The 72,089-nt window shown below is 38.4% G+C and overlaps 2 protein-coding genes and 2 pseudogenes across 2 annotated transcripts; 3 read left to right on the top strand and 1 right to left on the bottom strand.

Moving 5' to 3' along the window:
- The first annotated feature begins 4,729 nt into the window (after positions 1-4,729).
- On the top strand, positions 4,730-5,671 carry LOC126018502 (olfactory receptor 52E5-like). Its single transcript, XM_049780633.1, has one exon. The coding sequence runs from the start codon at positions 4,730-4,732 to the stop codon at positions 5,669-5,671; it is 942 nt and encodes a 313-aa protein (XP_049636590.1).
- A 10,954-nt stretch (positions 5,672-16,625) lies between these two features.
- Positions 16,626-17,590, top strand: LOC126018501 (olfactory receptor 52E5-like; annotated as a pseudogene).
- A 2,729-nt stretch (positions 17,591-20,319) lies between these two features.
- LOC126018500 (mitotic spindle assembly checkpoint protein MAD2A-like) lies at positions 20,320-20,939 on the bottom strand (annotated as a pseudogene).
- A 12,595-nt stretch (positions 20,940-33,534) lies between these two features.
- Positions 33,535-34,475, top strand: LOC126018256 (olfactory receptor 56A3-like). The gene is given in 2 exon segments (XM_049780400.1): positions 33,535-34,003; positions 34,006-34,475. Coding segments are annotated over 2 exon segments (939 nt in total).
- The last annotated feature ends 37,614 nt before the right edge of the window (positions 34,476-72,089 follow it).

Here is a 72,089-nt window from a genome sequence, read left to right as displayed (position 1 = left end):
ATTCTCAAAACAGATGTGTCCTCAGGGTTGGAAACTTAGAATGAAATTCTGTCTTTGCCGATTACTGAATGCACAGACAGGTCTTTTCTGTGCTGGGCTGAGAAAATACTGAGATTTATTTTTCTACAAGTTACTCCCCACCCAATTTGAAATCTATCCTATCTGGATTAAAAGTAAGTAATTCACGTGGTATACCACAGTAAGTTTTAAAATCTTGGCAGCTGCCAGTAAGTTTCTGGCAGACTAGAATCCTTGGATCTATTTGAGGAGTGTTTTTGGTTGATAAAATGGCAGATCATTTAGACCGTAGGTATCTGTATTTCTGAAGAGAACTTTATCCTTAGGGATATGAACATTTTCTGTCTTAGATATGAGGTCAGAGGATACAGCCACAGGTGGAAAGCCCTTCCCAAGGGACAAGAGTTTAGGTATAATTCTGTGGTTCTGCTTCTGGGAACTCAGTCACATGCAGGTTGCAGTTATGTGGCAACCAGTACTTTGCAAACAATTTCTCAGATGCTGGGCAGAGGTAGGTCAATTAGCTCTTGGCTATGTTAAGGGATTATTCACAATAAAAATAACTAAAATTATATGCAGGATGGGTATATCTCTGACAACGCAGTCTCTAAATTTAGGGAACACCTCCAAGAAATTGAGCAAAGGGAAGAACTAGAAGTGCTATTGATAACAGGGCCTGGATTTACAGTGACCACAAAAGTCCATGTACATAAGAACATTATTCATATTTTACACAATAAAGTGCTATCAACAAACAGTAGTGATATCAAAAAAATGATTTTTAATAAAGTAATAAATGTATATGTAGATACAAACATAAAGTATATTGTATTATAAATGTGAGAGAAAATATTTAACATATTCTCATTTGCTGGCACAAATGAAACAGTTTTTCCCCACATTCTTCTAGATTACTACCTGAATAAAGACCTTCTTACAAAGAGCACAGTGAAAGAAGGAACTTCAGAAATTGGAGCAGGAGAGAAATTATGAGAGATGGGAAACCTGAAAACTTTATTCAGTTTTCCTGCAAAAATATATAGACCAATTGGAGAAGCACACATAATTTTCCCACGTAATTGAGAGTCTGAAATAGAAGTGTGGTTCAGAAAAGAAGAGGAAAATAGAGCATCGAACAATTCTAAATAATCCTAGAAAATACACACATTTAATTTTAAACAGAAAAACATGTAGGTCATAAAAGGTGAAGATAATTGCATCAATAATGATAGTGAAAATGGTAGTGTTTTCACAGAGGTGGTGGTTTATATTAGATAGCAATTTTCTCAGTGAAATCAAGCTTATTTACTTCAATATTCTAAATTTGTAAAATGATCAGTATACTGATACACCTTTTATATTTAGTAAGCTAAACCACATTAGTATATTGAACCATCTTTTATCCTTAAAAAGACATCCACTGAAAAGAGTGGATTACTATGACAATGGCTCTCTTGTAAGAGATAATATATCAAAACGTCAACATTATTGAAATTTAAACTGTATGAATTTTTAAATTTAGACTCAACTTCTGCTATATATCTGCATTTGGATGAGTAGCTGGATGATATGCATTCTATAAATACTTAAATATTTAAAATGTTAATAACTGAAAACTTAATATAATTTAACTTTTGAGAGTAAGTGATAGTGATAGGTTTGTAATGATCCTATATATAGAAGGTGACAAAGCAAGTCACTGGGAGAAACCATAAGAATATCTACCAATTAATAAGATTTTAAGATTAATTCATGAGCATAACTTTTTTATTAGAAGAATAAGAATAGAGAAAATTTAACTATCCAAAATATTTTCCATTTTATTTATGCTATTTTAAAAATCATGAGTAAAAAGAGGATTTCTCAAACAAGAAATAAGTTTTGGATTCTGCTTTTCTAGATTTTTTTTTTCTTTTTGCTTTTTTGGGTCACACCCCGCAGCGCCGCTCAGAGTTTACTTCTGGCTCTAAGCTCCCGGCATAGAGAAATTGCTCCCGGCAGGCTCGGTGGGACCATATGGGTTACTGGGATTTGAACCACCATCCTTCTGCATGCAAAGCAAATGCCTTACCTCCATGCTATCTCTCCAGACCCCTTTTCTAGATATTTTTATATAACCATTTTTATTCTTCTTAGGGAACACTTTTTGTGAATCAGTGCTTCTCAATAGCATTTTATTAATGATGTTAAATTAATCAGTTATATTTTTCAAAAGGATATATATTGAGGGTTATTAGTTAAGAGGGAAGAATTAATTTAAAAAGTCAACGAAAAGTTTAAAAACTCTTTTGTTTTGGCTCCAAACCTGAAGATGCTCTGGAGTTACTCTTGGCTTTGCACTCAGGAATTAAACCCCTAAGTGCTCAGGGGACAAGATGGAGTCCTACGGGCTGAACACAAGCCGTTCAAGTGAAAAGCAGGTACCTGTCATCCTATCTGTCCAGCCCCCAAATTAGAGAATTCTTAAGCAGAAGTTGTAAAGAAATTCATAGAACTTTGCCTAATAGAAAAATTATAATTTTTCTTAACTCTTTTGAGACTTAATCCATTTTATTGATAATTTAAAGAAAAATGACTTCACCAGATAGATTAGGATACTCAAACAGGGAAGAGAGGTGAAAGATTGATGAATATGTACTTGAAACATATATGTTAACATAAAAATATATTTCAATTAAAATCAAAAAAAAGTAATTAGAATCAAGTGATATTGGTTGGTGCAAAGTATTGATATTGACTATGCTCAGACTCCATTAAGAGAAAAAATATGGACTGAAAAATCTCAGGTCATGAACTAGTCCTAACATAACTTTCTCAAATAAAAGAATATGCTACTCTGAAAAGTGAACTGCATAACAATATTTAAACATTGAAAAAATGTGAGCGTATTCTAATTCAAACATCACAGTATATCTCAAACAAATCTTGAGACCTTGATTAAATTATGTCTTATGATATTTTTTAAATGTAAGCTTAGAACAAACATATTGAGTTTATTGCATTGAAAAGAGAATGAAGACAAAATAGTACATGTTGTGCCACTGCCTAGATCAAAAAGATGTGATCACGGCAGGGATCCTACCAATGGTTCAGAGACTATATGTAGAATGTGCCTTATTACAGCAAAATTTTTAATAATGGGGTATCTCATTTTCATCCATTGGCTCATAATGTCACAAATGACATCAATGACATAGGCCAGTTAAAACACATATTTGATCTCAAGTTCCATGAGAAGGGTTATTTTGTTACAGTAAATGTACTGAGGGTTTATTTGCACATATTATTCACCACTGTCAGAAAAATAATCTGCAGTATTTTTAGAAGCTAACTTGTTCCCAAAGTGGAGCAAGTAACTCCTTAGTTTTCTAGTTTCAAATAAGATAGAGACATTATTACTACTATTACCCATGTGGTATATGAAGGCTGCATACAGTAATATGATGCAGTCTAATGTTATACAAAAATATCTTATTTAAAAGCTGAGATTTGAAAACAATTCAATTATCCAATGACAGTGTGAACAAAAGTGTTGTATGTATACATAATAAAATAATTTAAGAAAATAGGATGTCTTGGGTTTTTTTGCAACATAGATGAAACTATAGATATCATGATAAGTGAAACGAGGAGAAAACAAATATTGAATGGTCTTATAGGATAAGACAAATTGAGTGAATATGAAATAAATCTCATATTTTGACAGAAATACTTAGAGAATACTTAGAGGCTTGTAGGAAATTAAAAAGAAGTGTTTAATAGGCTGTTAGGGAAGGTCATTGGTACTTTGATGGTCACAGGTATAATTGCACTGTATTTTTTATTTTGATTTTTGGGCCACACCTGTTTGACGCTTAGGGGTTACTCCTGGCTATGCGCTCAGAAATCACCTCTGGCTTGGGGGGACCATATGGGACGCCGGGAGATCGAACTGTGGTCCATCCTACACTAGCGCTTGCAAGGCAGACACCCTACCACTAGCACCACCTTCCTGGCCCCAGCAGCAGTGTATTCTGAAAAATACACTTACACTTTTGTAAAATAATTTTACCTCAATACATTAATTAAAATATATTTTCCAATATTAAAAAAGATCATAAGGATCTTGAAAATATCTGGGGTCATCCAAAAGCACTAAAAATACTTTGTATTGGAACAAACAAATAACCACAATGAGTAAAAAATTCTTTGAGAAAGTATTTGATGAAATATATTATGAAATATATTAGAAATATTAGATATATATCTAAACTTTTGAATGCATTCATTGGCTCAAATGAAAAAATTGTCCAATTCTACAGACATATATAGTATATTTATATCTAATATAATTAGTGACACAATTCACTAAGTTGTCAGACATATAGAGTATATTTACATCTAATGTAATTATCAACACAATTCATTTAAGTTGTCAAATGTAAGTTCTATAAAAACAGGAAAATAAACAAAGTCATGAGAAATGCAGATGGTTGTATCGAGAAATTTTCTGCATTGTTTTCTATGTAAGTAAACAAATACTTGTAGGTAAGGGTTTCTTAACTGTGTCTTACATTCCCTCTCTAGATCTCCTCCACTCTATTATGGAATTAAAAAATGGATTTTCTGTTTCTCCAGAAAATAGGCAACATGCTATGAAAGAGGTTAAAATCTTTTACTGGAAGAAAGAAAACATCTGCAAGAAATGTGTCTGTAACCAATTCTCATCACAATGCCTTATCACAACAGTACACAGTTCCATCCTTCTTCCTTTTTTCTGATGGGGATTCCAGGGTTGAAAGAAGCACACATTTGGATTGGCTTCCCCTTCTTTGCAGTGTATCTAATAGCCCTCCTGGGGAATATCATTATCCTATTTGTGATCAAGACTGAACGCAGCCTACATCAGCCCATGTTTTACTTCCTTGCCATGCTGGCCTTCACTGACCTTGGTCTGTCTACAGCCACCATCCCTAAAATGCTGGGGATTTTCTGGTTCAATCTCACAGAGATCATGTTTGGTGCTTGTATCACACAGATGTACATCATTCATATGTGCACTAGTTTGGAGTCTGTGGTGCTGACCGTCATGGCCATAGATCGGTATGTTGCTATCTGTAACCCACTGAGATACAGCGTAATCCTCACTAATAAAGTGGTAGCCATCCTGGGCATACTCAGTGTAGTCAGGACATTGATGTTTATGACTCCATTCATATTTCTCATCCTGAGATTGCCCTTTTGTGGTGTCCGAATTATTCCCCACACCTACTGTGAACACATGGGTTTGGCAAAGTTGGCTTGTGCAAGTATTAAAATCAATGTCATTTATGGCTTGGTTGCTTTTTCAGTGGGGTACATTGATCTTTCTGTCATTGGGTTTTCCTATATTAAAATCCTTCGAGCAGTCTTCCGCCTACCATCCTGGGATGCCCGGTTCAAAGCACTCAGCACATGTGGGTCCCATGTTTGTGTCATGTTAGCTTTTTATTTGCCAGCCTTTTTCTCCTTCATGACACACCGTTTTGGCCACAGTATTCCTCATTATATTCACATACTTGTAGCCAATTTGTATGTAGTTGTTCCACCTGCCCTTAACCCTGTAATTTATGGCATAAGGACCAAACAGATAAGAGAACGGGTGCTAGGGATGCTTAACTCTAAGACTGACTGACCAATATACTAAATAAGATCTTACATCATAGTTCAGTGATAAAATAACAAGGTCAACAGAAAAACAAGCACTAGAAATAGTTTTATAATATACCTCTGACAGTTTCACATAAGTCAATCACTATACTATCAGTTTTTCATAATTGTAGATTATTGGAATTCGTAACTCAAACATTAAAAAGCTCTTTGCTACAAAAAATAGAAAATAAACATTTAAATCCCACTAATATAATATAATTCCTAAAAAGAGAAAATAATTTGAAAACATGTCATGATACCAGTAACTGCTTTTATAATGTCCTTCTGTGTTTAGATTCTCTTATTTCACATATTAGAATTAGAAGGTCATGACTTTAAAACTGGTGTTGGATATCAAGAAAATCAAGCAGGATACATTGGAAGAGAAATTAACTGGAAATTAGAAGAATTAAATTCAATCTACTTGCAGTGAGAAAATTTATCTGAGAATTTCACTTAAGGTTATATAAACACAACAATTTCTACCCATAAAATGGTATATAATAAATGAGAATTTTGCACTGGAAACTCAGAACACCATTGCTAAAAATTTTGCACTGGAAACTCAGAACACCATTGTTAAAAATTTCAGTTGGTATAAATAAAATTATTTGAAAATAAATTAAAAATTTATTTCTAGTATGGCGTTTACTCTTGCAGTATGTAGACTTAGTTTACTAAATCCTCATTCAAGATCCAGTCTATTCTAATACTTGTGATTATTTAGGGATATGTTTTATTTTCCTTTAGAGTTTTTTCCTTTATAGAGCATTTTCCTTTAGGCTATGTAGTATTTTCCTTTAGAGTTACAATATACAAGATACAATAAATCATAAAAATTGAAGAATTAGAACTTTCTTTTGTGCTCCATCTCTCATAACCATAGTCAGGCATTGGGAAAGAGTGGAATAATGTAGTTGCTATCAAATACGAAAACATCTTAAATATGGAAATTTAATATTTCAGACAAAATAGACATTAAGTTTTTTTTGATAGATATAGAAGCTGCACAAAAAATTGAAATCTAATTCCAAATTAAACTCTGATGGAAACTCAATTTAGGGGGGCTGATGAATGAGTATACAGGGAGAAGTGGTAAGATAATATAAAAAAAGAGAAAGTAAACAGAAGAAACAATCATTTGTATAAATAATAAAGAAAAAGTGACCAGCTGTTCAAGTTTGAAATCGGATATGTAAAACTGAGACATAAAAATTAAAATTCATTATTTCCTTCCTAAAATTTCAACAGAATGATGTGAAAAAAATTATATAATCCTCAGTGTTGCCAGTCCAATTAAAAGTAAAGCTTCAAATACATACATCTGAATGTTTAAAACCAGCTAAAAATTTAACATCCAATTGCAGAATTTAAATAACCTAAAGTAAACATAGATCAGGAATGAATGTCATTAAAAAATAACTGAGTATTAGAAAGTGTGTAGAAACTTAGGTGGAAGTCTCAAAAATGCATTGTTTCTGGGGAAGAATGTAATAATTGAAGAAAAGATGTATCTCAATAGAGGTGTATTATTATTATTATTATTATTATTATTATTATTATTATGGTTTTGGGTCACACCCGGTGACACTCAGGGGTTACTCCTGGCTATGTGCTGCTCAGAAATTGCTCCTGGCTTGGGGGATAATATGGGACCCTGGGGCTTAAATTGAGGTCCATCCTGGGTCAGAGGAGTGCAAGGCAAACACCCTACCGCTGTGCTATCATTCTGGTCCTAGAGGTTGAATTATTTTAAAAAGAAAAAATGAGAAGAGCAAATAAAGCTTCTAAAGTACCAATAAATGAAGAGAAGTGGCAACCTCTTCCTGCTCTTCTAGCAGGCAATCTTTATTTGTTTTTGAGTCTGATTTAACTTATCTTTTATTTTATAATTTTATTTTATTACTCAAAGCACCATTATTTACAAAGTTATTCAAATTGAGTTTTAATCACATGGTGATATTGAAGCACCAACTTCACCACTAGTGTCAACTTCTCTACAGCAATGTTCCCTTCCCTCCAGCCTGCTATTTTGATAGTTACCTTTTTAATTTTGGTTGCTTAAGAGCGGTCATTCTTAAAACTATCCTTCCCTCAAACTGGTGTCTGGAGGTTTTCCTTTTTACCACATCACCACCAATATTGGTTGTCTTCGGATGTTTTATTATTATTATTTTTTAATATGCCAGACTCACTAGGTTGAGTTTATATCTTATTGTAATTTTCATTTGTATTGATAAGCTGTTTGACCATCTGTACCAACCCAGTCCACTAATGAGGGTCCATTTCCAACCTTCCTGTTCATTCTGGATTGAATTCATTTCCCTCAGATGATGACCTTAAAAGAACAGGTCCCAGAGTGATGACCAGAGAACTATATCTATTCTAACAATGCTTTTATCGAACAAGAGGAACTGGGATACATGCAGGGTTTCAGGGTCCAGGATACAGATATGGGTAGCCAGGGACTTGAGGTGTCAGAGAGAAGTTGAACATAAACTTTGGGGAGTAGGAATGTTTCAGTAGTGACACAACAGGTCATACATGTAGTTTTGTCTCTCTGGATCAGAGCACTCCATGAGCTAGGAGGGACAACTGAAGTCAAGCCTAAGAGTGACCTCCGATCATGGGCAGATGGTGCCCCTCTTTGTGCTGCCCTTCTTCATCTATGGAGCTGTGGCTCTGAAGGTCTCATCTCAAAAAGAATCCCTGGAACAGTTGCTTTACAGGGTCCCCTGGAACTGTTGGTCTATGGGGTTCCATCTACCCGCTGTTGCAGAACAATTTCACAGGGGGATCCAATAACCATCCATATAAAATAAAGCTATGAAGTTTGCAATAATTTGTATAAAATTGTGTGGGAAGCTGAGGCCTAACAGTCTCTCGCAGTCTCTCAATATTCCTGAACAAGGATGCAGCCTGCCTTTACTAAGGCCAATCTAAAAAGTTATGTTTCACATCATAATAGTGAGGCATTGTGACAAGCCAAAGGAAACACTGACACCAGTAACCTTGGGATAAAACATGTTTACTTGACAGGACATATTTTAGACACATTCCATGGTTTGGGAGAAGCAATTTTTGTTATCTGTGTAACCAGGTGCTAGGGAGAGTTATGTTAGCGGACCATTGTTAAGTATGTAACTAAACAACTAAGGGGAGTCTTGGTGGGGGGGAAAATTTACACTGTTACTTATCTGTGTAACCAAAGGTCTTGAGAAATTGCACAGACGAAGTGCTTACTCTGCAATCTCTTTGTTTGCTTTCCCGCCATGTATGACATATATATCAAGCTAGCTGGTTCTTACTGGTTTCCCATTTTCTTTGTCTCTGTGTCTTGTGTATTCTATGTCTTTATGTTGTCACATGAATAACGATATTGGTAAGAGACAATATTCAACCACATACTATGTTTATGAGGAGACTGAACAACCAGAATTTAGAAAGTTTTGGACATCTCTAATATTTGAGGAAGAGGTAATTTAGTAATTATAAAACAAAATACTAAAATATTTTATTCAGAAAAATGGTAAAGAGGGGCAAGCCATTAAGGTGCTTGCTTTATATATGCTTGCCTTTCACATGGCTAATTTAAGTTAAATTTCATTTTTTATTTATTTGATTTTTTATTAATCATTTTTACTTTGACCAAAGTGGATTACAAAGCTTTCACAGTAATATTTTTAGGTACATAGTGCATTGAATCAGGGGCATTCCACCACCAATGTTGTCCTCCCTCCACCCCTGTTTTCAGCATTCATCCATATCACCCCTCCTTTGCCCCCCAGGCTGCTAGTATAAGTGGTCCCTTCTGTGTCTAGCTTGTTTTAGATTGAGTATCAATTCTGTTGTGGTTGGCTTTAGATTTGGTGTTTAATCTGATCATTTTTTATTTCTACTCAATGTTCATACGATTGTTTGATTTTGGTGCTCTCCATTATCTCCCTCTAAATTTGTGAGGCAGAACAAGATGGTTCATGTTATGTGGTTTTGTTTGAAGGTAAGAAAATAAGAAAGAAAAAAGGGGGGTCAAAAATTCAAACAAGCAAAGATGGGAGGGGTCCTTTTAGAGAATATAAAAATCAGTTTAAGTAAAGAAAAAAAAGAAAGGAAATATAAAAATAATACAAAAAAATGAGACCAAAAAAAAAAAAAAAAACCCGAAAAGCACCATAACAAAAAAGACAACAGCCAAACACTAACTATGGTCCTAAAATAAGAAATCAAAGCACAGGGAAACAAAAAAAGGAAAAGAAAAAAAAAAACAAGCAACAACAATTAAAACAATTTTTTAATTTGTACTTTTTATTGTTTGTTTGTTTTGTGTAGGCACAAGTAAAAATTGGGGAAATTAGAAAGGGAATTCTACTGGCTTAAGAGATACAGGGTTTCTCCGCCCTTCAAGTATACTGTCATGGATATAACTACAGGCTCCTGATTGATTTTACTTAAATTTTCCAGTTTTGTTGAGATATTATTGACATTTCAATTGTACTCATTTAAAACATGTAACATAGTGATGGGGAATAGATGGTATTGAAATGATAGCTACCATACGTTTAGTTAATATTATTTACACCGATTTGTAATAGCTTGATTAAATGACTAACTTGAACTAAATTGGGAAGTACTTCATTTTCCTTGATAATTCAGGAAGTTTATTTTTTTATACGCATTAGGTTTTTGGGTTACCCAGGGGGAAAATGCAACAGGGAAATGTAGCGTATACTATATATTCTTACTCCTAATTTATATTACTACTGATAAGAAATAATTTTATCACTTCACAAAATCCTGTTATAGAATCCAAGCAGGTAATATCCCTGGAAGATAAAAAAAAGGCTGTTCAAAATTTAGTAAGTTGATTCTCTGATGAATATTACGGACCTGTTAGGAATATATATACATATATGTGTGTGTATATATATATGTGTGTGTGTATGTGTGTGTATATATATGTATATGTATATGTATATATAATGAAAAAAATAAGATGCTCTGAAGCATTCCTTATAAAGGTTTTAAAATATGGACATGGGATAAACTAATCAGCTGCAGAAATGAGGAAGAAGTATTGGAATAAAGTATTCCCATCTTTTATAATAACTAAGGTGCATACAGCTGCAATTCTTTTAAATTTATTTTCAATTACCATGTAAGAAAACAATTCTTTTTTATTGTTTTTTGGGCCACACCCAGTGATGCGCAGGAGGTTACTCCTGGCTATATGCTCAGAAATTGCCCCTGGCTTGGGGGACTATATGGGACACTGGGGGATCAAATGGCTGACCAACTGTCCTAGGTAAGGCAAATGCCTTACCACTTTGTGCCACCACTCCAGCCCCTACAATTTTTTTCTTCATTCTTGGTTCTCTCTTTTTCTCTTTACAATTCTCTATTTCTTTTTATCTCTTTTACAAACATACACATATTTTTAAAATATAGTTGAATTCCCAACTATCTCCTACTTTTATTGTATCTTATAGTGAACTATAAAATATTGATTTACCTTCTAATTTATAGTATATACTGCTACTTATTATTTTTATGATTTCCCCATTATTATTTTATCATACCTATGTACTATAGATGACAAACATCAATTATATCACACAGTGATGATTTCTAACATGAATAACCATATTTTTCCTGAGTTTCAAACATTCACATATAATTGCATGATGGCATGTCTACTGAAATTAAGTTATTTGGGTAAATTGGAATTGCTAAATAATAGTAAAAAAGTATTTTTGACATTATAAAATAGTCCAAGATGTTTTTGAAGAAATTATATAGTTTATAGGTCTATCAGCAAAATGTGACTATTTGTTTTGTAACTTACATACTATAATTTTTACCACTTTACCTTTGGTCATTCAAGAAGTACAAAATGGAATCATTTTGAGACATCAATTTTCATTTTTCATGACCAGCAATGAGCACTTTTTACTTCACTATTGATAATTTTATGTTGTTTATTATAAGTGCCTGTTCAGTTTTTAATTGGTTTGCATTAAACTTGTTATTGTTGATGCTTTGAATTTTATTTAGTTACATTTTTATAGAAAATGACTATGTGATAATAGTTCATTATTTTATATGACTTGTTTTTCTTGGTAACTTAAAATGTAAGTTAAGGAAAAAAACTATTCTCAACATCATACATTATTTCCTGATGCCTCCTACACAGAACAACAAAGTAAATAATAAAAAAATGAATAAATGAATTCTTGAAATGTTTATCTCAAATATCAAGACCAATAACACTCAATTTTTCCATTAAAATAGTATTATTGAAACCAGAGTGATAGTACTGTGGGTAGTGAACTTGCCTTGAAGTGCTATGTCTGCTTCATATATTCCCTTAGCATTATCAGGAGTGAACTCTGAGCTCAAAGACAGGGTTTTATTTCAGTAAGTCCTGAAAGTAACCAGCTGTGGCCCCAACACCAAAACCAAAAAGCAAACAAATAAATATATAAACAACATTGTATTCTCAGAACTAAATTTTAATTAGATTTCACTTTATAAAATATGCATTTATATAGTCAAAGTATAAACATACCTATAAAATTATTTTAACTTTGTTCACTATACTCTACGAATCTGTTTTACCTCTAGAACTCTTAGTCTTGGTATTATACTTTAAAAATCATAATCACCATGGGGCTGGAGCGGTGGTGCAAGCAGTAAGGCGTCTTCCTTGCACACGCTAGCCTAGGACGGACCTCAGTAAGATCCCCCAGGGTCCCATATGTTTCCCCATGGCAGGAGTGATTTCTGAGCGCATAACCAGGAGTAACCCCTGAGTGTCACCAGGTGTGGTCCAAAAACAAAACAAAAACAAAAACATAATCACCACCGTTTAAGAGTTTTACTGATAAACTATAGATTTGAATCTCTGTGGATTTACTAAATGTTACTCAACCCAGAAAAGGAATAATCCAAAGAAAATGGATAACAGTATTTTATTAAAACTCCTTGATTACAAGCATGATTGTGGTTGAGTTTCAGTCATGTAAAGAACACCCCCCCTCATCACCAGTGCAACATTCCCAATACCAGTGTCCCGATTCTCACCCCCTCCCCCCCGCACCTGTACTCTAGATAGGCTTTCTATTTCCCTCATACATTCTCATTGTTAGGATAGTTCACAATGTACTTATTTCTCTAACTAAACTCATCACTCTTTATGGTGAGCTTCATGAGGTGATCTGTAACTTCCAGCCCACCTCTCTTTTGTCTCTGAAAAGTATTATTGCAAGAATGTCTTTCATTTTTCTTAAAACCCATAGATGAGAGACCATTCTGCGTCTCTCTCTCTCTCTCTCTCTCTCTCTCTCTCTCTCTGATTTATTTCACTCAGCATAATAGATTCCATGTACATCCATGTATAGGAAAATTTCATGACTCTGACAGCTGCATAATATTCCATGTGTATATGTACCACAGTTTCTTAGAAGCAAATGGGGTATACTGGATAGGTATGTATGCCTTCATGTGTCCAAATTGGGTACAGCCACTAGCATCCCATATGGTACTCTAATCCCTCAAAAAGTGATCCCTAAGTGCCATCTGTAAGTCCTAAACATTGCTGGGTATAGCCCCCAAATTTACATATATATTTAATATATATGTATATACATATTAGCAAAACCAAAATGAAAATCCTGTAGGAGAAAAAATAATATTGAATAGTTTTTATATTTCTTATGCTGGAAAATCAATTTACAAATTTAAAGAGAGAATGGAAATCAAAATAGTTCAGTATTATAAGATAAATTATATGAATCTGAATTTTTTGTTTCTTGAATTTTCTCTATTTCAAACTTCAATAAATATTTTCATTTTGAAAAAGAGAAAATGGATAACAGTAATGTTTCAATATTACAATTTCTAAGTAACAGATAAAAAATATCACAGACAAAACCCTATTCATCACAAGACATGATTGAGTAACATGCTTGGAAATATGAGGCTGCATTGATAGTTATAACAAGAAGGTAACATTGCTATGGTTTAGTCAATCCTTGAAACATTTTGCAAAGTAAATGTATGCAAAACTATCAGTTTAATGGTCAGAAGGAAGTTGCTCTGCCCTGTTGGTCATGCTAAACATTGAATATTAATCACCTTGGCAGAGATTCATTTAAAATTCTTCAAATCTATCTAAAAGGGTTCAACTTGACTATCATTCTGGAACTACTGACAGCCCATAATTGTCTTTCTTTTACTGAATATGTTCACGAAAGGCAACCAACTCTAACACTTAACCATTATTTGTATGAGAGCTATTCTCAAAAATGATATCTAAAAACAAAATTAAACAGTCTTCAGATGCACCAAGTGCCATGCTTCTTTGGCAAAAAGAAAAGGTAAACTTTCCAATACTGTATGTTTTGTTTTATTTGCCCATCTCATCTGTTTAATGGGTATTTTAAATATTTACAATATTTACTGATCTGTGTGATTTTCTTTACTTATCTTTTGCAGATAATTGTCACAAAATAGCACTCAACTCTTGCCCACCTAAGGGTTGTCCTTCCCACTCAAGGTTCCTTTGACATCTATTCTATGAGTTTCATTGCATTATTTTACTTTAGATATATTATTTCCCTGTTTCTAAAATGGTTTAAAAAATATCACCTATAAATTATTAAAGTTAATTTTGGGTTAACTTCATGCGAGAAGTAAGAAAATAAGAAAAATATTCCTGTTTGTAGACAGCAAATAAATAATAATGGCTTTAAAATAAACTTGTCTGTACAATAGTAAGATTGTAAATGTTTTCAATATTCATGTGATTAAATCTGATTTTAATATATTAAACAAATAGGTTCAACCCATAATAATTGGATTTAATACAATGGTTATATTATCTCTCCAGCAAAATTTACTAGAACTGGACTTAACTGAGTGAAATATAATATATAGAGTGATTGATTCATACCTAAAGTATACAATGTTATAACAGAATGTTATTCCAACTAAAATATTTTTAAATTAACTGGCCTCCATTTGAAATAAACTTATCTAGGCATTTGTATTTCAGCAAAAAGTATATGCTTTTCTTATATATAAAATTTTGGTAAATATAAACAATTAAGAAACAAATCTCCATCTACAGAGGCATCAAATCATGAAAGCACTGTAGGAAATTTGATAGTGCTATTGTATTCCATTCTGAGAATTAAATAAAGAAGAAATACATTCACCATTTTCATAGTATTTAAGGGAGAAATCCACACAGAGATCAGTGAAGAATTCTTAGTTTACATTATTTTACACTACTTTGCACTTTAAGGTCTAGTAAAACTGATTTCATAAAATGTCCAATGTTTAGTACATATTTACCTATTTTATTCTATGTTGGGAGTTTTTGGAGGCAAAGCAATCTAGCAGGTGTGCTATATAGAATAGTATCCATTCTGTAGTTATGTCTATACTTAAATTCCACAGAAAATATTCAAACTTTTATTTAGCTTAAACTCCTGATATTTTGGGGCCAGAGAGATAGCATGGAGGTAAGGCATTTGCCTTTCATGCAGAAGGACCGTGGTTCAAATCCCGGCATCCCATATGGTCCCCTGTGCCTGCCAGGGGTGATTTCTGAGCATAGAGCCAGGGGTAACCCTTGAGTACTGCCAGTGTGACCCCCCCCCCCAAAAAAAAACAAAAAAAAACTCCTGTTATTTTATAACAACTTTTAATAACATATGAAAGGGCAGAATATAGAGAATCTATAGCTATATATATATATATATATATATATATATATATATAATGGCTATCTATATATATACATAGCTATCTATGTAAAACATCATTTATGAGGTATTTTTCTCTAAATACATTTAATTTGTTATCACTGACATATATTCTTTTTACTAACAATTGCTTCTTAAGTTATCTGAGAATATAGAATGATTCATTGTGATATTTTACCACTATAGATAAGCAAGAGATTGTAAATATTTTATTTTATTTTTAAAACTTTATTGATTGGTTGGTTGTTGGTCCACACTCAGTGTGCTCAGGGGTTACTCCTGGCTCTGCACTCTGAAATCTCCCCTGGCAGCCTGGGGGACCATATGGGGTTGCTGGGAATCAAACCAGGTCTCTCTCAGATCTGCATCATGCAAGGCAAATGCCCTACTGCTATGATATCTTTCCAGCCGCTGTAAATATTTTAAGCTAAAAAATATTTTAGTGTATTATCATAATAGAGATCTGTAGTTTTGTGTAGTCAATGAATAAAATTGTTATTTTTATAAATACATAGGTATTTAATAAAACTGAACCTTCACACCAATGCTATTTAAATTATTTTTAGCCTGTTAGAACCTCTTTTTGATTTAGTATTAACTTTATATAGACATATTTTAAATTTATGTCAAAGTCTATATCTACCAGCCAAAATAAACAAGCAAAAGCCTGTCATATTATGTTCCTTGTCACAATAAATAACACCAACATTTGGTTCATCTTCTGAAGAAAAAGTCCTGAAATTGCTCTGAGATTTATTATTCTCATCTCTGAAATTATATCAAATATTGGTTTTCACAATTTATTTTAAAAACCATCATTTTCCATCTTCAGACAATTTATTTACATCATTTTAGAATCAGTTCTTATTATTACATCTTTAAACTCTAATTTGCCTTTTTATTCTACTCCTATATGTGACTATTCAGAATTGTCTCTATGCCAAAGTGTGTTTTATATAATTCCTTCCATCATGACAAATAATCAAATTTGACATGTATATTAGAAATAAAAATATGTTATTAATCTGGTGACTTTTATATATAGAAGATACCTTAGGGTTTTTTTTTTTTTTTTTTTTTACTGCTGAAATCCCACATCTTTCAATGACTGGAAATAATCGTTTGAACAAGAACAAAGTCTTAGCAGCATGAAAAAGTTTTCCTGTAATTATGAAGATACATTACCACAATACCATCCAATTTTATCCTTCTTCCTTTGTCCTTTAGGAAATTCCAGGCTTGGAAAAATTCCATATTTGGATAGGTTTTCCCTTTTGTGCTGTATATCTGATTGCCCTTTTAGGGAATATTATAATTCTTTTTGTAATTCAGACTGAACATAGTCTCCATCAGCCCATGTTTTACTTTCTGTCTATGTTGGCTTTCACTGATCTAAGTCTCTCTACTGCCACTATCCCCAAGATGCTGGGCATCTTTTGGTTTAATTTCAGGGAAATACTTTTTGGTTCTTGTCTTGCACAGATGTTTATGATTCATCTATGTACAGGCCTATAGTCTGGTGTACTAACAATCACGGCCATAGACCATTATGCTGCTATTTGCAATCCCCTAAGATACACTATGATCCTTACAAATAAGATCATAGCCATGCTAGGTATAGCTGTGGTAGTGAGATCATTAATTTTTGTCACCACTTTTGTGTTTCTTATCTTGCGGTTGTCATTCTGTGGTTCCTGAATCATCCCTGATACCGGCTGTGAACACATGGGTATCGCCCGACTTTCTTGTACAAGTACCAAAACCAATAACTTATTTGGAATGGTTGCTATTTCTGTGGGATTTCTTGACCTTATTGTAATTGGTTTTTCCTATGTGAAGATACTTCACACGGTTTTTCATTTGCCATCATGTAATGCCCGATTGAAAGCTGTGGATCCCATGTCTGTGTTATGCTTATCTTCTATATCCCAGCATTTTTTTCTTTTATGACCCACTGCTTTGGTTATAGCATTCCTAGATATATTCATATGTTTCAGGCTAATATTTATATGGTTATTCCACCTGCATTCAACCCTGTTATTTATGGTAAGACAAAGCAGATCAGGGCGCATGTACAAGAATTCTTAACCCTAAAGCTGTCTGATCCTCAGCTATTATGGTCAAAACATATGTAAAAAATAGATTTTTTTCTACATATACATGTTAAATATAGATACTAAAATATTTTACACATTTTAGGAAATTTTGTATATACACATTGTAAATATATTTAGATATTTTAGTATATAATATATTCTGAATAACTGAATCCATCTCCTCAGCAGGTAATGTCCAAATTAACATGATCTTAAATGTGGTGTCTGGCATTCTTGTAGTATTTACTATTGACCCACGTACATTTATAGCAAGAAAAAAACTTTTAACTCTTTAGGACACCAATAATATTCGATATGTATTCCCAATTTGGGGGGTTAGGCCACATTCAGGAGTGCTCAGGTTACTCTTGGATCCTCTCTCAGAAATTACTCCTGGAAGACTCCAGGAAGCTTATAGGATGCCTGTATTAAACTTGGGTTGGCTGCATGCAAGACTAATCCCCTACTGACTGTGGTATTGCTCCAACTCCCAACTCCTGGACTATAAGTATTATAAACAGTTTTTGGCACCATTATTAAAGTGATGTCCACTAAAATAAACACAACAGAATTGTGGCAGTAGACAAATCCAAAGAACAATCAAAGCTATTGAAATGTGTTATCAGTTGCCAGGACATGATAGCATACGTGAGATTTAGGTTTAATTTTTGGCCTAGAAAAAAAAAAACGATTCTGAAAAAAATTACTGTTTGTTATTCTTTAATCACTGTTATTCAATCACTGTTATTTAATCCCCTGGCACTTTGGCATTGAGTTCCTTTGGAATCTAACAGGCTTTGAGAGCCAGATGACTCACAAGTATTTGCTTATAAATGTTTTTGAAATGGAGTCATAATGTTTGAACCGGGACAGCTCCATCGACACATTTGTTCCTCAAATGAGATATAAACTGAGTCATGAAAGATCATGGGTACACTAGCCAACTTTGTAGAAAGCTAGCCATCTAAGGAGGAGAAAGTGACCAAGCCCCCACAGTGCTAAAGCCATGTCTGCTGCTTCCAGTACTCGCTATCGCCATTTTTCCAAAGACCTTGCATCATCACTGACTCTACAATTTTTTTTTTAATTTTTTGTTTTGTTTTGTTTTTTGGATCACACCCGGAAGCCTGCTCTCAGGGGTTACTCCTGGCTCTATTCTCAGAAATCGCTTCTGGCTGGCTCAGGGGACCATATGGGATCCGGGAATCGAACCACCATCATTCTGCATGCAAGACAAACACCCTACCTCCATGCTATCTCTCCAGCCAGGCTTTTTTCTTACTTTTGTATCTGATCAGTTTTCATCATCAGGAGCATCCTTGAGGTCATTAAATGAAAAAAGGGAAATTGTGTAACTAATTCTTCCTGTATTGTGATAGGGAATTGCCAGAATTTCCCACATATATTCTCCTAGGTGTTGCTGCTAATCTGTACAACTTTGCCATTTCTTACTTTAGGCAATTGGAACTGTGTTTTGAATGGTGACTGGTTTATCAATGCAATAATTTCTACATTATTTGTTTATTCTGCATTTTATATTATGAATTATTAAAGATTTCACTCAGATTTTTTTTTATCTTCTACTAATACCAAAAGTACTATTTTATTGTATTTACAATACAAATTCTATGGTCTGAGATATTTTGCTTGAACATTAACCTAAACCTGTGGCAACTGATCTTACCTGTGTTCCTAATAAATACTATCAGCCTTCTATGTTACCTAGTAAATGCAACATGAATGGAATTCCCAATATTGTTAGCTATCTCTATATCTAAAATATAACAAAACTCCTTAGTATTAGAAGGTAAAAGAAACAAAATTTTGTCCATAAACTGAGAGTTCTGTATGGGGATGCTTCCTACCAGATGAAATATACAATCATTTTATATTTGAAAAAAACTCATGGATATTTGTGGTACTTATATTGGACTATATTATGTTCTCTTATTAAATAATTCAGAGTCCATAACACATTCTTGATGAACATGATGTAATCCATTTATAGGTTACATGTGGCATTAGTTTCATAATGGGCTAGGTTAAAACAAAAGATAGTTAATCAACCTAGGGAAAGTCCTTGAAATGCACTGTTGTCTATTCTAGATTAATGCTAAATACTTTGTCTCTTTTTCAAAAAATACATATTTAATTTAATTTTATCATAATTTTAATCATAATTTTATAAAATATAAAAAGCTATTTTCTAGAGTTCTACACCATAGGATTTTAAACAATTGAGATTATACATAGTTTTAAAGGGTCTAGTTACATAAATTAAAAATCAAATAGCTAGAATTTTTTATTAATGTAGAAAATACACCACAGAAATAGCACGCAAAGGTCCTAATAGGAGCAATATTCCTTTACTTAGATATCATTATTATTTACTTTTCGGACCTAAAGATTCTGAATCTTAGAGTTTTTTTGCTTCATTTTTTATTTATTTTCCTTCCATACTTGTGATCTGAGTCAAGCAAATTGACCAAGAGGCCTGATTAGAAAGTCATTTAGCTTAGTAGCAAACCTTTTTACACCTACAATTACCACCTTTCAAAGGAATTGATGTCCCAATGCTGACAATCTGTTGGTTCTCTCTGGAACAATGTGTAATAAATTAAAACATCAACCTTATGGAAAGGAGAGTAGATACCTTCCAAAAAAAAAAAAAAAGGAACAATGACACAGTTCAATTAAAGTACAATTTACATTTCCCCCATCTAACAATTAACCAGTGAAATAAAACATCCACTGCAGTTGACTTGGTTTCAGGAAAACGACAAATACGTTATTGTTCTTAGCTCAGCCTCAGTCATTGACAAGATCTTGTAGGTCATAGTGCTGTTGACTTTATGGATTGTAGTAGTGAGTGAGCGAGTGAAGACAAAGTTCCTCAGACCTGGTAATGGACTGAGGTCCCGACTCTTCTCACTTTTTAGTACAACTATATCTATATAGATCCGTAGATCAAATGAGCAAGAAATTTCTAACAATGGCAAAAACATCACCACGGCCATGATTTGTCTGATCAAAGAATGGATTTTGTTCTGTCTGGCTTTCTGGGACTTCGGGGTGTGGGGGAAATTCTCTGATGACGGCCACTAGCTTCTGAACTGAACACTTGTACAACCAGTCTTTTAATTACTCCTCTACATTAGTCAGATATTTTATGACATATTCAGGACCAATAGTTACAAACAAGGTGAGTTTGTATTTCTGCTCTGGGTAAAGGTTTCCAACGAATAAATGCCACGCTGGTATAATATGCTCTTGATGCCAAAAGAGAGAAATTCAGCCACGATTTTGGTGCTGACACGCTCAGGGTGATGCCTTGCTTGAGAGTGAGGTGCCATGCAATTGGACCAGTGAACCAGGCCCTCTGAGACATACAGCAAAACCAGAGATTCCCCCCCCCCCGAGCATTTGTCTGCCATTGTTTTCAAAAGTAACAGCACCGTGTCATTGTGCTCACCATGCTATGAAAAGCCTCTATCTTTGTTTGACTAAAAAGAAAATATCAACAAAAGAAATAAGTACTTGTCTGCTCTAATATAGCTTTCAAATCTGCCATGGGTAGTTGCTGTTGTATGACATAATAAAATTTACATTTGTCTGCCATGGATTATGTGAAGATTATATTTATTCATTTAGATAGGACCATATTTGTGGATCACATCACATATTTGTGATGTTTGATGGACTAACATAACATATTTTGTGACATGCCACTAAGGACGTGTTTTTCCTCATGATGGATTATAAAACTAATTGGCCATGACAGGGAAATTTTAGTTTCAGGGCCATATTGGTAAATTATTGAGCTCTAATGGAAGACAAGAACTCACTCAAACTCAGGAGAAGTTTATAGAAATTTTCCCAGAGTATTTAATTGACACAAGAAAACTAGGGCAGCTAATTCCCATCAATCATTGCTAACAATTGTTCTTAGGAGGAGGCTGACTCTTCCATTTTCTGTTTGCACTGGTCTCTGGTAGAATATTTAAATTCAGAAAAATATATTTTTTCACATAACTACTGGGAATTTTGAGACAAAGCTGTCCATTATGAGTGAATAAGTACACATAGATAAAATATCAAAAGTCTCATTCAGCTGAATTAAACAGATCAAAATGTAAATTCTGCATGTGTCCCTATTATGTGCATAATTACATAAGTATCTTTTTTTTGGGGGGGGCACACCCGTTTGATGCTCAGGGGTTACTCTAAGTGCTCAGAAATTGCCCCTGGCTTGGGGGGACCATATGGGATGCTGGGGATCGAACCGCGGTCCTTCCTTGGCTAGCGCTTGCAAGGCAAACACCTTACCTCTAGTGCCACCTCACCGGTCCCTACATAAGTATCTTAGCCAAGTATTTTACACATTCCTGGCAGTGAATAGGTGAATGCCTCATTCTGTTGTTGCTGTTGATATTGTTGTTGCAGTTGTTTTTTTTTTTGGGGGGGGGCACACCTGAAACGCTTAAGTATATTTACTTTTTCACTTTATTTGTGCATTTTTAATAAATCATATTAAAGTACAGCTTACACACTATAAAATGTAATCAAAGTGAGATTTACTAAATTTGCACCCACTTTAAGAATCACAAAAATTAGAAAAAATAATATCTTCTATGATTGCATAAAGTCCTGTTGTACTCACTTGCAGTTAAAGTTGTCCTTTTACCTTTTGTATTAAGCAACCATTGTTAAATATAAAATACATTATAATTTTTATACTTTAAAATGTTAAATATAATATACATTATATTATAATACATTATAATATTTTATAATATTTATAATATATAATATTTTATACTTTAAAATGTAATATTTTATACATTAATTTTTAATATTCTTTATTTTTCTGTAAATGAAGTAAGTCATACTAATAAATTTTTGGTTTCTATTATTAATCTAATGTTTTTGAATTTCACTTATGAGATAGTTCCCATTAACTTATTATTGTTATAGATACTTCTCCACTATGTAGAAAGTACCCAATTTTTAAATGTTATCTTTAGACTAGATCAATGCTTCTCAAATGGTGGGGCGTGCCCCCCAGGAAAGGCTCAAGGCTCCAGCGTTTGACCTCGGCAAACACTGTCATAACAAGCTAAGCCCCGTGTTTATGACTCTGTATGTGTCTGGAGCTGAGAGTTGCTGTGTCCTGCTTCAAACCCCGCTTGGAAAAGCTCTGCATTACAAAACGTGCTCATTGTAGCCATTAATCCAGACATCATCTCTGATTAAAAAAATCAGTTCAAATTATTTTATATATTTTTGTTTTGCAGTTTAAACTTTTTTTTTATAGAGATACTATTTTCAGGCATGCGAGAGAGTGCAAAAATGTTTTCTTCTTCCTAGGGGGCATGACAAAAGTATTTGAGAAGCACTGAACTAGGTGAACATTTGTGTCAGCACTGGATTTTTATCCTTTCTAAATGAAACTGTTACAAAAATATCCAGTTAATGTAAGCTGAACTTGTTAAGATGCTGCTGAATTTTTTAAAAAGCTATTTCTCTACTTTCTATTCCTAGTAGTAGTGTTCCACTTCTTAACTTTTTTAAACTTTTCAGCTAGTACTGAAGTTATAAAATGTCATATTATCATAATTTTACTTAAATTTCACTTGTTTTATTTAGACCCGTATAATATTTATACCTGTATATATTCTTTGAAAAAATTTAAATATTTAGTATATTTTAACCTGTATTATTTATCTTATACCTACATTATCTAAAACTGTATATCTAAAAGTATATATTCTGTAAAAGAATTTATTATAAAATATTACAATTTGTCTCAAGAATAATATCTGTTTTTCATTTATTTATTTATTTATTTATTTTGTTTTTGGGTCACACTCTACTATGCAAAGGGCTTACTTTGACTTTATGCCTAGGGGTCACTCCTGAGGGGGGTTAAAGAATGATGTGGGTTTCATATTAAACCTGGAAATAAGGCAAATTTTCTTTCTAGTATACTAACTTTCCAGCCCACACTATTTTTATAATCATAAATTTCAAAGCATAAATATTTTAATTTTTGATAAATTATCATTTTAATTGGTAATACATATTCTATTTAATGAATATTTTGCTAATATTAAATTCATAAATATGTTTATGTACTAATGCTAATATGTGTTAAAATGATGATTGAAGTCTATTTTTTCAAGTAGAAATGTAGATGTAACTGTAGTATTAGTTTAAATCAATCTAAATTACTGACATTTAAATCTTAAACTTTTTCAATTAATTTTCACTGAGATAGCTGGGTACATGAAGAAAGATAACCTTTTTAACAAATTATGTAGGGTACACTGGATAATCATGTGTTGAAAAACATGTAGTTTGACCCATAACTCATACCTTATACAAAAATTAGATAAAGACCTGGAGTTCAGATCATAATTCATAAAATATAATGTGGAAAATGTATACAGAGTACTCCAAGCTTTCGATCTCAAAGTATTTTTAATTATGTGACTTCACTGGCAAAGGCAATAGAAACAAAAACAAATAAATAGAACTATATCAAATTAAAATTTTTGGGAGGGCTAAAACTAAAAGACACTGAACTGAATGGGAAGAAATATTCTCTAAAAAATCACATAAATGTTTAATGCCCAAGATATACACTCACAGAGATCAACTAAAAATATTTCCAAACACACTATCAATAAAATGGAGAGAATAGTAAATAAAAACTAGTGCAAAGAAGATAAGTGGTCAATAAAAACATGAAAAAAAGGGACCAGGGTTCTGCAAGAAGAATGCAGCAGCTCATCTTTGCTCAACAGCCTCATGTTTCTTCTAGTCAATGAGCCCCAGCACAACACATAAGAAGCACCACCACATTTAAAGGACACAGTGAGAAGTAACACAGAATCCCACCATGTTTAGTGAATGAAAATTAGTGACTACTTTGTCAGAGAAGAAATACAACTGTCCAAAAGGAACATGAAATAATGCTCCACATCACTAATCATCAGGGAGATGCAAATCAAAACAACAAGGTACCATCTCATGCCACAGAGACTGGCACACATCACAAAGAATAAAAGCAATTGGAGCTGGCAGGGTTTTGGAGAGATAGGAACTCTCATTCACTGCTAGTGGAAATGCCATCTAGTCCAGCCTTTATGGAAAATATGGAGATTCCTCCAAAAACTGGAAATTGAGCTCCCATATGATCCAACTATCCCATTTCTATGGATATATACTGTGAACAAAAATACAATACAAAATTTCCTTCCTCACACCTATATTTATTGCAGCACTATTTATAAATAGCCAGGCTCTGGAAACAATCAATATCCCCTTCAACAGATGAATGGCTAAATAAACTGTGATACATATACACAATGGAATATTATGCAGCCATCAGAAGAGATGAAATCATAAAATTTTCCTATACATGCTGTACATGCAATCTATTAGGATGAGTGAAATAAGCCAGAGGGAGAGAGCCAGACAGAGAATAGTCTAACTCATCTATGGGTTTTAAGAAAAATAAAAGACATTATTGCAATAATGCCCAGAGACAAAAGATATGAGGGCTGGAAGGACTGGCTCATGATATGAAGCTCACTACAAAGAGTGGTGAGTGCAGTTAAAGAAATAACAACACTGACAACTATGGTGACAATGTTATTGAGTGAGAGAAGTAGAATGCCTGCTTATTATATATATATATATATATATTTGGTTTTTACACCAAACCTAGCAGTGTTCAGGGGTTACTCCTGGCTCTGCACAAAAAAATTACACTTGGCGGTGCTGGGGGATTATATGCACTGAACCCAGGTTGGCTACATGCAAAGAAAGTGCCCTACCTGCTGTACTCTCTCCAACCCAAATCAATCAACCACATTTTTGTCAGCCAGACATTTAAAAAGAACAATGTGTTCATGAATGAATCTGTCATTGGCTGCATTGTAAGTTACAGTACCTTTAAAAAGAGAGAGGGAGGGAGGAATTTTTTTTGGGGGGGAATGACCTGTGAAAGGAAACAAGCACTTTGGTTTTTAGTATGTTGTTTGAAACTATCATTAACAAAATTGTAAATCATTTTACCTCAGTAAAAATGAAGTGGGGGAAAGAGAATGTCCTGAAGCAAGCAGTTAGATATAAACAATCGTTTTTTATTTTTATATTAAAGGTGTCATAACACTAAGCTTTGAAAAATTATTTCACTTGAGGAAAATAATTTATCAAAGGTATTTAAAACTATGATGCAAAGTGTTTTATATAATGTAGTTTATTTAGGACAAACTATTAGTATAGGGTTGGCATACATAATGAAAAAATAAATTTGTCTATTGGGATTTTCCCTTAGGGAAACTACAGACCTAGAGTTTTGCTGCTGTATAGTGAATAATAATTTATTTCCCAAGTGCCAACTGGTACAGGATGTTACATTTTGAGACTTGTTTGTACCTTAAAAGAAAATTTTAAAAAATATTTAGGTGTAATATAGTAAGTGGGGGATGTCTCTATTACCCTTGACCCCAGAGTGGAGAGTGGAAGAGCAGAGAAAAAAATATCAATATGTAACAGTCATTACTGTTCCAGTTTAATCAGCACCTGAGCTATGGACATTGGGAGGAAAATTCCAGCCACCCAACAAAACTTCACATCCCAAGACTCCATGTTGCCTGGGGACTTGTGAGCAAGATCTCGAATATACTGAACTGCAAAAATGCCCCAAAATAAAAGATTACACTTGTGAGGTAAAGATAGTTCCATCTGAAGAGAAAATTATCAGTAGCGGCACTATTGGTACCAGTACTAGCAGGACAGTGACTAGTGAAGGATGTGTCAACTGGGAATTTGGGAAGGAAGGAACAATGAAGATGACATCCACACAATGGCCCATTGCTGGTCACAGGATTATACAGGTATCTCTAGGGGTAAGTTTGTGAGTAATGGAGGGAGAAGAGCTTGAGGCTGTATAGTACAGTGGGTAAGGTGCTTCTCTACATGCAGCCCAGATGAGGTTTGATTCATACCCCATATGTTCCCCCAATCCCTGCCAAAAGTGATTCCTGAGCATCAAACCAGGAGTAAGCTCTGAGCACAGCAGAGCCAGAAATAAGCACTGATCACAACCAGTGAAGAAAGAAAGAGAAGGAAAGGAAAGAGAAGGAAAGGAAAGGGAAGGAAGGGAAAGAGAAGGAAAGGAAAGGGAAGGAAAGGAAAGAGCAGGAAAGGGGAGGGGGGGGGGTAGGGGAGGGGAGGGAAGGGGAGGGGAGGGGAGGAGAGGGGAGGAGAGGGGGAGGGAGGGGAGGGGAGGGGAGGGGAGGGGAGGGGAGGGGAGGAGAGGAGAGGAGAGGAGAGGAGAGGAGAGGAGAGGAGAGGAGAGGAGAGGAGAGGAGAGGAGAGGAGAGGAGAGGAGAGGAGAGGAGAGGAGAGGAGAGGAGGGAGGAAGGAAGGAAGGAAAGAGCTTTTAAAAGAAATTCCCTGGCCACTGGGATGTGGAAAGGCGTTCACAGATCACAAATGTGAGAGGTGTAAAGCAGGGTGAGGAGGAGGGTTAGGAGCCAAAAGTAGGAGTCCCAGCCCCCTACCTCCAATTTTATTGAAATCAGATGCCCTCAGACACGAATTTCAGGTGGGATCTTCAAGAGGTGATTGGAAGGATTTGGCTTTGTAATAGAGGCCTATAAGGGTTTCCCAGCCCCTTCCATCATGTGAGAACAATTGAGTAGTGTTCTATAGGGAAGTACCAATGCTGCTGCTGGCATCCTCACATTCAGCCCCCAGCCTCGGGAATGCTGAGAAATAAATACCCCACCAAGAGATGATGTATTGCCAAAGCACAGAGAGGCAGACCCCTGCAGCCACCAGAGGAGGGCAGCATCATCTGTATGGGGAAGAAGCAGCCGTGGAAAGGAGTGACGAAACTATAAATGTGGAAGCCAGCAGGCTGCAGCAAACAATGAGTTGGGTACAGACTCTCATGGGAGAAACAGCCAGGAGTCAGGGCAAACACAGGCTTCTAGGCCTGGCAATTCAGAAAAAGCTGTCAAAGAGACACATTGTGAAAGAGAAAACAAAAGAAGTCCATTGTTTGGTCCAGAAGATGTTATGGCAACAATAATAATATATTTTTATTATTAAAACAATAAATTCATCCTCTAGATTTAAAAAAATCAATATGTGAAGTAAGAAGAGAAAGTGAAGTAATGTGGGAAAAGGGCTGGGAGCATCAGTTATATTGGAGAGCTTGGAGAGTGGTATAACTAAATATCCAAAGTATAGAATCAATAACATGAAAACTGAAATAACTGAAATAATAACTGAAATAACTGAAAACATGAGACCTAATCTGAAAGCACAGAAATGTAATGTGGCTGTCAAGATTGCAGGTAGGGTGGGGGAAGTTGGTAAGGAGCTGGGGTATAATATTGTATGGGAGCACTAGTGATAGGATTTGCCATTGGTGGTGGGATTGTTATTAAAGTATTATATTCTTAAAACATAATTATCGATAGTTTTGTAGACCATGGTTTTTAATTAAATAAAAATCTTTAAAAAACGTTTAGTGGGGAATTGACTTAGACTCCATGTGATTGGACAGCAAGGATAGCAACCGTCTAACTTCAGCCCTGGATCCCAACTGTAGAATTGACACAGTTCTCTGCAACAGCACCAGGAATCAACTCCCCCTGGAGAGTTCCTTATTCCTCTCTAGCACCAACTTGTGCTGTTTGATACAACATTCTAACGATGAGGAAACAGCAACAACTTGATCTAAGAGCCGGTTGCCCTACCTCATCACAAATAGTAACATGAAATCAGAAGACACTTCGTTCTTTGATCTGTGCAAAAACCAAGATCATTAATTACAGAAGACTGACTACAACTGTGACAGAGCAGAACTTCTAGAACCATAATGAAAGACTCTATCCTAGACTTCATCTTATGACCTGTGCAAATACCAAGATCTCTAATTACAGAGGACTGATTTTTGTCAATCACAGCTGAGCAAAACATTTCCTGGCCCCATTAAAAGACCTTGTAGTTTGATAATGAGCATGTCCGAAGCCTGTAGTTGTTCCCATGACAGTATGCTTCAAGAATGGAGAAACCTTGTATCTCTTAGATCAAGAGAATTCCCTTTCTAATTTCCCCAATACTTACTGTGTCTATGAAAAAAAGAAAGAAAAAATAAACTTGCCACACCAGCCCCCCTTTCCTTCCCTCTCTTTCTTGTTGTCCTTATTTTGTTGTTGTTTTTTGTTGCTGTTATGTTTTTTGTCATTGCTTGCTTTGTTTTTTCCCCTTCCTTCTTTTAAATTGATATTGATTACTTCTAGATGTAAGCCTTTCAGCTTTCTTATTTTCTTTTTTACCCAACAGAACCACAGAATTTGAATTATCTTGTTCTGCCTCATAAATTGAGGGAAAGAAAAAAGTGGATGGTACCAGGAGCAAACAGAACATTGAGTGGAAACCAAATGATAGGACCTAAACACCAAACCCAAAGTCAACAACAACAGAATAAAGATATCCAATCTACAACAAGTTCTACACAAAGGGAACCTCTTATACTAATAGCCCTTGGGGCAGAGGGGGGAAGGTATGGGATACATGGGGAACAGGGGTAGAGGGAGGACAACACTGGTGGTGGGTATGGTCCTAATTCACTGTTAATATGTACCTAAAATAAAACTGTGAAAGACTTGTGATTCAAATTGGTCACAATAAAAATTACTAAAAAATAAAGATGGGAACTGAGGGTTCGAGAGTGCAAAGTGAGGTATATAATTAGTTACAAGACCACAGGAAGTGGTCTTGGAGGAAGTGGCCTCATTGACACTTTATATATACATATATGTAGATATATATAAAGAAATGAACACTTTGGCTAAATGAATTGTTTTGTAGTCACAGTATATGTTATTAAGAAAACTATAACTTAGGTTGTTTTGTGCATCTGTGTGTTTGGGTTTCCTTTGGCTATTGCTTTGTGTTTTGGGGATGGATTTTGTTCATTGTTTTTCTACTTGACCAAAAATTTCAGCTTATACTTCAACATAACAGGGATATTTTAAATCACATTACTGCAGACAAACTGGAAAAAAATAATGGTTTTTAAGTTTGAAAGGTTCTGTTTTTTTGTTTCTGTTTACTTTTATTTTTAATTTGTTGATAATGTGTTAAGAAGACAAAATCCCTTGTAGGCTTTTGTAAATAGTTCAATATTCTTTGTCCAGATTTTTGATTTTTAAGAATAAATGACTTTTGCAGATTAAAAAATGTTTAGGGACAATAGACCATAGAACATATGTTTAGGGACAATCAATCAGTTGAGAAGACAGTTTTTCTCTTGAGGGGAAGAAAATGCTGAGCTCCTCTTGATCTCTTGAGTCTCATAGTCAGCAAGAAGTCTTTCCCAGGGGAAGCACAAGATGTTAAAACTCAAGCATAAAATCTCCTTTCTAAAAACCAAAGTAAAGAAGATCCAGGCAGACCATAAAAAATTCCTTCTCTCAGAAATCACAGGTTCTACCCAGTAAGTTATGTTTCAACAAAAAAAAATGATGGCACCAGTATAATATTGTAAACCTTATGATAATAGGGATTTGGGTGGCACTCAAAGGTGCTTTTGCAACTGGAAAAGTTTTAAGACTAAAGTTTGAGGATAGAGACTTAAAGGGAAAAGGTTCATAAATTCACAGGGCCAGAGGATATGCCCAGGTCAAAATCTAACAAAACTTCAGTCCAGTGTGGAGGAACTGAAGTGCGCACAGAAAGATGTAGGAATATTTTGAGCATTCTTTATTGCACTCATGGGAACACTGGGAGAATGAAAGTGTGAAAGGGGAAGATCTCACTTTATTATATTCTTTAGAAAACTTCTCCAGTCTGTTTCCTATTGCCTTGCCTTTCTTATTTCCTCAAAATACGTACTGTATTTTTTCTACCATAATACACACATTCCCCCTCCCCCATCACCACACACACAAAAAAAAAAGACGAGGGAAAATGTCTGTTCTTCTTATGGAGTGAATGCCACCTGGAGTTGAAGCCTGAGTGTAGGGGCTTTTATTTTTTATATTAACAAAAAGGTATTTTAAAAAAATGGAGAGGGGGTTATGTAAAGAAATGAGTTAGATAAAAGTGTTTAACCAGCTGTGTAAATACACTTTGTCCTCACTGACTGGTTGTTCCCAGACACCATCTCTTGATGTCTCTTGTTTTCCTCATCTGAAAACTATATGCGTCTTATGGTCAGGTATGTCTTATAGAGCAAAAATATGGCAATTCCAGTTCTTTACTTTATTCTTCAATTACTTTTTCCTCTATAAATTCACCCAAATCTCTTAGTATTCATATTACTTTTCTGTTTCTATTTCTCTCTACATCTGTATTTTGAACTTATACATTGCTGTGTTCCCCCATAATTCTCTCTATATATCCTTTGTCTCTGTCTCTATGTCTATGTCTCTCTTTGCCTTTCTCTTTCTCCCATTCATATTTTGAATCTCCTACCTTTTCCATCTATAATCACCTGATGCACCCAATTCTTTCATAGCAGTAGAGCTTTCCAGACAAAGCAAGTTTTCAACATTTTCCAAATGATCTTATTCTATACTACCCTCATCATTTATCCCTTCTTAATATTCTGCTTTTCCTTCAGAAAAGGCCTAATAAGTTTCACATCAAAGGCTATAAAAATTAAAGACTAACTGTCCATCTACAGGGGATCCTTGAGCTCAGATCCAGGAAAATCTTGAGCAGGACCAAGTGTGGCACCAAAACAAAACAAAACTTTAAGTATTAAGAAAATGTTTATGTATGCTTTAATAAACTTTGATTTAGTTCTCAGACAAATTATTGAGAAACATCTACACAAATGTAGCACTTTTAGATATCAGCCAACATTCTTACAGGTTCAGAACATTGAGAAAGATCCCTTGTGTTAGAAACTTTAGGGATTACAATGTTTGCCACAAAAAAAGCCTATTGTATTTTGAGAACAGTAAAACCATCAATAAGTGCTTAATATCTTGAGAGAATAAAAGTAATGATTAAGGGAAAATGGCAGAATGATAGTAACACAGAGTGCTGAGAGGAATAATATGAGGTCAATTTTAAAGTAAGGATAACTTTACTATTTTAAAATAGATTTAAAACTCTTGAATTAAACCGTTGACTAGGTGTTTCTATCTATTTTTATTAACTTTCTACCTTGATTCTTAGTAGAATGCCGTGATGCCCTTCTACAACTTAGTATCTCAGTTGTCTCAAATCTATATCAATTGTGTTTCTATTGTTGCTATAATATTTCTTCAGTATATGATTGATGGTCTTTCTGATGCCTTTGTAAAACTTTTATAGCTTTAATACTCTGATAACATTATATATGTGGAATAGTCTCTTTTCAATTCCAAGTAAAAAGAGTGTTAGATTATGTCTAGCTAAAATTCCACATCCTTGATTTAATTATAATTTTTTCTATGTATTTGTAAAGTTTTAAGTAAACATTTAGAATTCCACCTTCTAGTTTACAATTAATTTTAGTTTTACATACTTTATGGTAAAATATTTTTACTAATATCTAATATTATGTCTATTATTTAACTTTATATTCTAGATAAATAACCAATACGTATTTCAATATAGTTTATCTTTGGCTTGTACTTTCAATCTAGCCTTTAATTTTCTAAAACTCCTTTAAAATAACTTTGTTTTGCTTTGTGAAGTTACTCTAACATGTAGCTTTTTATGTTCCTGAGTGCTATTATTATATGAGGTTACTCATGAGTTTTAAAATTAATTTTTTTCTCTGAAAGCAGCGTAATTTCATCAAATATCTATGTTGAACTTGAGAGCAAAGTTAAAATTTGGTTTCTCATAAAATGATTTGTTGGTACTATTGTGTTTTTTAGGATCACTACCAACTTAGAATAACCTTTGGTTTCTTTTTCAAATAGTTGCTCTAAATTCAGACTAAAAAATACAAAAAGATCGGCCTAGAGTAGTTAATTTAAGTTCCTTTATTTAGGAAGATACCTTATTAAATAAGCTTTGAGGTATTAAGTTTTTTTAAAGTTATTAGAAGTAGTGTGCAAAATACAGTGTTATGTCATTTAAAATGGAAATCATTTAATCAATTTCTCCATCTTCTCAAGTCTTAAAGTCTGAAGCCTTTATCTCTAAATATGAAACAGTGCTTAAGTTTTTATAATGTCAGAGACACCCTCAGGTTAATAATAACATCAGTATTTTGTTATTATTAGTTTTAACTCACTCTTCTCACATATTCTATAATTCTATTTTATTGAGGTAACAGCTGCATATGTTATTGACTAACCATGTGACACTACTACAAAATTTATTTTACTCTACATAATATGGTAACATTATTCTTTTTCTTTGTCCACTTATATATGCAAGGAATACAATTATTGATACAGGGTAGGTAGTATGTGTCTAAATATGCATAAGACTATAGTATTATAATGCAATTAGAAAAAATAAATTTATAAATATACACTCATGGTGATTTCCATCTTATTGAGGTGGTTTGCTTAATTTATTGAATGAATAATCTGGATTTTTTATGGCCTTTAAAGCTTGATCCTGAATATCACTTATATTTAAGAATATGTAGATAGACATTTTAAAATTTAAAGCAGAATGTTATCTGTCTTCAATTTCTAATTTATCTAAATAATCCTTGGTGGTTAAATATTTAATGAAACAAACAAAATTAAAGGAATATTGAGAAAGCTGAAACTGAATAAACAAGTAAAATAACAAAAGTGAGAACATTGCACACTTAAGTATTTATTAGGCTCTCTTCTGTGTCAAAAATATGTTTGGAGGATGAATAAATGGGTTATAGATTTACCAGCCAGGTTCTTGCAAGCTAAATACTTGATAATTGGAGTGTTGTGTTAGAATTAACTCTCTTTCTCTTCTTCAGCTTCTCAAAGGCATTAACCTCACTAAAGTATTGGCCAATGCCATATAACAATGATTCCCTCTCTGCTGAAGTCTCTGAATTCCTGCTGAATTGTTTTGTCAGGGACCCCATCTGGCAGCATTGGCTGACCTGGCCCCTCACCCTGCTTTTCCTCCTGGCCATGGGGGCCAATGCCACCCTATTAATCACCATTTGGTTGGAATCCTCTCTGCATGAGCCACTGTATTATATGCTCAGCCTTCTCTCTACACTGGACATTGTGCTCTGTCTCACTGTCATACCCAAGGTCCTGGTCATTTTCTGGTTTGATCACAGGTCAATCAGCTTCTCTGCATGTTTCCTCCAGATGTTTATCATGAATAATTTTCTACCCATGGAATCATGCACTTTCCTGGTCATGGCCTATGACCGTTATGTGGCCATCTGCAAACCTCTTCGTTATTCAGCCATAATCACTGACCAATTTGTGGCAAAGGCTGTTGTTTTTGTCCTCCTCAGGAATACATTAAATGTGCACCTATTCCCATCCTCTCTGCTCGTCTCCATTATTGTGGAAAAAATATAATTGATAATTGTATATGTGCCAATCTCTCCGTGTCCAAGCTCTCCTGTGATAGCATTATTCTTAGTAAAATCTATCAGCTAATTGCAGGCTGGAGTCTGATAGGCTCTGATCTCATCCTAATTTTCCTCTCTTATACTTTCATTCTTCGAGCTGTCCTAGACTCAAGCAAAGGAGCAGCAGCCAAAGCACTGAGCACTTGTGGCTCCCACTTCATTCTTATTCTCTTCTTCAGCACTATCCTGCTTGTTTTAATATTTACTCATATGATCAAGAAAAAGGTTTCTCCTGAGATCCCTGTGCTGCTTAATGTTTTGCACCATGTAATTCCTGCAGCTCTCAATCCCATTGTTTATGGGGTACGAACTCAAGAGATTAAGCAGGGGATTTGGAAATTACTGAAGAGAAAGTGGTAAGCATACAGAAAAGTTTTCTTTCTTTTCTCTTCTTTCAACAATATTTGAATCATTATTTTGAAAAGAGAATGATAGAAATAAATTCCTATGCCTCTGAACATGTTCAGTGAGATTATCTGGTTTATTCCATTACTTTGAGTTGCATATTTTCTTTTATCATTCAATGGATTTACAGTAGATAATAAAGATGTCTACTTTACCAGATATGTATCTGTGAATTTTTGAAGAGCTAACCAGAAAATATTATGGTAAAAACCTCAGGTTGAATCAGTGGAGTGTATTCAGAGTGTACAACAACGAATTGACTTGTGAAAAAGAAATTTAAAATCATTTTTGTGATTAGTACACATCTGGCAGAGCTCAGGGCTTATTCTTAGATTTCCATTTAAACATCTCTTTTGTAGGCTCAGGGATGTATTTTGAATGCATGTTGATTGTGTGTAAGGCAATCCTACAAACTGGATTATCACTCATCTCTAAGATAATTTTTATTATGCTTCAAATGTTTCCAAATATTTTAGTCATTTATTTCCTATAAATAGAAACTAGAAAAATAAAACTAACATGTATGTTATCAAAATCTAATATATAATAACATTACCAGAAATCTAACTTTGAACAAAAGATAAAATATTTGACATCAATTATATATTAATATTATGAGTCATTTAAAAACATATAGGGAACTACGGGTCCTGAGTGTTGCCACAAGTGGTAAGGTGTTTGCCTTGTGTATGCTAGCCTAGGATGGACCATGGTTTAACACCCCCCAAGTGTCCTAAATGGTCCCCCAAGCCAGGAGTGATTTCTGAATGCACAGCCTAGATTAACCTCTGAGCATCACTGGGTGTGGCTGAATCAACAACAAATATATATATATATATATATATACATATATATGTAACTGTAACTATGCAATCCCAGATGAGAATGAAATTTATCCAGTGAAACAAGAATATTATACACAGAGTAAAAATAAATAGGCAGAATAGCAAGAAATAGATGTATCAGGACATTAGATCATCATGGATCTGGAAGAATAAAGAACTTTTTATATTTATATATACATCAATCCATACTACCAGTTTTCATAGGACAACATTCCTTGAGCATCTTTATTCTTATTAATTCCTTAAAAATTTAATACCAAATCCATTAGAAATATTTATACAGCTTAGAATCTCCCTATCTGTCACAAGCACCTCAAGCTATCTTGAGCTTATTCTGGGTTATTAACATGTAAAGAGATGGAACTATTCTCATGATACCTCAGGTATTTCCCATAGTTTTTCCAAATACAATAGCCAAAGTGATTAGTTTAAATATTTGACAGGCCCAATAATATAAAGCCTAAACAAACTGACCTTCATTTACAAATATGACTTCCTCCTATATCTACTCATTCTAAACCATCTTTTTAGAATTTTGTCAAAAACACAGAGCAGGATCCAGAGAAAGTACTACAACTAAGGAAGAAGGAAAAATATGAAAAACATTCCCATCTATGGAATCTTTACTTGTTTCTCTACACTTTGGTGTCATTTCCAATGAATTTCCATACAAAGAATTAAAATACATTTAATACTATTCCCACAAAATAATGTCCGAATGATGTGTCCTTTTTATAAAATGCCTAGTATTTATCAGCATAGTATCTTAAATTTTGATTCTTGCTGTCAATGAATTGGCTAAGTGGTAAAATCATGCCTGGTATGCAGGAGTATTGTTCCTTAGTACTTCCCCCAATATTTTTCAATATAAACTTGGTCAGTTGACTTTAATTTACTGAAATCTGGAAAGAATGAGGACAATCATTTTGTATGTTATACTTGCTACTGTATTTCCAATATATTCAAATCAATACATAAATATTATTTAAGAAAATACTTTATTAAATGCTCAATCAATGATTTAATGTATTTTAGTTACTAGAACATAACGCAGAAAATGGTCCTGTCTTTTTCTGTTTCTTGTTTTTTTTTAAGCAAAATAATAGGGAGGAGTATTTCTCATGCAAGATTATGTGTCTAAACAACAGATCAGAATATTTTCATATGATGGGAATGAATTTTGAGTAGGGTACTTGCCTTTTACATGGCTAACCAAAGTTCAATTATTTCAGTCCATATGGACCTTTGTGTTCCACCAGAAATGTTACCTCGCAGAGCAAAGAGTAATCCCTAATCATATTTGTGTAACATAAAATAAAATGAAATATCACTATAATATTATTAGGCCTTAGAAATAAGCCCCTTATTGACCTTATGTAGCCCTGACAGCTACATAGATCCATACTGCTCAGTTATTCTTGCTGTTAATTAGGATTCTTGGTTCTTCTCAAGTAATATATAGCTAATATATATATATATATATATATTTAATGTCAAATATGGCATCTTTTATTTTTTTGTTTTTTGTTTTTGGGCCATACCTGGTGACCATCAAGAGTTACTCCTGGCTATGTGCTCAGAAATCGCTCCTCTCTTGGGGAGGGGGAACCATGTGGGACGCTGGGGGATAGAACAACAGTCCATCCTAGGTTATCGCATGCAAAGCAAATGCCTTACCCCTGTGCCACTGCTCCGGCCCCAGCATCTTTTCTTTTTTGTTTATTTGTGTAATTATTGTTATTTGTATTCATATAATTTAAACTCCTGAACTTAACTAGGCATTCTATTAATAATATTCATATAAGAAACTTGGAATTCCTCACACAAAATGTGTTAATATAGACAAACAACCTGAATAACTAGTCCAAAAGGTTCTGATAGAGGCTTCAAAGTTTTTAAAAATATTATCTAAGGAAATAAAGCAATAGCACAGAGAGTAGGGTATTTGTTTATGAGCCAACCCAGAGTTTGATCCCAGGCATCCCACATGCCATCCCACACGGTATTCCAAACTACCAGGAGTAATTTCTGAGCACAAAGCCAGGATTTAAGCCTGAGTGTCACTGGGTATAACCCCAAAACAAAACAAAAATATTATCAAAGAATTCAAGTTCAAGTATACAAGAATAGATAAATGGATAAAGAAGCTTGGAGTGTATGTATATATATACATATATAGTGAAATGCCGTTTGTTTTTAAGAAAAAAAAATGGAATCTTAGGAGCTATAACCATGTCCACAAACGCAGTCTCCATTTTTCAAACCCATTTACTCACTGTTTTCTCAAATGAGATGTTAACCAAACATTGAAAACCATAGTACACTAAACCATAAGCAAAGCTAGCTATCCCAAGAGGAGAGGGTGAGCCAAGCTCCCTCCCTGCCAAAGCCAAACCTGCTGCCTATATCACCCAGAATCACTATTTTCCCATTAGCCTGACTCATCACCCCTCTATTATTCTCTTCAGGGACACCAATCTAACGAAACTTCAAGCGATATTAAACCTGGGGCTGATATCACAAAGGTTTTCTGGAGCAAATGTGGCACACACACTCCATATCTTCCTTGTTACAGGAATCCTGGCAGATAATACACGTCTCAAAGTCTCATATCAGTAATAGTGCTTTAATTTTTCTGAACAATTTTATTTGTTTGATGTAGTCATCCCTATAAGAACACATCAATCTAATAGAATGGACAAATAACAACATGAGCTTTCTAAGCTTTCTGCCATTGTATTAATGACTTCATTGGAGATATAATAATTTCCCAGATGTGCTTGTTACTATAATTTTTCTTTTTTTCTTTCTCTTCCTTTTCTTTTAATTTTTTTTTCTAATTTTCACAGTAACTTTGCTTTCACATGGAGATCACATTTGCTTTCACATTTGAGATCAACTTTGTTGGGAGCAAAGGTGGGAGATATGAGATTCATGCTGGGAACAGGGGTGGAGGGAGGGCAACACTTGTGGTGGGAATGCCCCTCATTCATTGTCACTATGTACCTTAAATATTACTGTGGAAGATTTGTAATTCACTTTGACCACAATAAAATTTTGTTTAAAAATATAAAATAAAATAAATTTTCATAAATCATAAAGAAATTTAATTTTTAAAAATTTCAAAGACTATAGCGGCCAGCCCATGTGGAGCGTGCCTTTCAATCTGAGCAACATCAATAATATCAAATGAAATCTTGAACTTAAGACAATAGAAATTGCATTAAAAATTGAATATTTCAAGTTCCTGAAATACAGAGAAAACTGTTGTGAGCCTCACAAGCAGAATTTATTACTTTGCATATGTGGCAAAAATATAAATAAAAAACAATTAAAGGGGCCAGAAATATAGCATGGAGGTAAAGCGTTTGCCTTATATGCAGAAGGATGGTGGTTCAAATCCTGGCATCTTATAACAAATCAAATCTCAAATCTGCCAGGAGCGATTTCTGAGCACAGAGCTAGGAATAATCCCTGAGCACTGACGGATGTGACCCAAAAACCAAAAAAAAAAAAAAAAAAAATTGTGTTAAAAACAATTAAAATATAAAAAGATGAGACTGAAGGATGTTATAGAAATAAATTAAATGTGAATCATCTAACACATCTAGATGTGTTATTAAAAATAAAAGCTCCTAGTTATATCATAATAATGTCAGGGGAAAAGTCTATTCTAAAGGTTGCTAGCCAAGTACCTATAATATTAAGTGGATTCCTAACCTAACACAAATATCTGATACTTGTCAGTATTGTTTGGTGAGATGCATTTGAAATTAAAGGAATGATAACATAAAGAAAATTAAAAGGCAAATAAATAAAATAGACAAAAGTACTGTAAACAAAAGAAATTTTAGTAATGACCCAAATTCATGAGAAAAAAGCAGCACTATTCATATGTATATATATTTTAAGGGAGGTTATATAATCATCACATAACAAAATATATATAGCAACAATCCTGATAAATTTGGGATGGCTTTAAGACTGACTACTAACCAATGGATTATGGTAAAATTAATGTTAATTATAGGATACCTGTAGAAAATAAAAATTTATAAAAGTATATGATTGGATAGAATTCATGTGGATTTTCATTATGTATATAATAGCATATATATTAAAATATATTTAAATAAAAACAGTGATGTATTGGGGCTAGAGAGATAATACAGTGGACAGGGTGCTTGCCTTGAATACAGCCAACACTGGTTTCATCCCTGGCACCTCTGACTACACCAGGAGTGATTGGTTATTTTTGAGGGGGTGAAAGGTTTAGCCACATCCAGTGACTCTCAGGGGTTATTTCTGGCTCTGCACTCAGAAATTGTTCCTGGCTTTGAGGGACCATATGGGACACAGGGGGATTCAACTGTGTTCCATCTATGTTAGCTGCATGCAAGACAAATGCTCTACAGCTGCACCACCTCTGCTGCCCCAATCAGAAGTGATCTTTGAGTGCAGAGTCAGGATTATGCCCTGAACACCACTGAATATGGCCCCAAAACAAAAAGTAAAAAATAGTATGGAACTGGTATAAGAATAGTTAAATATATTGGGAATGGAGAGATAATACATGGGTTAAGTCACTTGCATTTCAGAGGTTCAATATCAAGCACAACTAGGATTAATTCATGAGCACCCAAGTATGGCACAAGAGAAAATAAAAGGGCAAATATATATTGTTGGGAAGTGAACAGAGCCATATATAATAGGACTTAGTATATAATAAAGATGATATTCTTGATTATTGTAAAGCAGATTAACTATCTCTATATTAAGAAAAACTAGACCTACATAATTTCATTTTTTTACACTTTTTTTTTCAGGAAATTGCTGAGTCAATTTATTTAGGGATTTAAAAGTTCACTACTATGGATGAACAGTATTCATATCAGGGAATTAAATTTCTGGAGATAAGGGGCCGGGAAGGTGGCACTAGAGGTAAGGTGTCTACCTTACAAGCACTAGCGTAGGATGGACCGCGGTTTGATCCCCCGGTGTCCCATATGGTCCCCACAAGCCAGGGGCAATTTCTGAGTGCATAGCCAGGAGTAACCCCTGAGCATCAAACGGGTGTGGCCCAAAAACCAAAAAAAAAAAAATTTCTGGAGATAAGGGCTTACATGTATAACTTTACTCATCAAAATTTCACATAATTACACTTTCACTTATTAAGAAAAATAATCACGTTTTGGCCTCTATTTTAAAAATTAATGATCAATTCTCTACACTCTGGTAGCCTCAAACATCAAGAAAGGAGGAAAAATTTAATCGCACCCTAAAATGATTAGGAAAATTATATCAAAAACCTCGAGTTGTGGTTTTAACTCTTTTTTACAGGTTTTTTTAGTTGCAGAATAAAACCTAAGGTCAAACTTTAACTTACCCCCTTTGAGCTATTTTATGATAGACACTTTTAAACCATAAATTTCTTCTTGACCTCAGAAAGTCTAGAACTATGTAATTAATCTAGGGCAGATTAATGCATGCAGTTCAATATTATGAAAATGTTATTTTACATAGCCCAAATTGATAATTATTCCAACTAAAATTCAGCCTGATAGTTTTTGTGTCACACCTGGTAGTGCTAAGGGCTCACTACTGGCTGGGGATCTAACCCAAGTCAGTCACTTGCAAATCAAGCATCCTATCCATTGTATTATCACTTTGGTTCTGGTAGTTGGGCCTTAATAAAACCCTGGACAAGTAGATTACCTTGTGAAACAACTATTGCCCAATGGGAAGGGACAGTCCAAGGTAGAGAAATCAGCGTAGGTCCCAATGTCTTTGGTCAAAAGGCAGCACGTGCCTTTACTCTACCTAGTACTTGAATTATGACTGCTACTATTTATACTATCTCCGTATGCTTTCCTGTAGTTATATTATGGAGTGGAGGGGCAGTGAGCCCTTTCTCAATTAAAAGGCAGTTAGTCAAAAGAGATAATGGGATGACCAAGTAGAAGATATAAGCAGATAAGAGAAGCTCTTAGTCTTTGCCCCCAAGATAGATGGCAGAATGAGATTTTAGGTATTATCCATGGACATATGGCTATGCTGGAGCCCAACATTAAAAAACACTGAGGGGATAGGAGTCCTTTGGAGTACAGCTCTGTAGAGAACAAGAGACAGGTTACAGAGCAGTAATTCCTACAAGGAGACAGAGAGAATTACAGCTATAGATTCAGAAAATGTAGATTTGGACAAAAATGGCATTGAGACAAGGTTAGTCCATTTTACTTTGGAGAGGAATAGATGGGACATAGAACATTCATAAGGTGGACTGGGCATCAGGAATGGAATGAGTGATATGAGAAGAATGAGAGGCCTGAACATTAGAGAGGAACCCAGACCCATCTACTTGAACTGTACTATAAAACTTCTTAATCTTTTGAGTTTTGTATGCAAGTTTTTTAATCAGTTCAAGAACCCATGAGCTCAGGATTAAATTCATTTTCTCTCTAACAATAGCATGTAGCCATTAGAAGCAAAGAGGTATGCTCACTTCAAGCAATAACATCAGCATGGGTCTTAGATTGTCACCTGGGGGGCTGTTCAATCACAAGAGGCACCAGAGGCTGAATGATAAAATGTCTCAGATTAGTGAGGTGGCCTTTAGAACACTAAGAGACAACAATTAAGGTTTCTTAAAGATGGTATAAATCTTTTGTATTTAATTGTACTTAATTGGAGAAAAATATAGGCTGTGGATCTGATCAAATTTATGTTTTCTCCAGTCCCTGAGCTATGGAAGAGATGCTAGGTCTCTTAAACTCTAACAGGCCTGAATATAAATAACTTTTAAGATGGTTATTTCTGCCTGTTTAATTTCTCTAAAAGAAAGAAAAAAAAATCTATGTGTAGGGAAGGGTTCCCAACTGAGCAATGATTGGCAAGTAGACTTGAATGCCAGAGTCATGAGTGTGTATAGATTCTCAGATGGACAGAGGCCTCTCTGGCTAGAACAGAGCACTATAATAGTCAAGCCCTTTATAAATCATACCCCATCTTGGCATCCACTCTTCATTTCAAAGAAATTATATAGATTTTATTTTTAAAGTTACACATCAAATCTTCTATTTCCTGGAGACTTGAAAAATAACTTCTCTTGAAGACCTCAAATCTCTGGAAAAGCTGAGGATGGAAAAACTGTCTAGGTTACCCTGGTTAAGTTTTGCTAAGAAACTCAACTTTAGATTAGTTACCCATTGCTTTTGTGCAAGTTTGGTTAGAGTCCTGAGAATTTTAGGTAGACCATTTTTTTTTTTTTTTTTTTTTTTTTGGTTTTTGAATCACACCCAACAGCACTCAGGGTTTACTCCTGGCTCTATGCTCAGAAATTGCTCCCGGCAGACTCAGGGGACCATAGGAGATGCCAGGATTCGAACCACTTTCTTTCTGCATGCAAAGCAAATGCCCTACCTCCATGCTATCTCTCCGACTCCCTAGACAGACCATTCTTTAGAGTTCTCAGGGTAAAAATAATAAATTTTGTGAAATGCTTGCTAAGCATCTTTCAATTTTACATAAATGATTTTATATAGGGACCAAGTGAGACTGCACAATGTTACCAAGAGGAACTTTTCTTCAGACATAATTACTGCTGGCTCTATTCACATTGTTTAGATTTTATCTGATCCAGTCCTCACGTTTAAAAGGCGAATTTTGCACATGCCAAGGAATGAACTAAGTGGAAAACTTGGTTGGAAACTGCCAATCATCAGAATGCAAGTCAAAGTCTCCTTGGCTTTTATAGATATAAAAATGAGTAAATCGATTTGTTCTAAGAATGCTTGGACTTTTGTTATATGATTGTACAATTATGCTTGTGTGAGCATGCCTTTGATTCCACGTGGTGTAAAAAAAAGCAGCACAGCTTTCAATAAACCATGTTCCACTCCTATGGTAAATCCAAGGCTCCTTGATTATGTTCTCATTGATCTCCTCAGGTTGTAGCTTGATCACAATGCTTTATGACTAAAAGTTACACATAGTAACTTTCTTATTCAAATAACCACTTCTTGGTTGCCACTGATGGGTGCATCCTGCTGACTGATCAGATTATTCCCCCAAATGCAAATGAACTTTCCTGTGAAAGCACACACCTTGCAGCCCACGTTGAGCAAGGACCTACCCACACTTGTGCATGTGCTTTAATCTTTTGCTTATGACTTTGGTAGATTCCTTCACTTATTCCTGTAGCTCTGCCAAAACAATGATAATTACATAAGGAAATTGTGAATCTATGTAGTTTCTAAGTATTGTCTAAGTTTGCATCTGACTTCTAGACACAACCTGCTATTCATTCATTTCATGTAGAAATTAAGTTGTTATGAAAAACTTACCGGTTTTTGTGACATCAGGCTGGGAAAATCCACGAAACTACATCTGCCCAGTGGGGCCCGACTGTGAAAAACTGTGAGTGCTGCCTGTGTGTGTCTGTCTACTATATTGTTGCGTGAACCTCTTGGGAGTAAGCCGACAAGAGGCTCCAGCAGAACACTTTGGCTCCACTTCGCGACATGGCCGTGCGCTCTTTCTAAGAAAAGAAAACCATCGCAACAAGAAGAAAAAATCACACTAAGAACTGTGCTGGATCACAGAAGCAAGCATTTCTCTCTGGACTGTCTTCTCTGCTGCGTGCTCAGGCCTAAGATTTGATCCTGTGTGAGCTTCATCCACGGAGGACTCCCCTCCCTTAGAGGCAAGTTGGCCCATCCAGAAAGAGCGGAGCCAGAGGAGTGTGCTGCCTGCATCATTTAGCCAATGAATACCACCACAACACGTAGAAAAACCCACAATACAAGTGTGACAATGGGGAAATAACGCAGGCCAGCATCAGACATAGAGAATGAAGATGACAATTCTGATGACCAGATAATGACCAACCAACTAATCAACCTCTCAGATAAGGACTTTAGACTAGCACTATAGAAGATGCTCAATGAACTCAAAGAAACCATGGATCGAGTTGAACAGAACACTAATAAGAACCAAGAAAATATGAAGACAGAAATCACAAAACTTCAAACTGAAATAACATGTCAACTAACAGGCCTGAAAAACTCAGTAAATGTAGTGAATGACAAAATGGATAAGCTCTGGGACAGGGTATCAGAAGCTGAGAATAGACTTGGTACTGTGGAAGATGAGATACATAACAATTCCATACAGCAGGAGAGATTGAAAAAAAAACTTAAAGCAAATGAACAGACAATGGAAAAATTAGTCAAAGAATGGGAACAGATGAAAATAGAAGTCTATGATAAGCTCAACAGAAACAACTTAAGAATCATTGGAGTCCCAGAGACCCAGGAAAAAAATTTCCAGGAAGAATCAATGGTCAAGAACATCATTAAAGAGAAATTTCCAGAGCTAAAGAATATATGTGATCAAATCCTGCATGCTCGAAGAGTACCAACCAAAAGAGACCCCAGAAAAACCACCCCAAGACACATCCTAGTCACAATGGCAAATCCCACAGATAGAGACAGAATTCTGAAAACAGCAAGATCAAAAAGGGAAATTACGTTCAAGCAAGCACCCTTGAGATTTACAGCAGACCTGTCACCAGAAACACTCAATGCCAGAAAGCAGTGGTGGGACATTGTGACAAGACTGAATGAAATGAATGCTTCACCTGGAATACTGTACCCAGCAAAACTCACTTTCTGGTTTGACTGAAGAATACATGGTTTCATAGACAAAAAACAGCTCAGAAACTTTACAGACTCAAAACCAGTCTTAAGAGAAAAACTGAAAGACCTAATTTAAGACAAGACTAACCAAAAGACACACCAAATTTTGATATAAAGATGGCATTAAATCCCAGGACAATTCTTTCTCTCAATGTCAATGGACTAAATGCACCAATTAAGAGACACAGAGTGGCTAAATGGATCAAAAAACTCAATCCAACCTTCTGCTGCCTACAAGAAACGCACCTGAATAGTCAGAACAAACATAGACTCAAAATAAAAGGCTGGAAAAAAATTATCCAAGCAAACAACACCCATAAAAAAGCTGGAGTGGCCATACTAATATCAGATAATGCAAACTTTATACTCAGGAAGGTTGTAAGGGACAAAGATGGACATTTTATATTAATCAAGGGGTAGAGCAGGAAGAAATAACTCTCCAAAACATACATGCACCAAATGAGGGGCCAGCAAAATATTTAATACAACTGTTGACAAATCTGAAAAATAATATCAAGAACAAAACAATAATTGTGGGACCTCAACATGGCTTTGTCAACACTGAATAGGTCAACAGGACAGAAACCCAACAAGAATATACTAGACCTGAAAAGAGAAATGGAAGAAAGAGGCCTAGTGGATATATATAGGACACTCCATCCCCAGAAACCTGGATACACATTCTTCTCCAATGTTCATGGGACATTTTCCAGAATAGACTACATGCTGGCACATAAAACATACCTCCATAATATCAAGAGGATAGAAATTTTGCAGACTACCTTCGCTGACCACAAGGCTCTGAAATTATTTGTGAATTCCAAAGGGACTCAGAAGAAAAACTTTAACACCTGGAAGTTAAACAGCCTCATACTCAATAACCAGTGGGTTCGAGATGAAATCAAGGAGGAAATTAAAAGGTTCCTGGAAACAAATGACAATAAAGACACAAACTATCAGAACTTATGGGACACAGCAAAAGCAGTAGTAAGAGGAAAATTTATAGATTTGCAAGCACACATCAGGAAGGAAGAAGGAGCTTACCTGAGTAGCTTAATAACACAGCTAATAGAACTAGAAAGTGCTCAATCAAAGGACCCAAAAATAGGGAGACAGAAGGAAATAACAAAGCTGAGAGCAGAAATCAACGAAGTGGAAACCCAAAAAGCAATCTGAAAGATCAACGAAGCAGAAGTTGGTTCTTTGAAAAAATAAACAAGATTGATAGACAATTGGCAAACCTAACAAAGAGAGAGAGAGAGAGAGAGAGAGAGAGAGAGAGAGAGAGAGAGAGAGAGAGAGAGAGAGAGAGAAACTTGATAACTCGTATTAGGAATGAAAAAGGAGAGATCACTACTGATATGACAGAGATTCAAAGGGTAATCAGAAACTACTTTGAGAAACTCTACGCCACTAAAAATGAGAACCTGGAAGAAATGGATAAATTCTTGGACTCTTAGAATCTTCCACGGTTGAAGGAAGAGGAGGTAGCATATCTAAACACCCCCACTGTTGTGTATGTAAATATTTTGGGGGATTACTATGTTGCTCACCCTAATCTGATTAGGTGATTGTGCCCTACCCTAGGGTGTGACCTGGCATTCTGCCCCCACCCTAGGGTAGGACCTGATTCTGCTTCCACCATTGGTTGGTATCTGATCCCACCATTGGGTGGGACCTGACTCTGGACTATAAGAGCAAGGGTCTGTGGAAGGCGAGAGGCTTTTGCTGGCTGGAACTGAATCTGAGTCTTTGGACTTCAGTTTTGTCCATCCGAATAAAGCAAATATTTCCACGAGCCTGACTGTCTGCGAGCTGTTTACCCGCCGTTTCACCTCAGAACCATGGGCTAGACAGGGTGGCAGACACGTGCTCCGAGCTGGAAGAAAAGGGCCTCATTCTCCATCCCACCATCAGTCAACCTCTTCAGGGGCTGACCTGCTACATAATGACGCCCGGACAGGGACCTGAACCCTGGACCCTCAGAACTGTAAGTGAAATATTTCATTGGAAATTTCCTATGCTGACCATCAAATGGTTTCTGTGGTTAGTCATGTGGATTTTACCACCCTTAGTCTTACGCATTGGTGCTCTAGTATACAAGTGGATCATTCCATTTTGTTTAAAACTAATTGGTTTTGATCTAAGGACAATCACTGCAGTTGGATGGTTGTGGTCTATATTTCAAATGAAAAGTGTAGTGTCACTAGCCATCATAGTTTGTGGAATTTCTGTGTTGACTAACGTTATTATTATGAGCATAGTTATTTGCTGTTATTTCTATTTAGGAAATAGAAAGTGTAGAAATGGTGAGGCTAAAACCAATATAGATAATAAGAAAATTTATCTGACGAAAACTCAGACCAAGGTGCAGGCTGACGAATCCAGCCCCACCATCAACAATATAGAAATTTTTGCTGGAAGAAAAACAACTCAGAATGTTAAGCCTGATTCTAGTGAATTGCTTGACAGTAGTGACTCAGATAATGATCTACCTCCAGTGCTAACTCCACGAAGTATGCCTCCTTCTAGTCACAAAATTGAATCGCAGAGCAGAGCAGATTCAAAAAATGAACCACATGCTCGGTCTCAGAGCTCTATTCAGAGTAATTTTGCTAATCAGGCCTTATCCCCTATAGACGGGGTAAATGTTTCTAACTATGTACCCTATCAGATGGAAGAATTAGATCGGTTTAAAAGATCATGTAAAGAAAATGGGCCAAAATCGCCATACAGTGTGGAGTTATTAAGACTTTGGAGTCATAACTCATCTTGGACTTTGTATGATTTTAAAAGAATCGCTGAAATATGCCTGTCGTCTAAACAGCGAACTGAATGGGAAATGTACTATTCAGAAGGCGTAAAAGCTAAATTATATAGTCCGGATGGTATGAAAAAGCAAGTGGCAGGTGTTACTCTATCGTATGAATTATTGATGGCAGAAAATCAATTTGCAAATATTCAGACACAAGCAGCTTTACCTAAGGAAATCTTAAATTTAATCAGGGAGATTGCATTGTCAGCATGGGAAAAAATTGATTCTAACAGCATTGGTAGAGGAAACTTTTTAAAAATCACCCAAGGCCCTTATGAGTCATTTGCAGAGTTTGTAGGTAAGATTAAAGATGCTCTGAAGTTACAAGTCGAAGATGAGGAGATAAGAAACTTCCTAGTAAAATCTGTGGCCTATCATAATGCAAATTCAGCCTGTAGATTAGTATTGAATACATTAAATGAAAAGTCAGATCTGAATGATTACCTTTATGCCTGCCGGAATGTCTATGTGGAACCCCAACCCCCACCCCACTCAGACTCAGTACAAACCTTCCCAGTTACCAAGGGAACAATGCCTTACTCCCCTCGGGGACAGAACACTTTCCGGAAACTAGGGCTTGGTTTCTGCTGTGACTGTACTTGACTGGGACAAGGGGTCTTGACTGGGGTGGCATATCTCTTTATCTATCAACAGGTGGGTGTGCTAAGCTTTGTTTTGATTTGGGTCCATACCTGGCAGTGTTCAGTGCTGACTCCTGGTTCTGTGCTCAGAATTGCTCTTGGGGGACCCTATGGGGTGCTGGGGATAGAATCCAGGTCATTCACGTTCAAGGATAATGCCTTGCTGTCCTGTCTTTCTGGCTCCTGTGTCCTGATGTTTGCATCATGGGTTTGGGCTGACTGGTGCCAGGCTTGTGCCATTCCCTAACATGTGCTGGTTGGTGTGATTTTCTTTTTTTTCTTTTTTTATATTTCGTTTTTGGGTCATACCTGGCAGTGCTCAGGGGTTACTCCTGGCTCTACGCTCAGAAATCACTCCTGGCAGGCTCGGGGGACCATCTGGGATGCCGGGATTTGAACTACCATCCTTCTGCATGCAAGGCATGTCTTACCTCCATGCTATCTATCCGGCCCCAAGTGTGATTTTCTTGAGTCAGTTGAATCTCTGGGCAACTCATTTCCCTGGCCTGAAAGGCTTGTGGCCAGTTCTCCCTGGTTGGGTCTATTGCCTAAGCTAGGGGTTGGTGTCTGTGCTCAAATCACACTGCTTGTGCTCCTACTACAGTGCTCATGCATAGTTGAATTGTGCCTGGCAGAGCTGCAGGAATTCTGGCCTTAGACTCATCCTGTGGCCTCCTAAACTACCTCCCAGTTGGGGCTCAGGAGGTCCCAAACCTCACTAGTGATTTTCAGACTACTAGGAAGATGTGCTGTAGGGGGTGACTTGGATGAAATCTGTCTTATCTGTTTTTTTCACATTAGACATGAGCTTTATGGCCAAAAGAGTCTTTGACTCAGTCTTTATTTCAGCTGAGATGATGGGGTATTTCATGGAGGGCGACTGGTGTGTCCTCCGGCACTCTCTCCAGTTTGGTCCCTGCCAGGTGTGAGAGTAGGAAAAAACTCAGGTGCACACACTCCCAGTGTCCATGGGTAAGAGATGTGGGAAGAAAGAAAAAGAGACGAAGTACAGAATTTAAGAGCAGGAACCAGAGTAATAGCACAGCAAGTGATATGTTTTGTCTTGCATTTAGCTGATCTGAGTTTGATCCCTGGCAGGGTGCCATATGCCATATGGTCCTCTGAGCCTGCCAGGAGTGATTTCTGAGTGCAGAGGCAGTAGTAATGCCTGACACCACCTTTATGGACCTAAAACAAAACAGAACAAAAGCAAACAACAACAAAAAAAAGATGTTAAGAGCAGAAGTAAAGAATAGTTGAGAAGAAAGGAGGGAGGGAATGAGACCAAGAACATGGAGAAAAGGAGAAAGAATACACAACAGAATAGAAGAATAAGACAAGACAAGGAGAGAGAAGAGACAAGGAGGGAGTAGTTTCTCAATCTCTCAATCCTTTTCATTTGCCTCAGATGCCCCAAGAACCAGCTGGCTGGGCATCACCGTGTGCACCATTGCCTTTTGTACATGAACAACAAATACGGTTTGTTTCCAGGGCTCTGCCTATTTTTTGGTCAATTAGATTATTTCTCTCACCAAAGCAGAACAAGGTGATAAGGGGCGATGGACAACAAGTGCTAACTAGTGGGAACACTTATTATTTAGAACTTTGATGAGGGGTCTGACAAGAATAGTTAATTTTTGCCCAGGGATCTGAACTCATCTTTGGAGTCAAAATATGGTGGTGCATTTTTGTACGGAACAAAGCTTTCAGGGTTGTTCAATTGGACATCTAACAAAGAGTCACTGACAAGATTCTGGAGCTGCAGAAATAGGGGGTTATGCCTTCATGGTATGGCATCCAACTCCCAAACTGCAAGGAGACAATAGGAAAGCACAATTTACTTCTAGCGTCAAATCCAATTGGGTGAAACCAATTTTATAGAGCGTGGACCTAAGTGATAAAGACGTAAGCACATCGAAGGTTTCTTTTATGCTAGCTGGAGAAAAATCAAAGCTTCACTCATTGAGTAGAGGCCCATTGTGGGAAGAAGTTGGTTAGTATCTACTATAATTTATTTATTTATTTTATGGAGAGGGAGCACAATTGGCTTACTCTTGGCTCTTGGCGGTGCTCTGCAAACTCTGTGATTGTTGAGGATTGAACCCAGATCAGCTACATGCAAGATAAGTGTTCTGCCTACTGAATTATCTATCTGGCCCCGACTGTAATTTCCTTAATGCATTGATTGTGTGAGGCATTTATAAAATATACCTTTTTATTGCCTAGTCTACTTTACTATATAAAAGTAGACTAGGTAACTCTAGATTTGATTTATTTTTAAATTTATTTGAGGGGAATTAGATCACTTTTGGCAGTTATGGGGGTCACTTCTGACTCTTGCTCCAGGTTGGTCCAGGAATTGAACCGGGGTTCTTCAAAACCAAACCCTCAACAGGAGATGTAACATGAGACAGTTACGAGTTCTACTTCTTCTTCTTCTTCTTCTTCTTCTTCTTCTTCTTCTTCTTCTTCTTCTTCTTCTTCTTCTTCTTCTTCTTCTTCTTCTTCTTCTTCTTCTTCTTCTTCTTCTTCTTCTTCTTCTTCTTCTTCTTCTTCTCCTCCTCTTCCTCTTCCTCCTCCTTCTCCTTCTCCTCTTCCTCCTCCTCCTCCTCCTTCTTCTCCTTCTTCTTCTCTTCTTCATCGTCTTATTTTTCTCCTCCTCCTCCTCCTTTTTCTCTTCCTTCTCCACCTCCTCCTTCTAGAGTTACACTTGGCTCTGTACTTAAGAATCACTTCTGGCTGTGCTTGGAAGTCTATATAGGATGCTGAAGATTAAACTTGTGTTGGTGTGTACACAATAAATACTGTACTATCTTTCTGTCCCTCCCCAAACTGTGTACAAACAGAGAACACACATGGGTCACACTGGGTGCGTATTTGCTATTGTAGTATGAGAAAGCATTATCAGTTCAAATCTGCACCCAATGGCCCAGAGGCTCATGTTCATGGACTCAACTTCTTCCTTCTCTGAGCCTGGGAAATGCCAGCATGAGGGCACAAAGTTGTCAAAACCTCTGTGTCCTTTAGTCATTGTCTGTGATCCCAATACCATTCAAACGAACAGAAAAAGACACGAGAAGGGGAATGCTTTCACTCGACATGACTCATAGCATGCCAAAACACAGCCCTCATTTCTGGTTGACGCACAACGACTGAATTCTTTGGGATTACTTGCTTCTGTTTTGTGTCTGACATGACACAGATGCTATCACAACCTTTTTTTTTTTTTTAACCGAGGAAGCAATTTCAAAATTCTATACTGAAGGACAAGGAAAACAAACAGATTTGGCCTGTTCTCTGCCATGGTCCTAAAACATATTGTGGCAATTTCACGGCTGGCCTGTATTGTGATTGACTTCTGGTGTTCACTTACTGAAATTTTAATTCTCAGAATGCTGCTACGCTGGTCCTAAGTCCTGTCTCTGTGCAAACAGAATTTTGCCTCTCAGCCAGGAAAGGAGGGACACGGGGAAGGGCAAGGTGGAGCTGGGGAGGAAGCTGAGAGCTCTTTGGAGCTCATTCCTGGCCTTGCAGGTTGGGGGATGTGGGGAGACCTCCCTAAGCATTGTTTCTTCCTGGGATGAGAATGTGTGCTAGAGTTATTTATTTTATGTGTGCTAGAGTTTGTTTATTTTTTTGGGGGGGTCACACCCAGCTGCGCTCAGGTGTTATTCCTGGCTGTACCCTCAGAAATCGCTCCTGGCAGACTCAGCGGACCATATGGGATGCCAGGGCTCGAACCCGGGCCCATTCTGGGTCAACAGCATGCAAGGCAAAAGCCCCTCCACTGTTCTATCACTCTAGCCCAGATCAGGAAGTTAGAGATGAGAGATGGCCAATGTAAGGCCTTGATTCCTTAAAAAATTTTTTTTTTTGTTTTTTTTTTTTTGTTTTTTTGCTTTTGAGCCACATCCGGTAGTTGTCGAGGGTTATTCCTGGCTCTGCACTGAGGAACTATTCCTGGTGGGTTTGGGAGACCATATGAAGTGCTGGGAATCAAACCTGGGTGGACTGCATACAGAAAATGCCTGACCCATTGTGCCATCTCTCAAGCCCACCTTTGTTCTCTTTGTAATTATTATTTTTGAATTTTTAAAATTAAAATACTGTGATTTATAATGCTGTTAATGATTTTCCCTTACTCCCTTTCTTCCTCTCAACACACCCAGCAATGTTCTGGGGTTTCTCCTTTGTGTGTACGCAGGAATTTCTCCTGGAAGTGCTTGGGGTACCATATGAGATGCTGGGGATCAAATCTGAGCAAGTGCCTTCCTCACTATATTATACAGCCTCTAATGATAAATTCTTTTTTTTTTTTTTTTTTTTTTTGTGGTTTTTGGGTCACACCCGGCAGTGCTCAGAGATTATTCCTGGCTCCAGGCTCAGAAATTGTTCCTGGCAGGCACGGGGGACCATATGGGACGCCGGGATTCGAACCGATGACCTCCTGCATGAAAGGCAAACGCCTTACCTCCATGCTATCTCTCCGGCCCCTAATGATAAATTCTTATGCACAAAATTCTAACAGTATATTCATCACCAGTGTTGGCCCTCCCTCTCCCAAGTGCCCCGAGATCCTTCCTACTCCCAGTTCTATTGTGTAGATCAGCCCTTCCATTATGTTGCCTTTAACCTCTTGTTGCTCCCTTGTGTGTTTTTTGAGTCCCATGTAAGAGAGATCATTCTGTATCTATCCCTTTTTCTTCTGATTGCAGTAAGCCACCATGCCATCCCCTTTCTGACTTGGCAGGATGGCATGCTTTCTGCTTTAGACATAATTCAGAACTGATTGATCTTGGGACCTGTGGCTTCTGGACTCCTAACTTGAATATTTTGGATTTTGTTTGTTTGGGGGCCACATCTGGCAGTACTCAGTGGATATTTCTGACTCTGGGTTCAGGGATCATTCCTGGAGGTGCTCTTTTGGGATAGTGGCAATTGAATCTAGATGAGTTGCATGCCAGGTGAGCACCCTCCCTGCTGTACTATGGCCCCTCTACCTTGCAGTGTTTTATTTTATTTTCACATTTATCAATCTTTATTTATTTATTTTTTATTTAATATCTTGATTTAAGCCCCATGGTTACAACCATCTTTGTAGTTGGGTTTTAGTTATTAAAAAAAAGAACACCCCCTTTTATCAGTACAACCTTCCCATTACCCATGCCCCCCAAGGGCTGCACCGTCTCTCCTGCAAACTCCTGCCTGGGCACATGACTTGCAGGCCACATAACCACTAGGTTCTGTCCACCAGGAGACCCTTGGCTGTACTCCACCACGTGCCGCCCTGGACCAATGAGATATGAGCAGACATGGTGCCCTCCATGGATCTGAGTTAGTTTTGTGACTCCAAGCCTTGGAGTCATCCTGCTAGGGGGAGATTTGAAAATTGTGTCTGGGGTTCCAGCCTCCTGCATTTTCACAGTCTAGAAAGCGGGTTTATTGTTTCCCTCTTCTTTTATTTTTTAAGACAATGAGCAAAAACATTTCTTTTTCTTTATTCTTATTTTCCCTCACCTTGCAAATGTGAGACATTGCAACCCAATGTCTCTTAAATAATGAATGAAGGCACCATTTTGTCTGATGGGGATGCATTTGATCTCTCTGGGGTACAAGGATCCCCCCACTTTATTGTTTAATTGCCTTGTAGGAGTATAATCATTTCACTTCTATTGGCAAAACATGTTGGTATTTCTTGGATCCAATAGAACTCTCTTCACATTTTCTCTTCCACGCCATCTTTTCTTTCTGACTCTCCCATTTGTTCATGAGCTGAAGAACATCGTTAATTTTGTGTTTTTATGAAAATCCTATTTTTATCTGTGTAATGGTATCCTAAAGGAGTAATATTACCTCCTTGTTAAAATCAGAAACTAAAGGCATGTGGTTTAAGTGTTTGCAATATGACTCAGAATGTGGCCAGACTGACTGATGAAACCTTTTTGGGTTTTTAGAGTAGAGAAAAAATGTAATCCTGATATCTTGTGCTAAGTGCAGTTCTGATTTATGTGGATTAGTGGCTTGTCCTGGGAAAAGCAAACCTTTCCAAAAGATCAGGGTTTGTCTTTTTTTAATTAAAAATTATTTTATTTTATTTTATTTTTGGGGGCCACTCCCATTGATGCTCAGAGGTTACTCCTGGCTATGATCTCAGAAATTGCTCCTGGCTTCTTGGGGGACCATATGGGATGCCAGAGATTGAACCCAGGTCCATCCTAGGTTAGCACGTGCAAGGCAGATGCCCTACCACTTGCATCACCACTGCAGCCTCATTAATTTTTTTCTCTTTATATTTAAACACAATATTTACTCTTTATTATTATTATTTTGGCCACACCTGGCTGTGTTCAGGGTTGCTCCTGACTCTCTTCCTGACAGTGCTTTGGAGACCATTTGGGATGCTGGGGATGGAATCCAGGTTGACTGCATGCAAGTTGAATGCCCTTCGTGCTGTGCTATTTTGCTCCAGACCTCTGTTACTCTTTTTTTTTTTAATTAAAAAAATTATTAAATCACTGTGAGACACAAACTTACAAAGTGCTTAATACCTTCTCTTAGTACCCCATCATTTTCATAGTGGTCTCTTCCTATGTAACCTATTCTCCCCATGGTGGCAAGTTCCTCCTAAGACATTCCTCCTGGCATTGGTTTCTATGGTCTTTGGGTCTCTTTGTTATTTATTCATTTATTATTTCCTATAATGTCTTCTTATTATAAAAGAGTAATCATGCTACGTTTGTCCCTGTTCGCCTGATTCATTTCACTCAAGGGTTTTTTCTTTTTTGACAGGTCATGCACCCAATGACTTTGCAAGGCAGGTGGGAATGACCCAGGCATCTAAAATGACATTGTCATGGAAACCAGCAGCAAAGCTCTGGTCCCAAGGGCTATGTGGGAAACAGAGCAGTTGTTGCCTTTTCGAGACAGAATTTTGGGTATCTGTCAGTTCCCTTCATCAGGAATTGGAACCTCCTGTGATAAAGTAAGTAATCATACGTATCAGTTTACCTCCTTTGAGTACCCAGTTCTTGTCCAGAGTGATAATTTTAAAATATTATTGTCATAGTGGTCCCTTCTCTTTCCCAATTGTACTTTCTCCTCCCACCTTGTGTTAAGCTGCCCACTGTGGACCAGTCCTCCTGGCCTTCATTTCTTTTTTTTTTTTTTTTTGGTTTTTGGGCCACACCCGGTAACGCGCAGGGGTTACTCCTGGCTATGCGCTCAGAAGTCGCTCCTGGCTTGGGGGACCATATGGGACGCCGGGGGATCGAACCGCGGTCCGTCTCCTAGGCTAGCGCAGGTAAGGCAGGCACCTTACCTCCAGCGCCACCGCCCGGCCCCCTGGCCTTCATTTCTATAATATTTGGTTATTATTACCATACTATCTTTTTTCTTATAATTGAATGCAATCATTCTATGTCTGCCCCTTTTCTTCTGATTCATTTCATTTAATATGATACTTTCCATATGCATCCCTATATAAACAATTTTCAGATATTCATTTTCTTCTAATGTCTGTGTAATATTCCATTGTGTAGATGTACCATACCTTCTTCTTTTATACATTCATCTGTTCTCGGGCATGTAAGTTGTTTCCTGTTTCTGGCTACTCTGAATAGTGCTGCAATGATCATATGAGTATAAATATTTTTTCTGCATTGTGTTTTGGGGCCCCTACAGTATATTCCCAAGAATGGTTGGTATTGATGGGTCATATGGAAGCTCAGTTTCTAGTTTTTAAATTTTTTTCTTTTAGTATATGTGCTGCTGAAGTGAGCACTTAAATAGTTTTTGTTTTTCCTTTTTTCCTTTTTTTTTTTTTTTTTTTTGGTTTTTGGGCCAGACCTGGTGACGCTCAGGAGTTACTCCTGGCTATGTGCTCAAAAATCACTCCTGGCTTGGGACCATATGGGGCACCAGGGGATCGAACTGCGGTCCATCCTAGGCTAGCGCCAGCAAGGCAGATGCCTTACTGCTTGCACCACTGCTCTGGCCCCTAGTTTTTAAATTTTTTAAATTTATTTAAAATACTTTTACAAAGTTGTTCATGATTCAACTTTAGTCATACAATGTTCCAACACCTATTCTTTCACTAGTGTACATTTTCTGCCACCAATGTCTCCAGTTTCCTTTGCCCTTCCCCCATGTCTCCTTCTGCCTCTAAGATATTTTCTCTCTCTCTCTCTCTCTCTCTCTCTCTCTCTCTCTCTCTCTCTCTTTCTCTCTCTCTCTCTCTCTCTCTCTCTTCCTTTTTTCTTGTAGGTGCTGTGGTTTGCAAAATTGTTATGAAAGGAGTCAGAGGGATAGACATCACACTTATTTGTGAGATATATTAAAAAAGATAATATGGTAATAATGCCCAAAGGCAATGAGATAATGGTCAATGTTTTTGTCAACGGTCAATTTTGTGGGAAGTTTATATTTTTATTTCATTTCATTTATTTATTTATTTTTTTGTTTTTGGATCCCACCCGGTGATGATCAGGGGTTACTCCTAGCTCTGCACTCAGAAATCGCTCCTGGCTTGGGGGGCTATATGGGATGCTGGGGGATCAAACTGTGGTCTGTCCTAAGTCAGCCGTGTGCAAGGCAAACCCCATACCGCTGTGCCACTGCTCCGGTCCTTGCGCTTGTTCTTTTTCATATGTACTAGTCACTTTGGTGTAAAATGACATTTCATTATTATTTTTTTTTTTTTTTTTGGTTTTTGGGCCACACCCTGTGACGCTCAGGGGTTACTCCTGGCTATGCGCTCAGAAGTTGCTCCTGGCTTGGGGGACCATATGGGACGCCGGGGGATCGAACCGCGGTCCGTCCGAGGCTAGCGCAGGCAAGGCAGGCACCTTACCTTTAGCGCCACCGCCCGGCCCCACATTTCATTATTTTGATTTGCATCTCCCTGATAATGAATGATGTCAAGCATTTTTTTTCATGTGCCTTTTGGCTATCTGTATTTCTCCTTTGAGGGAGTTTCTGTTCATCTCTTCTTCCCCTTTTTGGATGGGGTTGGATGCTTTTTTCTTGCTAAGTTCTACCAGTGCTTTATATATCTTTATCTCTTTTTTTTTTTTTTTTTGGGCCACACCCAGTGACGCTCAGGGGTTACTCCTGGCTATGCGCTCAGAAGTTGCTCCTGGCTTGGGGGACCATATGGGACATCGGGGGATCGAACCGCGGTCCGTCCAAGGTTAGCGCAGGCAAGGCAGGCACCTTACCTTTAGCGCCACCGCCCGGCCCCATATCTTTATCTCTTATTAGATGAAGATTGGGTAAATAATTTCTCACACTCTGTGTGATGAAATAACTGGTGTTTCCCCACAGCCTCTCTATGTCCCCGAGATCCTTGTGGATGGGGATCTGTAATTTGGGGGTGAATGAATGAATGAGTTGAGCTATTTCTGCCCGAGTTCCTGGTGGGACAGGGCCCAGTGAGCAGGGCTATATGTGGCTGGTTCTCTCACTTGCCCCTCAGCCCCTCCTTGTTCTGGAGTCTTTGGAGATATGTTGGTCTGGATTCTAGGACAGGCACAGAGAAGGGCAGGAATGACTGTGATTCAGGCATTTGGGTGATCCTTGTCACCCTCTCCTCTCCTCTTACTACTAGGACTGGCTATTGACACATGGCTTCCCAGGTCTGAATCTCTCTGTCCAGGAGCAGGAAATTGAGAAAGCTCCCAGCTGGGCCTGAACCTGAGGTAAAAAACAGTACAATGCTGTGCTGGAGAGATGGCATGGAGGTAAGGCATTTGTCTTGCATGCAGAAGGATGGTGGTTCAAATCCCGGCATCCCAGATGGTCCCCCAAGCCTGCCAGGAGCGATTTCTGAGCATAGAGCCTGGAGTAACCCCTGAGTGCTGCTAGGTGTGACCCCCCCAAAAACCCCCCAAAACAAAAACAAACAAAAAACCAGCAGTGCTATGGAATTCTATAATGCAGACAGACAGTGACAGGGCATGCCATACATCTAAAAGATGGAAAGGAGGGTAAAATTAAAAACTTGAATGAGGGGGTGCAAGCAGTAGGGCGTCTGCCTTGCACGTGCTAACCTAGGATTGACTGTGGTTAGATCCCCCGAATCCCATATGATCCCCCAAGCCAGAAGCGATTTCTGAGTGCATAGCCAGGAGTAACCCCTGAACATCACTGGGTGTGGCCAAAAAAAAAAAAGTTGAATCAGGGAATCTGGGGAATGTGTGAAGAACAAGAAATGTGTGCAAGAAACAGAGCCACAGTTTTCTAGACAGGAGTGTGTGCAAAGATTCCTGAGTGAGGTCTCTGGAGCCCAGAGAGACCCTAACTTGAACCAACAGAGATCTCAGAGGACCCACTACAATGATAGCTTCAGGCCAGAGGAGTCCAGTGGGCTCCATAACAGATGCTCTAAGGGTTTGTGATGCAGAAGGCCACCTTGGAGTTAGAATTGAATTGCACTTGTTCTTGCAAAATAAATGCTAAGTGACTTTCTGGAACCCCAGGGGAGGGTGATTCTCAGGGCAGGATGTGGGCAGTCCTTACAGGTCTGTTCACTTTCAGACCACAGCTAACAACTGCCCTGGCCTGTCTACCCACAGTCCATACTTGCCTGGACCCAACTAAACGGTCCACACCCAGCTCTGTCCATACCACATGCTTAGACTTGCTCCACCCAGGCCTGTGGGTCCCACATCTCAGGCAGGGCTTTGGGTGGAGCTCAGGACTTTGCCGAGAGGCCCCCTGGAGCTCCTCTAGCTAGGAGGACAGAGGCAAAAACTGATCACTGATTCTGAGATAGTGGCAGTTCTCTGGGGCCCCAGTTCTGTTCTGTAGCCCCAATTTGGAGCCCCCCACTCTCTGCACTCACTTCCTCTCTTGCTGACAGCATTTGGACATTTTTCTTGGGGGTCTCTTTTTATTTTTTAAAAAGTAGATGAAGAAATGGAAAGCACAGGTAAGAACAATACCAGGAAACTCATTAACCACTGATGATAGAAAGGGTTGACAGACTGTCTTTTAACCAACCCGAGGAATATTAAAAGATTAGGGACTGGGGCTGGAGAGATAGTACATTTGTTGCATTTGCCTTGCATGCAACAAACCCAGGAGGGACTTGGTTCAATTCCCGGCATCCCATGTGGTCCCCCAGCCTGTCAGGGCTGATTTCTGAGTGTAGAGCCAGGAGTGATTCCTGTGTGCTGATGGGTGTGGCCTAGAAGCCAATCAATCAATCAATCAATCAATCAATCAATCAAGTAAGTGAATAAAGTTAAAAATAAAAAAGGGTTAAGGACTAACATTGCTCTCTTTCCAGACCATCAATCCCTAAGGCTTTCGAAATGATAATAAAAGATGGTGTGTGTGTGTGTGTGTGTGTGTGTGTGTGTGTGTGTGTGTGTGTGTGTATTTCTCAGGCTGGGGGATGGATCACACTGGGACGGAATGTGCCACTGGAGCAGGTTGTGAGAGCAGAGACTATCACCCCTTCTCCCACTCTGGACTGAACTCCCTGAAATGCAGAGAACAAACCTTTGACCATTTCTTGTTTGAAGAAGGAGTGTGGTCTCGGGGTGTGGTCTAGGGGGAAGTCCTGACTCCGTCACGGTTTCCTCGCCTGGAAAATAAGGAGAACTAGAACTGCTGTTTCATTTGGGCTCAAGGCTGAACCCAGAAAATGAAGGGAGAGGACTTTGATTTGAGGCTGAATCTGTGAGCATTTTGATACGAGGGTGCTCAGGAAAGTCATCCCATGCGCTGTACCTTCAACTCCAGGTGAATGAGTCTGAATTGGGGTCATGGATGACAAAATCCAAACCAGGCCGAGAGTGAAACACGTGTAGTCTGGCAATTTTCTACGTCGTATGGAGAACCTCCTGCCTGCCAGAACTACAGTTTTTATTGAGTTTAGATATTTTATTAATATTTATTATTCATATTACAATCAATATATTAATTTATATCAATATAATAAAGTTATATTAATATTTATATTGCCCCAGGTGGGGCAGCTATCCTGAGCCTGTCCCGCCCAGGTTGACATATAAGACAATCCTTGTTTTGGATGAAACCAAGTTGTAAACAACCAGATATAAAGAAACCAGGGGTGATCTTTGTTTTGAGTAAAATAGATAAGGAGCATCAAGATAAGGGGGGGGGGCTGGTTTGTTTGCTCATCACCTCCAGGGCCACTTTCACCCCTCTCTGCACCCATTTTTGCAGATTTTTTCTAATCTGGATATAGGAAAAGTTCATGCTGCTGGGAAATCCCTTAGTGCATTCTAGAAAAATGAAAGGCATTTTCCAGGGGTGTGTCTGCTGTGGACACTTTATTTTTGGGGGGGCCACACCTCGTGGTTCTCAGGCATTACTCCTGGCACTGAGCCCAGAAATCACTCCTGGTAGGCTCAGGGGACCATATGGGATGCTGGGGGATCAAATCCAATTCAGGTCCTATTCAAGGCAAATAAATGCCCTCCCTTCTATACTATAGACACTCTTGGCTACCATTGTGGAGTTTTCCCCTTCTGTGCAGATCCCCTCTAAAAATGAGTTAGGGGGCAGGCATCTCTCTCTGGGTGCTGTATGGGGGTCTTTAGGCATTTGGCAGAGTCCTTCTCTCTTCATGTCTGGAGCACTCGCAGCATAATTGCTGCAATTGTGATAAAAATTAAAAAAAAAGTGGTTTTTGTTTTTTGTTGTTTTGCAAAATACAAAATAAGTTTTGCAAAAAGAAAAATAAAGTGATGTGGGACTTAAAAAATTCAGTGAGTAGCAGTAACAGTTATTTGTTGAAATCCTTTGAAGACTGCCCTGAGGACTCAAGCCTCACTTGTTCTCTTACCTTGGGGTGTGGCAGGTGGTTTCACCCCATGTCTGGAGTCTTTCTGCCAGGGAGCAGCAGGGCCTGCCTGCTTTGTGGAGGACAGGACACTAGAGGGCAGTGTGTCCCCAGGCATATTTTTTCATCAAATGCTGGCGAAAACTCGAATGAAGAAGATGGTGGATTCACAATTCCTACGTGTTGTTCTATATACCTTATGGAGTGCAGTTAGAGAAATAACTACACTGAAAACTCTCATAACAATGCGAATGGTTCCAGGCCTGATATCAAGGTCTTTAATCTATTTGGATTTGATCTTTGTGCATGGTGTTAGCTGGGTGGGGTCTGAGTTCACTTTGTTGCAAGTGGCTAGCCAGTTGTGCCAACACCACTTGTTGAAGAGGCTTTCCTTGTTCCATTTTGCATTTCTTGCCCCTTTGTCAAAGATTAGTTGATTGTATGTGTGGGAAACATTCTCTGAATACTCAAGTATATTCCACTGATCTGAGGATCTGTCTTTATTTTAATACCATGCTGTTTGATAATTCCTGAAGGTACCTGTGCCTTTAGAAACTGATGTCGATATTTAGACAAAGGAAAGTGGCCTCTTGGGATGGGACTATGCACAGATTTATACTGGTGCTGGAGTGAAAACTGAGCCAGGTGATATGGGTCTGGATTCACTTTAGCTCCCTAGGCCTGTGCAGTGGGGTGGGGTGGGGTCTATTGGAAGCTATGCCCACTGTTCTGGCATCTGTGAGTGTATGCTTTGTAAAATTCTGACCCTGACCCACTCTTGGCCTCTGGGGTAGTGCCCAGATGTGCAGAGAAGTAGGTGCTTTAGCACAAGGCCAGGAAGGGCCACCAGGCATGCGGGCCCTGCCCCACATCTGAATACCAGAGATAGGGAAAAAGTGGTGACAGGTTTTCTGGAGAAAGTTGTACCTTACCTGGGCTGCGGGGTCTGAGGGCAGGCACTCAGCAACCTGTGTCCTCAGTTTTGTTGGAGGGTTTTCAATGAGATTATAGGAAGTGTTTGTATATAAATATTTCTCATTCCCAAGAAATTCAAACCTTTACATTCATCTCTTCCAGGAGCCAAGCTAGAGACAGAGTTGTAGAGTTAACATTTGGGGAGAAACTTGCTCTAAGATGCTCCTTCCAGTGGTTGCCCCAAACCATCAATCCATCAAGTACCCTGAAATGGAAGGTATTGAGGCTGATCTTATGTTTTCTGCTGTCTTCACTACCAGGCATAGCCCCCAGACACACAGGTGCACACACACACTTAAAATACACACCCAGGGGCTGGAGAGATAGCGTGAAGGTAGGGCATTTGCCTTGCATGCAGAAGGACAGTGGTTCGAATCCCGGCATCCCATATGGTCCCCCCGAGCCTGCCAGGAGTGATTTCTGAGCGTAGAGCCAGGAGTAACCCCTGAGTGCTGCTGGGTGTGACCCAAAAAATACACACCCAGATATACATCCAATCACACATACATACCCAGATACACACATATACTCAAGCATACACACACTCACACCACATCCCTAGACACACTCTCCATATTACAATCCAGACACATTTCTCATATACACAATTCCCCCGCCCCCAAACTCACAAGCATACTCCATCCACTCAGATATACACTCACCCACCTAGGCATACATACACCTAGGGACACCCAAATGCACCCTAATACAATAGACACACACTCCCAGTCACGCACATAGACATGTAAAGACACAGGCCCACATAGGTACATACCCCCAGAAACAGCCACACCCAGAGACAGAACCAGGGAAAGGAAAGTTCTTTCTAGGGTGGGCTCTTATATGCACCTGGTACTCAGCACCCTGTTTCTTAGTTGCCTAGAGTTGTGTCTTCAGAGTAGCGGGTGACTTGAAGGGTGCTGACCAAGAGATTAGAGGAACAACTGGCCATTTCTCATTTGTCCGTCCATTCATCCATCCATCTATCCATCCACCCACCCACCCACCCATTCACCCACCCATTCATCCATCCATCCCCCATCCACCCACTCCATCCACCCATCCATCCATCCACCTATCATCCATCCATCCACCCATCATCTATCCATCATCTATCCACCCATCCATCATCCATCTACCCACCCATCATCCATCCATCTATCTACCCACCCATCATCCATTCATCCAATCATCCATCCACTCATCTATCTATCCATCCATCTATCCACCCACCCATCATCCATCTACCCACCCATCATCCATCCATCTAATCATCCATCCATTTAATCATCCATCCATCCATCTACCCACTCACCCATCATCCATTCACCCATCCATCCATTCACCCATCCATCCATCCACCCATCCATCTATCCATCCACCCACCCAGCCATCCATTCATCCATCATCCATTCGTCCATCCACCTCATCCACCCATCATCCATCCATCCATCTACCCACCCACCCATTATCCATTCATTCATCCCTTTATCCGTCCATCCATTTATTTATTCATCCATCCACCCATCCATCTATCCATCCATCTACCCACCCACCCATCCATTCATCCATCATCCATCCATCCACCCACCCCATCCACCCATCATCCATCCATCCATCTATCTACCCACCCACCCACCCATCATCCATTCATCCATCCATCCATTTATTCATTCATCCATCTACCCATCCATTCATCTACTCACCCATCCATCCATTCATCCATCATCCATACATTCATCCACCCCACCCACCCATCATCCATCCATCTACCCACCCACCCATCTATCCATCTATCTACCTACCCACCCATCATCCATCTATCTGTCCATCCATCGATTCATCTATCCACCCATTCATCCATTTGCCCATCATCCTTCTCACACATAATAGAAACACTAGTACTGGGTCCTAGAAATACAACAGAGGAACGAACAAGTTTGCTGTTTTTATGGAGCTTCAATATCTGTGAAAATGAGAGAGAAGTGACAGAGAACAGAGTGAGTGTGAGGTTCTGGTAACTGCCTGTTTGCAGAGAACCTTCTCTCCTGAAGAATGAGAACATGGTGAGTTGAGGAGTGGAGGACCATCCAGGCAAGGGGAAAGAATGTGGTGTAGACAGAAAGAGGAACAGTCTGCTTATTTCTGAAATACTGAAAGGGGTTAGTGGGTCTCGACTGAGAGGCAGAACCTGGGTTCTGGAGAATTAATTAAGTTGGGACCAAAACATTCCTCCCAGTTTCAGTGCAGATTTTTTTATTTTTTATTTTTAGTGTGCACAACTAGTGGTATTCAGGGCTTACTCCTGGCTTTGCAAACAGGAACCACACACCTGGTGGAGCTTGGGGGGACCATATGGGATACTGAAGATTGAATCCATGTCAGCTGCTTATAAGGCAAGAGCCTTACCCACTGTACTATCTCTCTGGCCCCTCGATGAGTTTAATCTGCTGCACATATTCATGCCTCCACTCATCCCTGGCTACCACTGACCAGTCATTCACACTGATCCTGGTTTCATTTTTTTCCTAGAAGATTCTTTTTCTATGCGTCCTTTAGCTTCTGACTCTCAGTTTGCTCTCCCCAACTCTGCAGCCACTTCCTCTGCTGTCTATAAAAGTGTTTTTTTCCCCACCTGCTCCTAACCAGAACTCCGTCTTCAGACCAATGCCATAGGTCAGGACCCACTTCTATCTCTGTTGCTGGCTTTGGGACACTCTCTTGCTTGTCACAGGCAAGGATGGGTAGGATGGAGCAGGACTTTCTCCTCCCTGGCTGAGGTCCAGGGGCGGCAAGAGTGCCTCTTTTCTCCCAATGTCACCTTCTGGAGGCTGACATCCTTCTCCCCATGCCACCTTTCACTGATGATTCTTAATAAACTTGCAGTCAACAAAACTTTAAAATCCGCTTCTTGTAAGCTGTTATTAAACCAGGTGTTTCTCATCTAATATGTATGCAGGCATTTATTTTTAATTCATTCCTTGTTTATTTCTAGAAATGACTGTGGGCCGAGCGCACAAGCATTCAGTCACATGGTTATAATGAAATGGAGACCCATGGAGACCAGAAGCCTCACATATCCCTGGAGATCTTGTTGGTCTGAGACCAGATGTTTACATGTACCCCCACCCAGCTCCATCCCAGACCACCCCACACTCTCCACACCTCTTTCTTTTGCTGGATTGTCAGTTTGTGTTTTGTTTTGTTTTGTCTGCTCCTTCCCTGCTCATGACAGCGACAATTTCCATTCCCATTAGAAGCTGTCAGGGAGATGCAAATCAAAACAACTCTGAGGTACCATCTCATACCACAGAGATTGGCACACATCACAAAAACAATGAGAATAAGCAGTGCTGGTGGGGATGTGGAGAGAAAGGAACTCTTATCCACTGCTGGTGGGAATGCTGTCTAGTCCAGTCTTTATGGAAAACAATATGGAGATTCCTCAAAAACTGGAAAATGAACTCCCATATGCTCCAGCTATACCACTCCTAGGGATATATATATACCCTAGGAACACAAAAATACAATTCAAAAATCCCTTCCTCACTCCTATATGCATTGCAGTGCTATTTACCATAGAAAGACCCTGGAAACAACCAAGATGCCCTTCAACAGATGAATGGCTAAAGAAACTGTGGTACATATACAGTGGAATATTATGCAGCCATCAGGAGAGATGAAATTTTCCTATACATGGAATCTATTATGCTGACTGAAGTAAGCCAGAGGGAGAGAGATAGATGCAGAATAGTGTCACTGATCTATGGGTTTTAACAAAAGTAAAGACATTACCATAGTAATCTCAGAGACAATAGAGTTAAGGGCTGCTAGGACCAGCTCGCGATATGAAACTCACCACAAAGAGTGGTGAGTGCAGTTAGGGAAAGAACTACACTAACAGCTAGCATGACAACATTAATGAATGAGAGATGAGGGCCAGGAGAGATAGCACAGCGGCGTTTGCCTTGCAAGCAGCCGATCCAGGACCAAAGGTGGTTGGTTCGAATCCCGGTGTCCCATATGGTTCCCCGTGCCTGCTAGGACCTATTTCTGAGCAGATAGCCAGGAATAACCCCTGAGTGCTGCCGGGTGTGACCCAAAAAAAACCAAAAAAAAAAAAAAAAAAAGTGAGAGATGTAGAATGCCTGTCTCAAATACAGGCAGGGATGGGGGAGGAGGGAGATTGGGGGCATCGATGGTGGGAATGTTGCACAAGTGAAGGGGTGTTCTGTTTATGACTGAAACCCAACTACAATCATGCTTGTAATAATGGTGCTTAAATAAAGATTTTTATAAAAAATAAAGAATTTAGTTCCTAAATTAAAAAGAATTCAGTTCCTTTCTCCTCCTTCTGGATCCCTGGTTTGTCTATTAAAATTCTTATTTTTTTAACTTAAAAAAATGAAGCTGTGTGGCTGATTAGCTTCTCTGTGCAGTTTGGTCTAGTGCAGGCTAGCTGGTGTTTGGAATATTACAAATAATAATGGAAATAAAGCCCCAGTAGCAGTGGGCCTGGCACACACGTAGCATTCTGTAAGTTGTAGCCATCTTCCATGTTAATGCTGCCTAGTGTGTTGTATTCCAGGCAATGGGCTAAATTCTTTTATTTATTTATTTATTTATTTATTTATTTTCTGGGGGCTAAATTCTTAAAAATAATATTTACCCATATTGTGCTGGGCCTATGCAAAAAACACTTGCCACTCTTACACCATTATTGCTGTATTTTTTTTTAACTCTTATCCTTTAAAAAAATAAGAACTTACTAAACTTTCTGCTGGTGCTTCGTTGAATTCAATGTGAGTCAATAGTTTTCAAAAATACTCTCCTTTCTCTTCCATTTCTTTAGTTTTTCTTTCAGGCACACACTGATCCCCTCACCACTGTCCACATCTCCCTCCCTCCCCAAATGTTCCCATACCCTTGCTTGCTTCCACCTATTAGTTTGCTCTTATGAGGAGTCCTTCCTTCCTTCCTTCCTTCCTTCCTTCCTTCCTTCCTTCCTCCTTCCTTCCTTCCTTCCTTCCTTCCTTCCTTCCTTCCTTCCTTCCTTCCTTCTTCCTTCCTTCCTTCCTTCCTTCCTTCCCCCTCCCTCCCTCCCTCCCTCCCTCCCCCTTCCCTCCCTCCTTCCTTCCTCCTTCCTTCCTTCCTTCCTTCCCTCCCTCCTTCCTTCCTTCCTTCCTTCCCTCCCTCCTTCCTTCCTTCCTTCCCTCCTTCCTTCTTCTTCCCTCCCTCCCTCCTTCCTTCCTTCCTTCCTTCCTTCCTTCCTTCCTTCCTTCCTTCCCTCCCTCCTTCCTTCCTTCTTCCCTCCTTTCTTCCTTCCTTCCTTCCCTCCCTCCTTCCCTCCTTCCTTCCCTCTCCTCCTTCCTTCCTCCTTCCCTCCTTCCTTCCTTCCTTCCTTCCTTCCCTTCCTCCTTCCTTCCTTCCTTCCCTCCTTCCTTCCTTCCTTCCCTCCTTCCTTCCTTCCCTCCCTCCTTCCTTCCTTCCTTCCTTCCTTCCTCCCTCCCTTCCTCCCTCCCTCCCTCCCTTCCTTCCTTCCTTCCCTCCCTCCTTCCCTCCCTCCTTCCTTCCTTCCCTCCCTCCTTCCTTCCTTCCTTCCTTCCTTCCTTCCTTCCTTCCTTCCCTCCTTCCTTCCTTCCCTCCCTCCTTCCTTCCTTCCTTCCTTCCCTCCCTCCTTCCTTCCTTCCTTCCCTCCCTCCTTCCTTCCTTCCTTCCCTCCCTCCCTCCTTCCTTCCTTCCTTCCCTCCTTCCTTCCTTCCTTCCTTCCTTCCCTCCCTCCTTCCTTCCTTCCTTCCTTCCTTCCCTCCCTCCTTCCTTCCTTCCTTCCCTCCCTCCTTCCTTCCTTCCCTCCCTCCTTCCTTCCTTCCTTCCCTCCCTCCTTCCTTCCTTCCTTCCCTCCCTCCTTCCTTCCTTCCTTCCTTCCCTCCTTCCTTCCTTCCTTCCTTCCCTTCCTCCTTCCTTCCTTCCTTCCCTCCTTCCTTCCTTCCCTCCCTCCTTCCTTCCTTCCTTCCCTCCTTCCTTCCCTCCCTCCCTCCCTCCTTCCTTCCTTCCTTCCTTCCTCTCCCTCCCTTCCCTTCCTTCCTTCCTTCCTTCCTTCCTTCCTTCCTTCCCTCCTTCCTTCCTTCCTTCCTTCCTCCTTCCTTCCCTCCCTCCTTCCTTCCCTCCTTCCCTCCTTCCTTCCTTCCTTCTTTCCTTCCCTCCTTCCCTCCTTCCTTCCTTCCTCCTTCCTTCCTTCCTTCCTTCCTTCCTCCTTCCTTCCTTCCTTCCTTCCTTCCTTCCTTCCTTCCCTCTTCCTTCCTTCCTTCCTTCCTTTTCTTCCTTCCTTCCTTCCTTCCCTCCCTCCTTCCTTCATTCCTTCCCTCCTTCCTTCCCTCCTTCTTTCCTTCCTTCCTTCCCTCCTTCTTTCCCTCCTTCCTTCCCTCCTTCTTTCCCTCCTTCCTTCCCTCCTTCCTTCCTTTCTTCTTTACTCCCTTCCTTTATTTCTTTCTCCTTCCCTCCCTCTTCTCCCCTTCCTTTATTTCCCTTTTATCCTTCCTCCTTTCTTCTTCTCCTTGCTTCTTCCCTTCCTCTCTTACTTTCTTCCTCCATTCCTCTCTTCTTTCTTCCTCACCTTCCTCTTCTTCCTTTTTTCCTTCCTCCTCCTTTCCTCCCTACTTCCATTCTGTTCTTTTTTCATTTTTCTTCTCCTCCCTCCCTCCATTCCCCCTTCCTTCCTTTCTCTTTCCTTTCCTTCTTTCCTCCTTTCTTCCTTCCCTTTCCTTCCTTCCTCCCTTCCTTTCCTCCTCCCCCTCTTTTTTCTCCTTCCCTTCCTCCCTTTTCTTTGTTTTCCCCCAGCAGTGCTCAGACCCAGTCCCACTGCATGCTAAGCTCATGCCCTATCCTATGGAGACATCTCTGCCCCAAGAGTCCTGTTTCTAAGCTTTTTTTTTTTTATCACTGTTGCAGACACAGTGTTTGGAAACACCCCTCCATGATTGATTTCTGGGGTCACAGGACAGCTCAGTCGCTTAGCCATGGTCAAACCAGAGAAACTGTCCTTCCATCTTGGTGGGCTTTGGCTTGCAGTCACCATAGAATACAGTCCAGCTCATGGACTCTGTTGTTCCATGGGGATGTGACAGGCCTGACCCTTAGGGACATAGCAGAGCACATTAGCTCCTCAGTAAAGACTGTTGAAAGTGTTGTGGTACCTGTCCTGAAAACCTTGGACCTCCATTTCATTCATGTCCTTCCAAATGAAGAAATGCCCAGTCACGGAGGAGAATGTCGGGGTCCAAGGCTGCAGGGCTGCTCAGATGTTCAGAAAGGCAGTGGAAGCAATGGAGCATGAACTGTGTATGCCTCAGGAGATGACTCAAGAAACCAAGTCTGGAGCCTTGGTCTGGAGAAGAATGGCTGTGGTGGATCCACATCCCTGTGATGGATGTTAACCCCCACCTAGTTGTAGACAGCCCCTGGTGCTTCTGTCCCTGGAAACTGGAAACCTTTGCACTCACGTGACAGATGGGAGTATTTCCCAACAGATGCTGAGAGCTCATGGCGGTGGGCTATGTCTGTCTGCTGTTTTAGGAGGTGACATCCTCTGTTTAGGAATTAGTGAGGCAAGAGTGGCATTGGAGTGTATTGTCCTGTTGTTCTGGAATCAGATTATTCTATAAGCAAAGATGGGATCATTATTTGAGTGAAGAGCCAGGAGTTACATCTAAGCATTGCTGAGTGTGCTCCCCAAACAAAACAAAATAATTCTTTTATTTATTTATTATATTTTTTGGGGTGCACATTCAGTGGCACTCAGGGATTACTCCTGGCTCTGTGCTCAGAATTTGTTCCTGACAGGTTCAGGGCACCATAGGAGATGCTGGGAATCAAACCCAGGTCTCTCTAGGGTCAGCTGCATGCAAGGCAAACACTCTACTGCTGTGCTAATGCTCTGGCCCATAGTTTAAAGCCCTAGCACCTCCCAGCACCTGGGAGGCAAGTGGAAAAAGTTCATCCATTGGGTAAGATCATTCGCTCTGAACCTTCTTGCCCTCCTTCTACTTGGCTATGTGGTAGACGAGGCAAGGGGGCAGGGTTGGAAAATGGAGCTACTTGAATGGCTTCTCAGAGGGGTCTCTTTATCATGGAACTGGTTTTGGGTTTGAATTGAATCATTAATATTAATTTCTTGTTTGTTTTCGGGCCATATATGAGATGCATGGGTTACTCCTGTCTCTGTACTCAGGAATTACTTCTGGTCATGCTTGGGGATTGTCAGAGATGTTGGGGACGAAATTTGGTTGACCGTGTGCAAGGCAAATGCTCTACCCACTGTACTATCCCTCCAGTCTCAGATTTGAATTATCTTTGATTGTTGAACATGATTTCAAACAAAATAATTTACATAACATGCTACTTGTTAATATCTGCACCCATGGTGAAATGCTCCACCAATGGAAAATTTTCTCCTTGTACATTGTGATATGAACACTACGATGGTTCCTCTTAGCAAATCTCAACCCCACAACTCAGTTTCCAGGGCCAGCTAGACTGACTGAACTCCCCAGAGCTGATTTGTAAGGGAACTAAATGTTTTCTTCTTTCCACATTTCCCTAGCCCGTGTCCTACTAGTTCACCTCTGCTGTGGGGGATTCTGGTTCTTAGAGTCTTTTCTCGACTCCTCCTGGCCTGCCCCATCTTACTTAGCATTACACCCAGGGGTTCACCAGGTGCCCAGTGCCATTTTTCTGTTTTGGGCTCTATATGGTGGAAACAGAGTGAAGATCTGAACCCCCTGTGGGCCTCTCTCCTGGTTTAGGATTTAGGACTGTCATTGGACGCTTCCTCTTAGGATGTGGAGTCAGTGGCTCTAACTCTCCTCAGAAGAAGAGGAGCAATTGTGTGGAGAGCATCTGTGGCAGAGAAATTTTCCACCCAAGAGGAAAGATGGGGGAAGCCCACCTGTACTCAACAGAAACCAGCATGAAGGGACCATTTCCCTGCGGATCCGAATCTTCTAGAATTTCTGCTGTTGCTTACATGCCATATTAACAACTTTGGGGCCTGTGTCTCTCCAACGTCTTGTTCTGGAATGTAATTAATTCTTATTATTGAAAGCCAATTTGTACGGGCTCTTTCAGCTGTTATTTGCAGCTGAAAGCCTCCTCCCTTGAAACAGCACAATTAATGCTCCTAGAATTGGATTGAATTCCCCGAGTTGAGTTGGCCAACTTTGCTGCATTCTGTGCCACTCACCAGAATTAGTATGTGGGACCATGAAACCCCACTGCTGGGTTTGTGACTGTCCAGCTCCCTGGATGAACCTGAGGGTTTTCAGGCATAGATGGTGGCAGAAACACTCTGGAGCGCAACCCATGAGCCTCTTCAAGTTGTTAGATTCCTTTAGGGCATTTCAGGGCTTGATCCAACATTTGAATGGACTTGCAGTGAGTTGGCTTATTGACATCCCTAAGTGTTGCAGCTGAGACATAATGAATAATTATGGGCAATTACTGGTGAATTTACTGTGTGCATAAAAGTGTGTGTGTGTGTGTGTGTGTGTGTGTGTGTGTGTGTGTGTATGAATAAAATGGGACACAGCTGAAGGGAAGTTGCACTTATGACATACCAGGGAAATTGCCAGACAGAACATCTGTTAAATCCTGGATTAACCAGTGACCCAATCCTACCACCCCAGTTTCTAGGCTGTTCCATTGAACCCCTTTCCCCAGCAGGGATAATGTGTCTCATGTCTGGGCTATGATGGCGAAGAATGTTGTGTCCATGTTTTTAAAGTTTTCATAT

The sequence above is a fragment of the Suncus etruscus genome, chromosome 9 (genome assembly GCF_024139225.1).
Source record: "Suncus etruscus isolate mSunEtr1 chromosome 9, mSunEtr1.pri.cur, whole genome shotgun sequence".
NCBI lineage: Eukaryota > Metazoa > Chordata > Mammalia > Eulipotyphla > Soricidae > Suncus > Suncus etruscus.
This window is presented reverse-complemented; position numbering and strand designations above follow the sequence as displayed.

What these genes read in the sequence shown, in the direction of transcription:
- LOC126018502 (XM_049780633.1), top strand. Translation starts at nt 4,730, where the DNA reads ATGCCTTATCACAACAGTACACAGTTCCATCCTTCTTCCTTTTTTCTG.